At 37.8% G+C, this 72,089-nt stretch overlaps 4 protein-coding genes across 4 annotated transcripts in view; 3 read left to right on the forward strand and 1 right to left on the reverse strand.

Annotated features, from left to right (window-relative positions):
* LOC139710844 (uncharacterized) overlaps positions 1-2,775 on the reverse strand; it is a 7,931-nt gene extending 5,156 nt beyond the window's left edge. Inside the window, exon 1 of the mRNA XM_071622769.1 lies at positions 1,347-2,775. Coding sequence (XP_071478870.1) covers positions 1,347-2,775 — 1,429 coding nt within the window. The remainder of the gene's footprint in view (positions 1-1,346) is intronic.
* A 2,472-nt stretch (positions 2,776-5,247) lies between these two features.
* On the forward strand, positions 5,248-7,231 carry LOC139710855 (uncharacterized). The gene is made up of 3 exons (XM_071622780.1): positions 5,248-5,266; positions 5,761-6,813; positions 7,221-7,231. Exons 1-3 carry the CDS (start codon positions 5,248-5,250, stop codon positions 7,229-7,231), a joined length of 1,083 nt encoding a protein of 360 aa, XP_071478881.1.
* Positions 7,232-30,931: 23,700 nt separating this feature from the next.
* On the forward strand, positions 30,932-34,638 carry LOC139710865 (uncharacterized). Its single transcript, XM_071622791.1, has 4 exons — positions 30,932-32,355; positions 32,947-33,105; positions 33,623-33,970; positions 34,448-34,638. Exons 1-4 carry the CDS (start codon positions 32,325-32,327, stop codon positions 34,636-34,638), a joined length of 729 nt encoding a protein of 242 aa, XP_071478892.1. The 5' UTR covers positions 30,932-32,324.
* A 2,105-nt stretch (positions 34,639-36,743) lies between these two features.
* On the forward strand, positions 36,744-42,831 carry LOC139711070 (uncharacterized). The gene is made up of 6 exons (XM_071622992.1): positions 36,744-36,860; positions 37,327-37,455; positions 38,268-38,399; positions 39,423-39,616; positions 40,232-40,447; positions 41,434-42,831. Exons 2-6 carry the CDS (start codon positions 37,329-37,331, stop codon positions 41,560-41,562), a joined length of 798 nt encoding a protein of 265 aa, XP_071479093.1. The 5' UTR covers positions 36,744-36,860; positions 37,327-37,328; the 3' UTR covers positions 41,563-42,831.
* The last annotated feature ends 29,258 nt before the right edge of the window (positions 42,832-72,089 follow it).

Below are 72,089 nucleotides of genomic sequence, written 5' to 3' on the forward strand. Positions count from 1 at the left end.
TAATAATCATATTGTCTTATACAGAATCATTATACATATATATCATATTCATATGTCTATTTGCATTGCGTATATGTATACATCCGCATACGCACACATACACACCCACATACATACGCACATATATACATATTCACATACACACACACAAGCAAGCACACACACACTCACATACGCACACACACATACAACTCCGGTTGATATAATACTATCTAAATCAACATATGTTATTTTATTTCGTATATTACCGAAATATAATAGTGTCAACCCTGCCAAAAATATATCAACTCTTAGATCAAATGTGTAAACAACAACAATTTCTGTAAATTACCTGCGTGGGACTCGTGTGGTTATCGTGCATCCCAGCACCGTGTGCTCATATTCTGTTCAAAAATACAATAATTACCATTCAATCATTCATAATGCCTCTTATTTTGCAGATATAATCAAACATAATCATATTAAAACATCACAAGATCATATTCACAAATCCATCATACACTATTTTCCATATCATTCTTATCTATGCAGTCAGATCAACTCGTGACGCTCAACAGTAATCATGAATCGTGTGATCATACAATAAATATCAACAGAATTTCACAATAATAGTATTCAATCATGATATCTGCTATGTTACATATAAAAATACAGTCGAAAATAATCATATCAGAAATCGCAGATTCATACATTTTCCAAAATTCATCATTGTACACCATTATACATTTCATTCATATCAAATCACATGAACTTATTACACTCAACTTTATTCATACATCTTGTGATCATACAATATATCAGTACATATACACATGAAATCTCAATAATCACAATATATCTAACCTGAAATTTATTAGGATGTTTTACCTGTATGTTGGGCTGTATTTTGTCCTGTCTGGTCATGGCCAAGTTTTCTGCTACGGGTGTCTTACTGTGAGTCTGAAGTTAGAGTGAGGGGGTTCGGGATAAAGAGCTATGTAGGGTTCATTGGTCAACGTTAATGCCATCGGGGGTCAGTGTTTTCAATTTCTTTATCCAGAAGGATTCTCTATGAAGGATTACTTGGCGGGATTTTGTTCGAATTGTTTCGATGCCTGTGATCTTTACATTGTCAATTGAGTGGTCGGGCTGGTTAAAGTGTGTTGTGTAGGGGAGGGTTTTTCGCTTGTTGGGTGTATTGTAGTTCAGTATTTCCGATTTAGTGTTGCTGAATCTGGTGTACAAGGATGTCTCTGTCTTTCCCACGTATTGTTTGTTACATTTCGTGCACGATATCAAATAAATGAGCCAGTCTGACTTGCATTGTATTTTGGATGTGATTGGGAATTCTTCCCCCGTGACATTACTTTTGAACTTGTTGCCCTCTTTAACAAAGTTGTGAAGCATGCACCGTTTGGCTTCGCATTTGGCAAAGCCGTTTGTGTTGTTCTCATTCAGCTGGTCATTTTTGGGGTCGCCAGAGTATGTTAGTAGGTCGCGGAGGGTGCGGGGGCGTCGGTATGCAACCAACGGGGGATCCGAGAGTATCTCTGAGAGTGAAGCTGATTCATCTAGGGTATTTTGTTCCTTTTTGAGAATTTTGTGTAGTTTGGCGGTGGCGGGACTGTATGTTAAGACGAAAGGGGTTCTTTCTAAGGGGGGCCGTTCTTTTTTGTCAAATAATTCCGCGCGGGGGATGGAGCGAGCTCTGTTGATTTGTAGTTTAGTTTGTTGGGGAGGGTAATCACACTTGTCGAGATAGTGTTGGAGATTTTCGAGGTGTTTGTCTGTGCTTTCTGGCTGAGAGCAGTTACGTTTGATTCTAAGGGCCTGGCTGTATGGTATGCTTTTGAACACATGTCGGGGGTGGCATGAGGAGGGAGGGAGGAATGTGTGAGAGTCTGTAGGCTTGGAGTATAACTCTGTCTGGAGAGTTCCGTCGTCTGAGAGGACCTTTAGGTCAAGAAAGTTGACACAGTCGGGGGATGACTCAAACGTGAATTTGATTCGGGGATGGAGGGCATTCACTGTGTTTTGGAATTGTGCTAATGATTGGGGGCATTGTGTCCAGATGAATATGATGTCATCAATGTATCGTTTCCACGATCTCGGGAAGATTGCGTTTGTGAGTTCTAATAGCTCTGCCTCTATCTCCCCCATGAAAATGTTGGCATACGATGGGGCAACAGGGGTGCCCATAGCGGTACCCTCTATTTGCAAATAGTTCTTGCCGTTGAACTGGAAATTGTTCAATGTCAGTACCAGTTCAAGAAGACGGATGAGCTGGTCGGTTGGAGGGGAGGGGTTCATTCGGGCGTTGAGGGCGTTTCGACATGCTTTGATGCCCTCATTGTGGGGGATGTTCGTGTACAACGAAGTTACATCGGCTGTCACTAGTATGCTTTCTGGGGGGAGGGGGTTCTGGGTCAGATTAAGGTCATTTATGTGGTTGAGAAAATCAGTAGTGTCCTTTAGGTGAGAGGGTAATTTTTCAACCAGGGGGCGGAGGTGGAAGTCAAGGAATCTTGAAATTTGCACAGTGGGGCACGCGCATCCTGAAACAATAGGGCGTCCCGGGTTGTTGGGCTTGTGGATTTTGGGGAGGAAGTACATGTTTGGGCGACGTGGATCCTTTGGAATTAGTTTTTTCTTTAAGTCTGAGTTCACGTCAAGGCTTCCCACAGCTGTTTTTACCTTTTGTAGGTGTTGAGGGGTGGGGTCATGATCTAGGGCCTTGTATGTCTTTGTATCTGTTAGTTGTCGTAGACCTTCGTTGATGTATGTGTCGGTTGACATGACAACCGTACACGATCCCTTGTCAGCTGGTTTTATGATTATCTCTTTGTTGCGTTTGAGACTGTAGAGGGCCTTTCTCTCTGATTTGGTTAGATTGTCACATCTTTTGTTTCTTTTACGTTCGTGAGTACTGACCATGTTGAATGTCGCGGTTTCTACTTGCTCTAAGTACTTGTGCAAGCTGGGCTCCTTGACGAAAGGAGTCCACGCGCTTTTTGTTCTTAGCTGTTTTGGCAGCTGAGTCTGATCATTTTCTTTAGCCGGCCGATTATTGTTAAGGTCAGATTCTTTTTTCTGCTTCAGCGCGAAGTGTGTTTTTAGCGTCACTCTGCGTTTAAATGCATCTATGTCTGCTTTTAGTTGTAGTTCGTCCATATGGGGTGGGGTGGGGTAGAATTTTAGTCCTTTCGATAGGAGGCTGTGTTCTGCCTCAGAAAGTCGGTAGTTAGATAAATTCACTACTGCGTTATTGGAGTTTGGGGGATTTCGTTGTTTTGTGATTTCTTTCTCCGGAGTTAGGTGGTGGATTTTCCGCCGTTTTGTATAGTTTCGTTTCCTGAAATGGCGGTTTTTGTGCGTTTGGCTCGTTTTCTGTCTTACCGGGCAACTTTCAGAGTTGTGAATTCTATTTTTACAAAGTTCGATGTCGCGACGGAGTTTTGATTCTTTGCTGGCTCTTATTTGTGTAATCTCCCTACTAATAGATTTCTCTATTGAATTCAAAGATTTGTGATACGTTTCGGGCGTGGTTCCGTTCCAGAGCTCTTGTTTCTTTTCTTTCAGTGAGGCGTCAATCGAGTCAAGTTTCAATTCTACCAAGTCGATTGTTTTGTCGCGTAGAGAGCAAGAAGCGTCCCAAAGGATTGATTCCCATTCCTCATTTTCTGGGGCGAGGCAGCATGGCTTTTGGAGGTGTAGGCCTTTTGGGATGATGTCTCTTTCCTTGTAGTGGCATAGGAAGTTCAGGTGTAGTTGACATTTTTGTTTCCGCATCGATGTCTTCCGTATTTCCCGCATGAGCGATTCTGAGGTGGTGTGTGGGGGGATCGTGGTCGTAGATAGTTGTGGTGTGGTTCCGTTGGTAGGTTGAGGGGAGGGAGGGCCGTCCATGCCGCGACGGATCCAGGTACAAGTACTTGAATGCAGGGTCAGGGTGAGTAGTACGTATAATGTGAGAAATAGTTCCCTGGGTCCCGAACGTACGCGGTGCCGCATTGTTGGATGCATATAGTTGAAAGAAATTGGACTGAGGCGGGACGTTGCTCTCGATCTTAGTCTCCCTTTTATTTGTCAAGCTTTCGGCCCGTCATTGGGCCTTGACAAATAAAAGGGAGACTAAGATCGAGAGCAACGTCCCGCCTCAGTCCAATTTCTTTCAACTATATGCATCCAACAATGCGGCACCGCGTACGTTCGGGACCCAGGGAACTATTTCTCACATTATACGTACTACTCACCCTGACCCTGCATTCAAGTACTTGTACCTGGATCCGTCGCGGCATGGACGGCCCTCCCTCCCCTCAACCTACCAACGGAACCACACCACAACTATCTACGACCACGATCCCCCCACACACCACCTCAGAATCGCTCATGCGGGAAATACGGAAGACATCGATGCGGAAACAAAAATGTCAACTACACCTGAACTTCCTATGCCACTACAAGGAAAGAGACATCATCCCAAAAGGCCTACACCTCCAAAAGCCATGCTGCCTCGCCCCAGAAAATGAGGAATGGGAATCAATCCTTTGGGACGCTTCTTGCTCTCTACGCGACAAAACAATCGACTTGGTAGAATTGAAACTTGACTCGATTGACGCCTCACTGAAAGAAAAGAAACAAGAGCTCTGGAACGGAACCACGCCCGAAACGTATCACAAATCTTTGAATTCAATAGAGAAATCTATTAGTAGGGAGATTACACAAATAAGAGCCAGCAAAGAATCAAAACTCCGTCGCGACATCGAACTTTGTAAAAATAGAATTCACAACTCTGAAAGTTGCCCGGTAAGACAGAAAACGAGCCAAATGCACAAAAACCGCCATTTCAGGAAACGAAACTATACAAAACGGCGGAAAATCCACCACCTAACTCAGGAGAAAGAAATCACAAAACAACGAAATCCCCCAAACTCCAATAACGCAGTAGTGAATTTATCTAACTACCGACTTTCTGAGGCAGAACACAGCCTCCTATCGAAAGGACTAAAATTCTGCCCCACCCCACCCCATATGGACGAACTACAACTAAAAGCAGACATAGATGCATTTAAACGCAGAGTGACGCTAAAAACACACTTCGCGCTGAAGCAGAAAAAAGAATCTGACCTTAACAATAATCGGCCGGCTAAAGAAAATGATCAGACTCAGCTGCCAGAACAGCTAAGAACAAAAAGCGCGTGGACTCCTTTCGTCAAGGAGCCCAGCTTGCACAAGTACTTAGAGCAAGTAGAAACCGCGACATTCAACATGGTCAGTACTCACGAACGTAAAAGAAACAAAAGATGTGACAATCTAACCAAATCAGAGAGAAAGGCCCTCTACAGTCTCAAACGCAACAAAGAGATAATCATAAAACCAGCTGACAAGGGATCGTGTACGGTTGTCATGTCAACCGACACATACATCAACGAAGGTCTACGACAACTAACAGATACAAAGACATACAAGGCCCTAGATCATGACCCCACCCCTCAACACCTACAAAAGGTAAAAACAGCTGTGGGAAGCCTTGACGTGAACTCAGACTTAAAGAAAAAACTAATTCCAAAGGATCCACGTCGCCCAAACATGTACTTCCTCCCCAAAATCCACAAGCCCAACAATCCGGGACGCCCTATTGTTTCAGGATGCGCGTGCCCCACTGTGCAAATTTCAAGATTCCTTGACTTCCACCTCCGCCCCCTGGTTGAAAAATTACCCTCTCACCTAAAGGACACTACTGATTTTCTCAACCACATAAATGACCTTAATCTGACCCAGAACCCCCTCCCCCAGAAAGCATACTAGTGACAGCCGATGTAACTTCGTTGTACACGAACATCCCCCACAATGAGGGCATCAAAGCATGTCGAAACGCCCTCAACGCCCGAATGAACCCCTCCCCTCCAACCGACCAGCTCATCCGTCTTCTTGAACTGGTACTGACATTGAACAATTTCCAGTTCAACGGCAAGAACTATTTGCAAATAGAGGGTACCGCTATGGGCACCCCTGTTGCCCCATCGTATGCCAACATTTTCATGGGGGAGATAGAGGCAGAGCTATTAGAACTCACAAACGCAATCTTCCCGAGATCGTGGAAACGATACATTGATGACATCATATTCATCTGGACACAATGCCCCCAATCATTAGCACAATTCCAAAACACAGTGAATGCCCTCCATCCCCGAATCAAATTCACGTTTGAGTCATCCCCCGACTGTGTCAACTTTCTTGACCTAAAGGTCCTCTCAGACGACGGAACTCTCCAGACAGAGTTATACTCCAAGCCTACAGACTCTCACACATTCCTCCCTCCCTCCTCATGCCACCCCCGACATGTGTTCAAAAGCATACCATACAGCCAGGCCCTTAGAATCAAACGTAACTGCTCTCAGCCAGAAAGCACAGACAAACACCTCGAAAATCTCCAACACTATCTCGACAAGTGTGATTACCCTCCCCAACAAACTAAACTACAAATCAACAGAGCTCGCTCCATCCCCCGCGCGGAATTATTTGACAAAAAAGAACGGCCCCCCTTAGAAAGAACCCCTTTCGTCTTAACATACAGTCCCGCCACCGCCAAACTACACAAAATTCTCAAAAAGGAACAAAATACCCTAGATGAATCAGCTTCACTCTCAGAGATACTCTCGGATCCCCCGTTGGTTGCATACCGACGCCCCCGCACCCTCCGCGACCTACTAACATACTCTGGCGACCCCAAAAATGACCAGCTGAATGAGAACAACACAAACGGCTTTGCCAAATGCGAAGCCAAACGGTGCATGCTTCACAACTTTGTTAAAGAGGGCAACAAGTTCAAAAGTAATGTCACGGGGGAAGAATTCCCAATCACATCCAAAATACAATGCAAGTCAGACTGGCTCATTTATTTGATATCGTGCACGAAATGTAACAAACAATACGTGGGAAAGACAGAGACATCCTTGTACACCAGATTCAGCAACACTAAATCGGAAATACTGAACTACAATACACCCAACAAGCGAAAAACCCTCCCCTACACAACACACTTTAACCAGCCCGACCACTCAATTGACAATGTAAAGATCACAGGCATCGAAACAATTCGAACAAAATCCCGCCAAGTAATCCTTCATAGAGAATCCTTCTGGATAAAGAAATTGAAAACACTGACCCCCGATGGCATTAACGTTGACCAATGAACCCTACATAGCTCTTTATCCCGAACCCCCTCACTCTAACTTCAGACTCACAGTAAGACACCCGTAGCAGAAAACTTGGCCATGACCAGACAGGACAAAATACAGCCCAACATACAGGTAAAACATCCTAATAAATTTCAGGTTAGATATATTGTGATTATTGAGATTTCATGTGTATATGTACTGATATATTGTATGATCACAAGATGTATGAATAAAGTTGAGTGTAATAAGTTCATGTGATTTGATATGAATGAAATGTATAATGGTGTACAATGATGAATTTTGGAAAATGTATGAATCTGCGATTTCTGATATGATTATTTTCGACTGTATTTTTATATGTAACATAGCAGATATCATGATTGAATACTATTATTGTGAAATTCTGTTGATATTTATTGTATGATCACACGATTCATGATTACTGTTGAGCGTCACGAGTTGATCTGACTGCATAGATAAGAATGATATGGAAAATAGTGTATGATGGATTTGTGAATATGATCTTGTGATGTTTTAATATGATTATGTTTGATTATATCTGCAAAATAAGAGGCATTATGAATGATTGAATGGTAATTATTGTATTTTTGAACAGAATATGAGCACACGGTGCTGGGATGCACGATAACCACACGAGTCCCACGCAGGTAATTTACAGAAATTGTTGTTGTTTACACATTTGATCTAAGAGTTGATATATTTTTGGCAGGGTTGACACTATTATATTTCGGTAATATACGAAATAAAATAACATATGTTGATTTAGATAGTATTATATCAACCGGAGTTGTATGTGTGTGTGCGTATGTGAGTGTGTGTGTGCTTGCTTGTGTGTGTGTATGTGAATATGTATATATGTGCGTATGTATGTGGGTGTGTATGTGTGCGTATGCGGATGTATACATATACGCAATGCAAATAGACATATGAATATGATATATATGTATAATGATTCTGTATAAGACAATATGATTATTATATGGCAGCATTATGATAAGAATTTATTTATGTGTGCGTATGCGGATGTATACATATACACAATGCAAATAGACATATGAATATGATATATATGTATAATGACTCTGTTTGTGATCATCATGCTAAGACAATATGATTATTATATGGCAGCATTATGATATAAGAATTTATTTATATATATTTTTGAACATATGATGTTATTCTAATGATGATTTGAGGTTAGATTGGACATTTGTATTGAATTGAATGATTGATTTGTGTATATAAAGGAAATGATTTAAAAGATTGGTAATATGTGAAATTGCATTATATATTATATGACACATCAGGTTATTCATATAATAATCGTTCTGTTGGTAGGTCCTGACGAAGGCCCAATGACGGGCCGAAAGCTTGACAAATAAAAGGGAGACTAAGATCGAGAGCAACGTCCCGCCTCAGTCCAATTTCTTTCAACTATATATATATATATATATATATATATATATATATATATATGTCTGTGCGTATGTATACACACACATTATATATATATATATATATATACATATACACATATGTGTATATATATATATATATATATGTATATATATATATATATATATATATATATATATATATATATATATATAAAACGCTATTTCCAGCCATAAGGGGAATTCGGAATAAATGATAGTTTGAGGTAATTTTGACAAAAAGCATAAAAACAATTTTTAATTAATCAGAAAAATGGCAAATATTCCCCTTTTGGAAAGAAAACTGATGTATTAATATGGTCTCAATGCAGAAGTGAACTGACAAGAGCACAAAATGCATGTTATACCACTAAATTCTGCATGTATGAGAAAATACAACTCTTTTTTTGAAAAAAAAGCCAGATATATCTTTATTCCCCCACTACTCGTTTTCAGTGCACATCCAGTATATACACTCATATATATATATTTTTTTCTTCTTCTCTGCCAATCTCTCCTGAATTGTATTGATGGTACAGTCCTCAATTTATACACACAATGCCATCCTTGCCCTACTGTGGAGTAGTCCTGAGGAAAACATTGTAAAAAAAAATACCTTTGGGACGAATTCCTCTTATTAAAGATATCTCGTTTTCAGACGCATATTCCCCCCATGGACGCGTTTATACTTTTTTCGGGGGGGGGGGGGGGGTAATATGCAGGATTTCGTATGTTTTGCTTTTGTGTGTTTCTCTGTTTGTATATTAATCTTTTTTTCTCATTTTCTATACTATGTATAAAACAATCATATTTTGTAACTATTTGGTTAATGAACAACATTGACTCAAGAAGGACAATCTTTGATTGAAATGAGTGACCCGTGTTGAAATAAAATAAACTCAAACTCAAACTGTATTTAAATGTTAACCGCCACATAAGTTCCGAGTGTGAACTCAACCAGATCAAAACATACTAACATTTAAAGCACAAACAAAATACATTCTACTTGACTTCACGAAAATGACAATCTCGTTTTAAGCACTGGTGGTGCTTGGATCTTTAGGAGCCATCTGTCCTGGGAAAGAATTCTTATTAACATGTCAATGTTGAGATGTTTTCGTCATATCGGATGACTATAAAGTCAAAGACACGGGAAGAGAAACAATGGTCCAGGCCAACATAAACAAACTTTGCATTTATTGTAAAACGATCGAGAGCAAATCATCGTGTTACTTTCGATGTCTCACGTTCATCTCAGCTCGATACCCATGCACAAATACTGTGACACATGCATGCATTGAAATAAGAAAAAAAAAACACCTCCATTTCAGAGTTCACGATGACTTTGAATAATGGTTATAATGAAACCCTACAATTTGTGTATAAGCATTATGCAAACACACACACACACACACACACACACACACACTGCACACATATGTAAATTTACGATGTATGTACTTAGTCTATACTTACACAGTGGGTGAATACACACAAAATTATGCTTTCGTATTATAGGCATACCGTGTGTATGTAAAATGTGTGTGATGAACAGACGTTTGTATTTCATTTTTTGTACGTAGTTTTCAGTTCAGTTCAGTTCAAATTTATATCATATTTCCATTTTCTCAACGATGAGATTACAAAATTATTGACAATAAAACAAGAATACAAAATATATACAATCATCAGTCTTTTGATTGAAGAAGACGAAAAAAAAACGTTCTTGACACAAATGTACATGGTCATATCATATGAAGATGTCGCAAATAAGTATCAGAAATATGATGGGGCCTACATAAAAGCTTTAACGTTTTGCATAAAAAAACATGAGAGTCTCTGTGTAATTTGCACTAAAGTACTAATATCCAGTGATATTTCAAGGGGAATAAATAGCCATTATCATAACAAATAGCAATAAAACAAGTTCTCGAAATTGCTGACAATGTACCTTGATTTAGTGCAAATTTATGTGAGTATAAGAAAACAAAAAGGAATAAATCAGTACATAACAAAAATCCAGAAATAGCTTGGATTAGAGGGCAAATTCTCGAAGCCAAACGGCAAAATAAGCTTTTGAATAACTCCTATTCATTTCCAGATTTCTGAAATGTAGAAGGCATTTATATAAAACAAACAGATAATCCTAAAACGGCTACAAGGAGAAGAAATCACTTAACGTTTATGAAATATATTCCAAAGTGACAAGTTATATTGTATTCAGCCTTGTGTGCTATATACTTTATCCGTTATAAGTTGAGAAATTAAAGGTCTGGTGTAGCCCCTTTTTCTGTTAAACTTAGCACAGGCATTCCTGACTGTAATCAACACCGAGTTTTTAAAGTCGTAATGATTACGCATATTTCATGATAAAGCGCTTTCTTTCGAATCAGTGCAATACAATCACTTAAACTTCAACTATCATGTTATTAAGATGCATTAGAACAAAAGTATACCAGGGGTGTATCCAGGATTTTTTCTGGGGGGGTCGTAATCAAAATTTTTGGACCTTTACCTTTGCGAGGGAGCGGAGCGACCGAGCGGGGGGAGGGTGTGGGAGGGGGTTGTCCCCCCTCCCACGGTAGGGAGTTTTTGAATTTTATATCTTAAAATGGGGCCATTTTGTGCATACAAAAGTGACTTTTTCTGCATGGCAGTGCGGCTTAGAAATAAGGTATGGCATATTAAACTAAGTTACGAAATTTACGAGATTTTGACAATTTGCTGGAACACCACCAGGTCACTTTTTTTCCTGTTGTATATAGGGCAAAAAGCCCTCAAAAAACAAAAATGTCTTTTACAAAAAGTGGACCTTTTGAAAATTTGGGGGGGTCGTACGACCCTCCCGACCCCCCCTTGCATACACCCATGTATACGGGTGTTCATTTTGCGTGCCCTATATAGACTTCCCAGTGAGACATTCGCGTCGATAGTCTTCACCTTATCCTGAGATTTCTCTGCCATATGAATATTCAAAGGAATAATAAGGAACAAAATACCGATCATCTGACGAAGACTGTGGTGAAATTTTATTCCAACTGTCACAACTTCCAGTTCTTCTATAGCCACGCCTTTTGTATACACTATCTGCACATGCGTAACAAGAATGCAGAGAGGTGGGCAGTCGCTATTTTACCTTTATAACGAGCCAAATTGTTATTTTGGAACCACTCAGTGTCCTGAAAACGGACACACGTCCATCTCCTCCTTATTTGAAGGTAATCAAGTTATGTTGTGTGTATTAGCAGCTAATCAATATAACACTCATCTCATATAGTAGTTGATAGAGAATTCAAATCTGGTGTATAGGCCTACCTAATGCACTACGGAGCTATATGTCGGATTTGTTTTCAGAAGAGTGTTGAAATATTTCATTCTATGTACTAACAACATGTAAACTAGTTCCGAATGTATTTTTCATGGCAGAGGGGAACGTATTATACATAATGGTGCAGATATTTATTGTATATAAACAAGGTTACATGTCAGTCATTATGCGCTTTATTATGTGTGTGTTGTTCTCTTCTTGAACGTGTGTTGCAGCTGCTGAAGGTCCCGGACCCAAGACGTGTTTCCAGATCGTCTCTTCAAATATCGAAACAACGATGAACTTACCGGTTTGTTTTATTACATTCCTCATGGTATCAATGCGTGTCTCTGGTGAGTATTTCACTAAAAACTACTTGGGTCATACTTAATCTGCATTTTCCAGTATAGACAACTAAAATAAAAGTTTAAGGAAAGACACAACAGAAATAAAAGCGGATAAAAGGATTTCTGTTCTAAGAGCCAAAAGTAATGGCTTGTCCACTATACTGGTTGATAGACATTTTGTGCGCTTGGTTAGAAAAAGAACAATATCTGTGCCATGAAGAATTATCACTATGTCATAAATTCCAGATTGTGAGATAACTATTCTTCAATCTTGATAGATTTGAATAAATATAGTGTGGAAAACAACAAGACAGATATTTCAGTAAATGATACTGTTGTCGCGATTGGGATAGTCTAGTTCTGTGATGTTTTGGGTCTTTTTTTTTTCTGATCGGGAGAACATCTGATGGATTATACCATATGTTTCCCCTCTTTCATCGTCCTTTCCCTAGATGCCGTGACTCTGACTGTACCGAGTGAACTGACCGCCGGTCAGGTAGTCACTGCAAGGTGTACCGCTGACGCTGTGTTTGACACTCAGGCAGCGAACTGGTACTTGGATGGCGTCCAGATTACCAACGGGGTTGCTACATCCAGTCACCAAGACAGACAAGAGGAGCGGTGGGGCTGTGACGGTGGCGCCTATACTCATTCACTGCAGGATGTGACTTGTAATACGGCATAGATCATCCGTCAAATATATTCCACTCTACAGAAAGCAGTTCGTACCCTCCGGTACGAGAATATATGAATGAAAGATTCAATAATCACGATTCAAGATACACATAGACCGCCAACTTCTACTGAAAATGAGCAAAAGTTTTACAAAATCTCCGACTGATTTTCTTTCCAGGATATTGCATTGACACGTATTACCTTTTGTCACACTCTGGGAAAGGGGATATATTGTTAGATTGCATGAATGTCTTTGAACTTTGACATATTTCCTGTGCTCGTAAGTTGGTAATATTTTATTAGTTATATATGCACATCTCATAGCAAAGTCTGACAAAGACTCACACTGACAAACTTGTTATTTTCTCGTATTTATTGTTTATCTGTGAATTTCTTATAAAAACAACTTTACGGACAATGTAAGTACCTCGCAGCATTACAAACCAGCTAGAAAATTAAACTGTCCAATATGTAAGAAAGTACAGAAGAAAAAAATAATTTGTTTACAACGTTACGTTGACAAAAATTGTGAAAATGGGGGTAAATAACATTAGACGTTCTCCAGACATAGTGACACCGATCTCCAATCATGTATTAAAGATAGGTTGGAAGACCCATTGCAACCAAAAGAGGATCGCTTAAGCTTACTGCGACACACGTTGTTACCTCTATTATCGATACTACAACATCGAGAGTGTCTTGATCTTCGCTCCTTCCTCTACCAAACACGGAAAGATTCTCCAGTGTGTGATTTCCGGTACTGCCGAGTCATCTGTCTTAAACGTTAGACGTAAGTACTCAAGCCATGCACCAAATCACTCTTTATTCTACTTCCTGGCTTTTTTGTTTCCACACAAACCGTTTCTAAAAGCTGTCTGCTTACCTTCTCTCTCACACACACACACACACACACACACACACTCTCTCACACACACACACACCTTCTTTCTTTTAAATAAACACAGACATTCTCTCTCTCTCTCTCTCTTTGTTTCTATGATACGTCGAAGTCGTAGGAAATAAAAAATGAACTGTCATTTATTCTCTATCAGCTAAAATGTATTTTCATATCACCTTGTAAGCCCTTGGTAGACTTTCAGCCTGTCAACGTATACTGTATAGAAGGATTCTGTATTAAAGCTACCTTTCATTGTCAGCAAAATGATCATGGGAAAGAAATACTGAACATGAAGTCTGCCAGATAGTGTAAATATATTGAAGTGAAGGACATCTTCCATACATTTTACAATGATATTTCAGTGATAATAAAGTTTCATGGTTGTTTTGTCCTGATAGCTATGGATCTAAATCAAACATTCCCAGTGTTTGTTACTTCCACTGTCAGTTAGTAGAGTCGTATTGGGATTTTTTTGTTGTTGTTAAGCAAAGTGACCTGACACGTCCTTTTGACGATTTATTCTTTGTAGAATCGGTACAACTGTTCTTTTCATTGCAAACTTTGTTAAATGTTGATACGATCGTTGTACTTTGATTATCAAGGGCACTGTAAGTTTTCTTCATTGATTATTCGTGAATTACAATGCTAATTACGACGAAACTGACCCGATCTCCATTTCAGTATTAGTTAGCATTTATTACTTAAACCTGGTTAAATTAATCATAGCTTCGGAGTTTATGACTTACTACTGTGTAAACTGTATGAGATGATTAATCTAAAAAGAATTGATTATCTCACAATTGTTACAGAATTTACTAAAATCAAAATACACACAGTAAATGCAAGTTTCTACCATTTCCGACCATTTGACAATCGTTCCTCAAATGACCGCTAATGCTGCGGGGAAAATAGGGCATTATTTTTTTTTCTTACAGGGACATTTTGAATCTGCTTGCATTTTTTCATATCAAGTAATAGTGCAGTTTAATGTTTGAGTGATAGTATACTTAATTTCAATACCATTTTTTTATGATTTCACTATAAAAAAAATATCATCGTTTATCTTCCCAAATTCATTTGAAATTTTCTCAGCTTTAGCTAAATTTGTATAATCACATGAATCATCAAAGCGAAACAGATAGATTAGTAATAAAAAAGAATCAATTTCTTGCAATAAAATTATTGTTAAAAAGATAATGCTAAAAATTGTTATATATACCGAGTAAGCACAATCTAGTTTATCCATGGACAAACCTGGTATTACTATGTAAAGTGGCTGTCAGGTTCTGAAGAATCTAGTCGAAAAGATAGCCTATGCATAAAATATTCTTCCGCATAATTGCAATGTCCTCGCACAGATCGTCCGTTGAATGACATCATATCAATCAAGTTCCACGATCAAGGAAACGCTGTCGAGATAGAATGTCACGTGCTTTCTCACAACCAACCGTATCCGGCGATTAATTCATACGTCATCGAAGCTGATGGCGTCACACTCTCCCAATCTTCCTCTTCGCGTGCTCGCATTTCTCCGCCTCCTCGCTGGTGCATCGAAGTTTCGTGTACGGCAAGCAACGGACTTGGAGATACAACGAGTGGCGCCATCTACTGTCCCAAAGGTAACAGTGGTTTCTTTATCTCTATCCTTTATGAAGTAAGTCTTAACACTATCTCAAGCTAGAGTAACGTACTCTAAATATCTCAGAACATTAATTCATAATGGTTTACTAGGTGAACGAGTAAAGTTTAATTTTGGTCAGGTCTTCAAAGATCTATTAAAGGCAGCCGATCGTCATCCCTAATGCCAATGGTACGTAAACTCCGAACGACCGAAGTTTGTGCATGCAATTGCGCAATGCCAGACTCGGTGCTATATCCATAAACGTGTGGGACAATGCTGCCACTGAGACGCGTGTGTGTGTGTGTGCGTGGGTGTGTATGCATCATACACAAACATTGTCACCGCGAGCTGCGGTGATTGGAGGAGAGAGGCCAGAAGACGCGTGGCTCTTTTGGCCTCTCTACATGCGCATGCGCACTGAGAGTGTGCGTCCATTCGGAAGCTCTCGTGGCTCGCTCGGACAGCCATTTTGGGTTACTATAGGAGATTAGCACAGAGAGCTTTCTTGTAGCCTAGCGTTTTGTTCGCTGACCCATTGAGCCAGCGCTATTCTCATTCGGGGTCACTACATTTGATACAGAATGGGGGAGGCAGCGTGTTACGTTCGTCTCCGTGCCGCACAAACCACTCGCCACGATTGAGTGCCTTTAATCACAGACACTGACAGAAAGTAGACTTGAGAAACTGTCGAAATTCAGTTGTCCTGTGTGAGAAATTTCTTGCCGCCATTGTCTTAGCATCAAGTGGAGATTTGCGGTGTACAATACACACAATACATGCATTCAAATCGTCATGTTTCATTTTGGCATTCTATACTCTAACCTTAGCATTGTAACTGTTCTCAACAGTGCCTCCAGCGACAGATGCCATATCAGTCGTTCTCGAGGAGCTTGGGGATCGCGTACAAGGCGAGGGGCAAATCGACCTTAGTATAACATGTAACGTCAGCCCTGACCACCAACCCTTCCCTCCTATTCACACTTACGCTATCAAGAAAGATGAAGAATTGGTGTCTGCCTCGAAGACTACGATCCTTTCACCTCGGCCCGACTCCTGCACGAGAGTTACTTGCATCGGTAACAACGGTCTGGGACCAACAACGCGTACAAGGAGATATTGCCCAACCAGTGAGTATTGGATTATGATCTTCCGTATTTATAACATTTTGGAAAAGCTCCCTAAATGATAATTTTACACTCCACAAAAAAAAAAACCTGGATAGCTCTTTCTCACACATCCATGAGTATTACACGAGATAAAATTGCACCATGCTGGGACAAGGTGTAAGACGAAAGGCTTTACCCTATATTTAGAGACTCCTGTGGATATTGATTACCTGAAAAACATGTTGCGGCGGGACAGCAAATGAATGATAAATATTAATATAGTGTCGCTGCCCGGAAAGCAGTAGATGACAGGTTCGAGTCCCACTGGTTCCTTTTTTCCGACATGTTTGTTAATTTACAGATCAGCAGTTGCGATCTTAACAAATTTTCATTTGTAGAGGTAGACAAACTGAAGAAACTCAAACCTGAGCCTTCACCCCTCTGAATAATATCTTTCTTTCATTTATCCTATGCCTTGTCCGCCTTGGACTACTTAACATAACAATGTCGGAATCTCGGAGCTTGGATATTTGTTCCATGTTCATCGTGTCACTGCCGGCAGCCAGGGACAGCTTGGTGGTAGTGTCGCTGCCCGGAAAGCAGTAGATGACAGGTTCGAGTCCCACTGGTTCCTTTTTTCCGACATGTTTGTTAATTTACAGATCAGCAGTTGCGATCTTAACAAATTTTCATTTGTAGAGGGAGACAAACTGAAGAAACTCAAACCTGAGCCTTCATCCCTCTGAATAATATCTTTCTTTCATTTATATATATATATATATATATATATATATATATATATATAATTATATGATCATCTTATTCGACTGTGATTCGTTTTCTTGTCAACAACAATAGACCTTGTACTTGATTGATTGAAGTTGACAGGATTGAGGATTGATAGTTGAAATAGCACGGAGAAAATAAGAACTGTGATACGCAATATCAAATTACCCCAAACAACATATATAATATTGACTGGCGAGGGAGATACCAGAAAACATTGCCCAAACTGAAAGAATATTGCCCTAGTCGAAGGAAGATGCAATGGTTCGGACATGTCACTCGACGGCCAGGTACACTAGCGCATACGGTAATGCCTGGTCGGGTGGATGGGCGACGAGCTCAAGGAAGACCAAGGAGGAATTGGGTGGATGATGTGAGGAGATGGGCGGAGAAGCTGGTGGGAATCTGTATGAGAATGGCGCAGGATAAGGAAACCTGGAGAAGGACATCTCAGTGCCCCAACGGCAGGAATGCTACGAGTGTGACCTGACGTGACCTGACCTAATCTTCCTCAAGGCCAGCCAATATCATAATAATGACCTATCCCCTAGGTAAATTAGGAAAATATGTAAATACGGCTATTCACTATGATATAGATCAAGCCACATTTCACTACTTGTAGATCATCACCAACATGTCGAATAATTGAAAAATTGTTCATCAATGTATATCATTCAACTCCAACTTCAAAGATACATATGCAGTTGTAATAGGCGAACTTCAAACATCTGAAAGCTTTTACACATTATTTTTGCTTCTGTTTCAATTTGGAGAGTTGTAATAACTGATGGTCACTGTGCAGTTATTGAGCACAAATGGACTAGTCATTGTTTGAGGCGTAGTGCTGCTGGCATTGGTCGACCTTGTATGAGTTGATTTATCGGCGTTCTTCTGCGGTGCGTGTAACCGACACACAGCGACGTCCTTGAATGTTTTCTCTTCGTGGTCGATCGGAATGTTTACGTGTAAAGTGAATGGCGCAACCCGGAAGAAGCAAAATACCAACGAATATTGACCGCTGACCTCCACGACCCTGCAAAATACAAACTGCAATTTCCGCGCAAAACTACCTCGTATAGGTAGGCCCTAATAATTAACCGTTCATGCCTCCCGAATATGGATAAGCATAGAAACGACATGGCAAGTAATGGACCAGTTTAGTCCTGTACCACAGCTCCTAACTTTTCTTAGTTCTTTCCGGACTTTCCTTGTATTTTGCATTTAGTTACGACGATTAACATATCAAGTAATCGTTATTACTCAGGTATTAGATCGCTGCATTTTCAAGTAACTCATGAAAATTTAAAGAGTTAAACGTTTGTGGCATATACGATATAAGTATGATTGAAACATCGCGTATGATTATTGTATTGTGACATTTCATTTAAATTTGATGTGAATATTTGAAATGACTGCCTTCCAGATCCACCAGGGGATGATGTAATCGACATCGAGTTCGACGAGCGACTGAATAACGACGATCGAGTAGTTGTCATAATTTCTTGTCACGTAGACGAAGCAGACTACCCTTTCCCTCCTGTACACAATTATGAGATCGTGGTTGGGAATGTGTCTGTTTCGAACTCCAGCTCGTCATCATTCACGCTATCGACACGTCCCAATACGTGTATTGACGTCACTTGTACCGGAGCGAACACTCTTGGCTCTACTTCGACCACGGAGCTTTTTTGCCCCTCAGGTAATTAGGGCCTATGTATTTTATTCGACACATATGAATACGAAGTCACTGCTATGTAATTCGTTTCCATAAACTTGTAGACTGTGTCGGATGACTGGATCGTAATTCAACAGAGGTAATAACGCTTTCGTCGTGAGGCTGGCTACACTAAATGTCAAGCAGAACATGGCGTTATTAGGTAACAACATCAAAAAAGCAATCCAGTCATATAATTATTTGTATTAACCTATACTACCGACGAGAATCAGAAATCTCCGAAAAATTTCTGAACCGGGACTCTCATTTAATGAAATGAACACACACTTAAACACACGCGCGTGTGCGCACACACACACACACACACACACACATAAATGATGTCAGCGTAACAGAATCCAATGTTCTACTTTGATTTCCTGAGAAGTAAGAACGTCGAAAATGTCTTAGTGTGTGATGAATTCGTGCGCCATACTTTCGTACTATTACATGTGTTTACGCTGTATCAGCTCCACATTATTTTTTTTTTATTTTTTTTTCAATTTTGATTTGAAATATTCTACAGATCCTCCTGGAGAAAGCATCATGTCACTTAGGTTCGAAGAACAGAGAGACGGTGCTGACGCAAACATTGAGATCAAGTGCCACATTGAACCACGTGATCAGCCGACGCCTCCAATCGACACGTTCGAAATCTCGGTTGACGGCCAGAACATTTCATCGTCAGCCAACCCGTCCGTGGTTCTAGAACCTCGGCCAAACAGATGCATCAACGTCATGTGTAAAGGAAGTAACAGACTCGGCTCAACCTTCGCTACAGAGCTGATTTGTCACAAAGGTATATCAACAAGACAATGTACCAAAGTACATTCAAATATAAATCAGTAGTTAAAATAATCTTGAATTATGCTTCTTCTCCTCTCTCTTTCCCCCTTCCTTACCCCCCCCCCCCCTCTCTCTCTCTCACACACACACACACACACTCTCTTTTTCCTTGTCAAAAGACATATCTAATATTTGAAAAATCTGGAAGAAAATATAACATAATTTTTTTTAAAAAAAAATCTTCCACACTGCCGACTAGGATCAGTATCCCTTACTTTTTATAGAAGTTTTATAGAACCGTCATTGCTTCGTTAATCGGTTTGAACACTTCTCTGCTCTGTTCGTACTTACTAGTTTGCTACTGTGACAAAGTTTCATATTCTAGCGTGAAATAAGTCAGCCGAGTGCTGCAGCTAATAACTTCAATCTACCAAGTTCAGCGTCTATTAATTGTCGACAAGAAAACGGACCACAGTCGAATTCGAAAATCCAAAATAAACCTTGTTTGATGTCGAACATGATTTTTTAGGTAATCAATATCAACAGTATTAAAGGAGAGAATTAAGTTTTTCGTTTTTATTATTTCTTAACAGTTGCCTCCCTAAATTGGTAATCGAGATCTATCTAGAATTAGAATCAAACGCTGCTTACTCTTGTTAGATTGGTTAAACTTCATTTTGTGACATTTTGCTTAAATTTTATACGCATAACAGATGACATAATCGACGTCCAGTTCAGCGAGCGCCTGGGCGTGGACAACAGAAAAGTCTTTACGGTGGTTTGTCATATCATCGACGAGGAGTACCAACCGACACCAGGTATCCATACCTTCCTCATCACAGCCGATAACGTCACTCTCTCATCCTCCCACTCGCCGTCGACTACCTTCACCCCTCGGGCCAACGGGGGCACCGAAGTCTCCTGTACGGGATGGAACGATTTTGGCTCCACCACTGCAACCAAGACATTCCGTCCTGAAGGTGAGGTGTGATAAACAGTTACTGTGCGTTGACACGGGAAAAGCGCAAGTTGTATACAGTATACTTATGCTGTTAATGGATAATGAGTAACTTATAGTGCATAACAAGCTCGCTTTAGAGGACAGACTTCCTTACTTTATTAGTTTGAAAATGGGAATCAGTATGATTATGAATCTGTACCATAAAGTTGTAAACGCAGATACGCATATGATAAAATAAAAATAAAAACACACTGAAAACGTATGAATAATTTATAACTTGGAGATTTACCTTTTGTTCTCCACGTATGAAATCAAACGTGACATAATATATCACTGTATGGTAAGTATTCCATTTCCCTCATTGCCACATGCTGAATCATGGTTGTTTTCTGTTGTCTCAATTCAAAATAAGCCCGAAATCATACTTATGGATTTTGAAAGAAAATATGTTAATTGCAGTCGATACTTGAATATTTCCTCGAATTGTATAATTTTAAATGTAGCTGATGGTAGATATTGAGAAATTGAAAAAAATGGTGAGTTAAGCCATCAGACAAGAATAGCATAATAGTACTTTGATACATGTCTCGCCAGAACAAGATATAACACACAATTTCTGATTCCAGTTTTCTCCTACAAGCTGTTGAACATTATTTTCGCATGATTGAATGTATCGCTCATAGTTCTCTTGTGCAGGTACGGCATAAGCTCAATCACTTCGTGAAACATCAGGTTGATGATTTGTCAAATTCAACTTGATTAACTATTTTTTTTCTGTTATTACACAGGTGTATGCATTCAGTTTCAGTCATTCATTTAGAGCTAATTTTCTTTTCCCCATCTTGCGTCTCTACTGTGTATGTTTATTATACTTTGCAACCAGTGGAAATAATTGCGGAGTTTCAGCGGCAGCCAGGAGGTCTTCATCGGACGTCGACAACCTACGCTCTCCTAGGCGTCGTGATCATCATGTCTGGCATTATGTGCATTGCCTTCGTTCACAGAAAGAAATTCACATTTGCGAGAGAGGTATATTTTGCTTTCCGTAAAAGTGGCGTCACACTGTCCCGAAGTTGACCCAAGATGGCAATACGAATATTATAAGATATTTTCAGTTTCGTGCGAAGTTGGCCCCAACCGTGGTCAAAAGCCAGTCAGCAAAGGACAGAAGCAAGCACAGAAGTTCACACGATGGCACCCGCATCATGCACGAAGGCTACACAACGATGTGAAGTTTTATGAAGAAATAACCTGCTTATGAAGGACTCACGTAGGAAACACACTGGCTAGACAGAGCTTTACCACCATTCATGAAATTGATGCTTGGGACCTGAGAAAGTCCACCGGCGCGCCGATGCAGTCGTACGGTGGCTGAATAGATGCTACCATGAATGACTCGATGTTCAACCGATCAGAGCCGAATTTGAACATTTCCGTTTTCGTCTGTCCATCTTTGCTCATTTTCGGGAGAGTTTGATGCCTGCTTTAACTTTGCCTGCTTTAACAGACCACACTGAATTACAATCTTAAAAGGGATGGTATAGTTTTGGTTGAGATGGGCATCAGGTTTTCAGCATTTTTGTGAGGTAATGAGAAACCTCTTACGAAATATGAAAAAAATACAATGATTTTCTAAGAGGGAGCTACAGGTGATCCAATGACAATGGCTTTTGAAATGACTGTGATATGCAAAACAGAGAGGTCCTACTAAAAAGTGGGACCCACCTTTTATTACAACTTTCTTTTGCTTTATTATTGGATATCTCAGCCATTTAAAAAAAAAAAAAAATATATATATATATATATATATATATATATATATAATATATTCATGAAATAACTTTGAATTTCCCTAGGAACTATATGCTCTTTCATATATTGCAGTGGCTTTCTGATTATCTCCTAAAAAGTTGAAATCTAAATTCCCTATTTCAACTAAAACTATACCATCCCTTTTAAAAAGGGAGAGTTATTAGTCGTATCAAGGATCTTCTGTATTCCTTTATGTCTTTTCAGTCTACTAAAACAGGAAGTACTTGTGATTGACAACTTGTAGTCATATCTCTCTACATGCTCTAAGTACTGGGGTAAAGATTGAGACGTCAAGATACACGCACAAAGTTCGAAAGTTTGCTGCTATTGAGGTATAACGAGGCAAATTATATGCGTTGAAGATTCATTAATCTTGTCATTTAGGACAGTGGACTCCTGTTAGAACGACGTCCTCGGGAACGGCAGTTTTCTTTCGTTATATCGAAATTTCGTATAACCAAACAAATAAGCAATAAAAAACATGAAACGGATAAAGTTGTGGCCTGAATTTTTATTTCGTTGTAACCGGAATTTCGTTATAACCGTGTTGGTTACAATGGGAGGGCACTGTAACTTTGTCCGCATTTTCTCTCACTTTTTCGAGAATCCTCTCCTTCAGACATGACATTGCGTCCGACGATTAAAATTGACGCCACAATATCTACATAACATACATTGTAGTCACTGTTTAAATGTGTCATAGGATACGTTTCACTCTCGGTGTCATTTCGGAAACCGTATATCGTATGATATCTAGCTAGTATTCACCTCAATTCCGGCCATGGGCATTCCATAAAATTTGACAATTGCCGGTTCATCAGTCTCATCTTGATTTTTTTCCTGTAATCAATGGTAATGTTTGTGTGTGTGTGTTTTTTTTTTTTAATAGATGGAACGTGTCGGCCAATGAACAGACGATGTTTCCGTAGATTCCGCCTGGAGGAGATTAATCGATCGATCATCTTTGTGATCGTCAGTTTCTTGTAGACCGCTCGATGCCATTGCACATAACCCATTGATAATTAATTGATAAAATCCGTGGACATATTTGTGGTCAAGTTGCATATGATAAGTTTTTCCGTCATCAATTTAATTTAGGTTATACACAGATCAGGCATGTACGTGCATGTATTTGAATAATGACTACATGTAGTGGATTAGAATTTTTGTTTAAGGTTTACTGCACCTGTTGTCACCATAATCGTATGAATAAGAAGTGATTGTGCGTTTTGTTTCATTTTCTTCAGAACCAAACTATTTCATCTAAACGTGGTAATTGGCGGTAGAATATTGTTTTACATCACAGATACAGTGTACTCCCGTTACAACGAACACGGTTATAACGAAATTTCGTTATAACGAAGTAAATCTTCTGGTCCCAAAATTATCACCATTAAAGTCTATGGTGCAAAATTCGCTTATAACGAACACGGTTATAGCGTAATTTCCGTTATAACGAAGTCTTTTCCGAGCGCCACAGACAAAGAAAAACATAAGAAATGTGCTCCGTTGTTACGAAATGCGAATTGCTTTCGAAAATACGTAGCGGAACAAGCATTTATAGCGTCTCTGCATGGGTGAACGCTTCACACCACTGTGTAATACAGTTATCCCATCACATTTCACATAGCTTTCCAGTGTATGATGAGTATTCAGCAAACAGAATATGATATATATACGTGGTTTCCTTGTTTTCGTTATATATTGTATTTGTTCGGTTATAACGAAATTTCGTTATAACGAAAGAAAACTGCCGGTCCCGAGCATTTCGTTATAACGGGAGTGCACTGTAATCGAATCATAATATTCTCCGTATAATGCAGAGAACACCATATCTTGAAGCTGCTTTTATTGCAAACAAACACACATTTAATTTAAGGTCGTATTTGTGCACGCAATGTTATAATGAATATCTTTTCAGGTGATGAAATTCTGGCAATCAAGATCTAACATCTGGAGGAAACATTAACAGATTTGTTGGTCATATTTTCCCCTCGCGGTGGGTTTACCGTAATGACTTTCTGTAAGAGTATGTACTTTGTGTTTATGAGCTGCATGCATCCTTTTGAAAGAATGGCTATTAGACGAGTATCAATTTATATCATAGGGTACACAGAATAAATGACCTTACATCATTCTATAATGGCGTATCACTTTTATTTTTTTTTTCAATAACGTGCTCACTGTGTAATACGTGACTGTAAATCACACTTTTTTTTTTTTGTCTCCTGTAATAACTTGCGGGACATGGTATATCTTCTACTCAAGAGTAGACAATTAAAAGCTCATCATAATTGTAATATTCAACAAGTTTGGTACACCGTACACCTATCTCTCCTTTCATTCAATGTGTACATTATAGGCCTATATATATATATATATATATATATATATATATATATAATGTATATGCACGTGTCTATATACATATACATATATACACTTGTCTTGTACATAACGCGACTATAATGAACTACGTGACTAGGGTGTTGTGCGAACACGATCTTTATTTCAAATATGCATATCTAATACAAGTACCAATATCCCGATTGGTTTTGCAGAAATGGAGACAACGAGAATGTCCTTTGTTTCATTACACTAACATCTGTTTCAAATGATTTCATACTACAGGTATTAAAGAATATTTCATACGATATACACCTACAAGTAGAAAAACTAGAAATCCCCATGCCCAATAACAGTCCTTGTTGTTTAAGTCTTTGAAAAAGGAGTAGACTGTCAAACGACAATAAATAAAATAAACATTTCATATGGTTTTTAACTGTTTTGGACATTCATTTCAAGTACAATGATTATCTGAATATTATAACTAGGTATGATCTTTTATTAGGTAAAAACTAAGCGCACCAAGCTACGGAAGCTTCAACACAAATACACACACACACACACACACACACACACACACACATAGAGCCCTCATACACATGTATCTACATACCAATATACAAGCGTATGTGTATACAATTTGTAATTATGTGTATGGGTGTCTCTGTGTCTGTCTGTCTCTGTGAGTGATGATAATATCCTTACGTCTTTCAGTCGCAATTTAATCACTTTCTCAACTTTGTTATTGCCTTGAGTATCATAAAATTGAATTTCCTGCGACTCTGAACCATTTGCTCTTATTTGCTTTTATTTTGTTTTTATCTTAAATCAGTTAGTTTAAATTCTTCACACCTAACCAGAAGCCGTAATCATTTACAAGACATATTCATTCACGTTAATTATCGATGATTACTTCAAAAGAAAACACGCTTCATTTCCGTAGTAGGCGCTGAGAGAAAGTAATAACTATGTCAGTGAAAATGAGCAGAACATATACCGCCCCGTGCTTCTTATGTGACATCGTTTGTACTGACTGACACACAAACACAATATGAATACAAGAGACTAGGTTGGTTTCACTGTGATCTTCCACATACAAGATTGTAGGTACTTTTCGTGGCCCAGATTAACTCTTTATAACGGGGCTCTGTACTGTTATTACTTCTCGGTTTTAATCAATATTTTCTAGATCTACCAAAACATAAAAATAGAGCAATTATTAAAGATCAGTGGATGAATGTTACATAATCCGCATTTCAAACAAACTACACATTGTTGTATTGTTTCTGGAAAAGAAAATGATTTCGGATTCTCTACTTCTATACGGCATGCAGAAATACATAATTGGATTATAAAAGGAAAATTGTAATTTGAATGTGATAATACTCTTGTATCAGGCTAGCCAATTATTAAATACATACATCTAAACTTGGCCAAAAAAAAATTGTTTGTATCAATCAACATTCAGTCTATACAAACGAAATTATGCCAAAGCACTTGCAAATTATGATTTAACATCAAATCTACAAATTGTATCAATGAGTATGGCGTTTTTGGCTGGTAAAAGTAAAATGGAAACGGTGCAAAGAGCAATCCAAAAAAGAAACACAATGCAGTATATATAGGGGCTATATAATTTGAACGAAGTAAAAAGAGCGGCAACGTAAAAAAAAAAGCATGTAAAAACATTGATACTTCTGGACACTTCTTTGTATGTGTGATTATTTGTTGGTTGTTGTTGTTGGTTGTTGTTGTTGGTTGTTGTATTTTGTAGGGGGGTTCGAATGTCAATTCACGAGATGAAAATACACTGTAAAAGAATACTAGAAACGATCAGACTGACTAAAGATGGAAATATGAGGTGATCTTTATTGAAGTTACCTTAGAGATACTGTATTCGACTTTACATACTCGCTTGACACATGTCTGAATCGGATGGTTGAATTACGTTATGTTATGGAGACAGATTGTGCATTGACGAGAAAAAAAAAATCGAAAATGAATTTCCAGATAATTCAAAGAAATTCGGAAGGATAACAACTTAAACAAGATTACTCGAGACATACTGTTGTAACATATTTCGTAATGTACTGTCATCGAATAAGGTCAAGTGCATCGCATTCTGAGACCTACTGCAATAGAAAATGTACGTTAATACACAAGTATTATAAATGATGTATAAAACCACAAACAGACCACATTACATTTATACATTCAGCACGAATTTCATGACACTGTAAACAGTGATTTTTACCACTTCTAAGAACACTTAATATTACAATACATCACTAAAATTATTGCACTTATTCTTTATACAATTGTTTATTTTCTAAGAGAAGCTTTTAATCGCTGAGGACCTATCACAGCCACATGGCAAACGCTATTATAGCTGATGATACAAAGCAAAATGAAAAAACACATGCAAGCATCTACCATGCTCACCATTTGTCCAAATACATAAATACATTGTAGTGGAATATACACGTACGCGCGCACACACACACACACACACACACACACAAAGATACATATATATATATATATATATATATATATATATATACATATATATATTATATATATATATATATATATACATATATATATTATATAATATATATATATATATATATATATTTATATATATACATACAGGGATCGACACTAATTTTGCATAATTGCATTATGTTCATTCTGGTCCATTCAAAAATGTTTCTACAGCAAATTTATGACAGATTTCTTTTTCGTAGTCAAGTTTGACCGTTAATGAACATAAAGAGCACTAGTACTTCTCCTATTTAATAGGTTAACTTCAGTATTTTGTGAAAAATAATGATGTTACTTGGGAAAATTTCATCTAATGAGGATGCTACATTTATGAACTTGTATCGCTGATGTTTTGATGTTCTAAATTCTTTCAATTGGAATTCTCATGAAAAAAAAATCCCTCAAGAGCTCAAATTTGGTGTCCGCATCACATAGGTATTCATGATTTTTAACATTTGGCCATAAGATTCTAAAATGACCTTTGTTGTCTAAATTTTTTGTTGAATTAATTGTTATAATGACCAATAGTTTCAAAGAACTTCATTAAATTTGAACAAAGTGATGATGAAATTTTGACCACTATGTTACATTTCGTGCCCCAACCCCATGGAAAGACCCATTAATGATTGGGCATACTGGTTCCGGCAGAAGATGTACCATAGACATCTCACATATTTTCATTGCCTGATTCCTTGCCTTCTCTACAGCTAATCCTCTCAGTTCATTACCATTGGTTTAAATGTTTATTTTTTCCCCTCTCAACAGACTGTGCATTGGTTTATTTCAATGGAAAATGAAGAGTTACAAGGATAAGGAACAATTTGCTGCTACACAAAATATAGATGCCATGGCATTTACACCAGTCCTGCATTCACTACTGTCGTGTGCCTTATCCTTGCATTCATTCACGGCTCTTTAGTAGTTAATTTGATTGTTCATCAACCGCGTGACTGTCCTATGTACTTACAAACTGAATATGTCAGTAATCAGAATCTGCTTTGTTTGCATTTGAAATTTCTGTTGAATCAGTACATGTGTGAATTAATACACTGAATTCTTACAATGTGAGAAATAGATGCACTGTAGTTTTGTTCATTCTGTACAGGATGTTGTCTGCTTAAACTTGTTTGCCCTTTCACTGACATCACACATTTCAGCAGTTTTCGGAGAGCTATTCTGGTGCTATGTCAGGATGTATATTAGCAATATGATAATGATGATAATCAGTACAAGTTTCTACCTGTGTTAAAAAAAAGATTTTGTCTTGTGTTTCGAAGCTTCACTTAATGAACATTAAGTCATGTTTAAAAATCAATGAATATCTGCTTTAAGAACAAAGTATAAACCTTTATTTACAGGTAACTCTGCCTAAGTCAGATCGATTAGGACCACTGAAATCTGTTTGACTTGGGCGAAATTCAGCCTACAAGAGGTAAAAAAACTTGTCGCTCATTCTTTTCTGAAAGATTGCTTTGAACAATGTAATTATTGGACTTGTGGAAGGTCAACTTATGCAGAGTAAACTATTTGATGTATCAAAATAACTTATTTTCACAGTTCCAATGGACTTGGATGATGACACCCAACAACTCCCTGAAGTCTCGGATGTGGAGGGTGGGTATTATACCGGGTGTCCCCAAAAAAGCGGAACGGTGGATTTTCAGTACCTTGCGTTCTAAAAGTGTTATATTTTTGACATCATTAGGAAGAGCATCTTCCGCAGAAGACAAAGATACCAAAATCATCCAATTTTGTTCAGTACTGTTTATTCTACGCCAATTTCTGAAAATGCAGTCATTTTCAAATTTCGCCGGATTTTCGCGACTTATGAGATAATAATTTGAGAGCGACACGCGATCCATACGGTGAATATTGTGTAAGCTCGGTGATCAATGTCAACAAAAGATACAGCTTTCACAATGGGCGCGGGCCAGGAAAAAACAATGTGCGTGTCTGTAGGTGCGTGTGTGCGCGCCCAATATGAAAGCTGTATCTCTTGTTGACATGGATCAACGAGCTTACACAGTTCACGGTATGGAACCCGTGTCGCACCCAAATTGTTATCTCATAAGTCAGAAAAAAATTGAAAATGACTGTATTTACAGAAATTGGCATAGAATAAAAAGTACCAAATTTAATAATTTTGGTATCATGGTCTTCTGCCGAAGATGCTCTTTCTAATGATGTCAAAAAATAAAATAACACTTTTAGAACGGAAGATACCGTACTGAAAATCCCGGTATACAGCAGTTAATCTAACTAAATAAAAACTGAACTGAACTGAACTGAACTATCCAAGGAATTATTTATACATTACTTCGTCGGCTCAATGGAAAAAGGGGTTAGCGCACCTTCGGGCTCAAATTTTCCAAGAAAATAAAAATTTGTCATTCGAAAGCAGATGGCATGAGCTACATTTTCATATCAACAGATATGTCAAATTCGATCTAATTTTGTAAAAAATCCCAAAAGAAAAAGGCGATAACGTGCCGTATGCACGTCTTTGTGGTAGCAAAAAGGGGTTAACGTGAATGCGCTCTTTCGCTTCTCTTGCCTAAAGCATGGTACGAGAAGCATAAAGGGGTTATCGTTCATGCACAACCACATAACGCTTTCTCGTAATTTCGCTTGCAATGCGTCCTGACAAGTGAAAAGGCGTTATCGTCGTTCTAACTGTACTGACGCGCGCGCGCGCGCCGCCTGAGATGAGCTAGCGCATCGGCTGCATGCTCAATATGCCATGTACATGTACAGTATGCATAATGGGTACGGTTAGTACGCAGAGTCTACCGGTATTAAAATTGACTTCAATATGATATCATTAATTGCATTGGACTGCTGAATTGAAGGACGTCAACTATCTCATACTCCGTAGATCTACCCGTGATCGACGACGAACGTCAGAGTTCAGACGAATCGGAAAAATGGTAAGGATAAACCTTAGTAGATCTAGATCGATCTAAGGGCCAAATCGTGAAATCAGCCACCACTCACCTCGCTCGTGCGCTCGCTCCGTATACAAAGTCGATGGGAGAGGGTAACGGGCAACAGCACTGACGAAATAAACGGCAGTGAATGGACTGGGGACTTATTTCACGATAATGCCGATCTAATTAAGTTAGACGACTTTATGTTAACACTATTTTAATTGCTGTTGGTTTTTTTTTTTTGTAGAATTAGCAGCATGATTCTCATAGGATTACTTACAATTTAGATTTGCTGGACCTCGATCTAGAAACTCTAGATCTAAGTTAGTAAGTAGTTAGATAGACCTAGACTATAATCTAGTCTGAGACTAAAGTTAGATCTGGTCTATAATTTTAATATTATAGAATATAGATATGTATAGATATGTATAGACCCTAGATCTAGATGTTAGTTTGGGCGCTAATGTAGTTTCGTATCCATGCTCATAATATATGTTCTCCCGAGTAGAATTTCACGAAATTTCTAGACCTAACATTTAGAGGCTCGACTCTAGATAGACCTAACACTAGTGGTTAGATCTAGATCTAAATAAGTTACACTCGCAGGAAATGTTCTCAAACATCAAGTCAGTCTTCCAAATTTTGAGCGAGATCGGATCACGGGTAGGGTCGATATCGGCTTCGAACTTAAGTCCTACATTGTCACGTCACTCGCACAGCCCCATTCATTATTTTGTGTAAAATCTAGATCTAGCGTTAGGTAATATTTCTAGATTCTAACGTTAGAGAGGCAAAATCGTGTTTCCGGCCCCATTACTTGAATCGATCATCGCGATATAAGAGACAGATTCACGGCCTAGGGTTAGGAAGATCGCGATAAGGAGGCAGACTCACGGCCTAGGTAGGGTTGGGGAAATCCTGATATACATGTAGGAGACTGATTCAAGGCCGAGGGTTAAGGAAATCGCGACATATTGATAGGTTAGGTTTAGGGTTATATAAAAGATGCACGGTGGATATCAGCCCCACCAATGTGGTAACAGCGCGCAAACGCCGTTTGGTGGGGTCGTAAACACGAGTAGATCTATGATACTGTGCTCACCAGCCCCACTGCCGTATAAATCCTGTAGGCCCTAGCTGTAGTCTGTACAATTCACATCTGTTGGTTCTGAGCGCGATCAGTAATTTGATATAGAGAGTTATGATCGATCAGCATGTAAGGTCCCATATCATATGTATTTGTAGTGATGGGGCCTATTTCACGAGTAGATTGATCTATGCCTCTACTAGAGACTAGACAAGTAGACTCGTCTATCGCTAGCTATCTCGCGATACACAAAATACCGACTGTGGCTAAGTCAGTGGCTGTGCGAGCGATGACTCGTCGCAAGAATAGCCACTACCTCAATAATATGCTAAGTCTTTAGATCTACTGTAGTTTGAGTTTGTCTAGATCTCTATCTAGACGTGGAACACCATTCTATTTTTCTAAAAAAACGTCATTTGCATTGCGTAAACCCATCCATTTGTCCATTTGCATTTAACAAAACAAAAAATGACACTGGAGTGGACCGTAAGTACGTAACAGCACAAAAATATACAATTTTTTGGACAGCCATTATGACTGAATTTCATACCGTTTTCAGTATTCACGTTGCGTACATGACATGTCCAGCTGCCCTGAAAACTACCCTCTTTACTTGACCTTTTGGACAACCCTTAGATCTATACCATTTTCAGATTTACAGTGGGCTCGTGAATTCCATATAAAATATCAAATATATGTAAATCTTCTGTATCTGTATCCTCTTAAATCATTTTAGGACACCATTTAACTGTTACTGGAAGCCTCACAGTACAATCATATAGACGTCAGCATGGAAGGGCCTCTGGAGAACAAGTCTGATGGTAAGGGTGAAAATGCCATTTAAAATTGATCCATCGTTTGTTGCCGGATATATTCAATTTCAAATGTTAGGGGAGGGGAATGTTATATGACATTTCCATGTCATGATGTATAAGAATGCTATTCGCTCCGTCTTTTAATTTGTAATAATTTTGTAATATTTATAACATTTGTGATGTACTTTAGTATGCAGCTAAGTGGCTAAATGTAATTTAAAGTTAAACGGAATATCTATGTGTTTATTCCTTGGCATGAATGCAGATTAATATCTATTAATTTTAGAGCAAATAACTGAAATGAAGTTTGGCAGAAACTATTAACCCAATTACCGTACTCTAAAAGTACTCAAATACTTGTATGTTTCACTCCTCCAGTTCACCCTGGACCTGAAACTGACTTGTTGATGTATGTTGAATGGAAAAGTAATAAATCCCGCTATTTTTACTTGCACATTCTCAAGTCTGCCTGAGCATAATTATAATAAAGGACTAGAGCTTGGTGAAACCTATCAAACTGCTTGTATTATAACTTGCTGAGAGAAAACATTCTAAATATTGCCAGTGTTTTTAGTGATTTATTGCATATTCTTTCAGAAATGAACCACACAGCCCAGCCCAGCCAACTTTTCGAAGGCCCACTTAGGGAACCTTGTACTACCGATGCCAAGAATGAATCAGTGCTTCATCGTGGTGACAAAGACGACAGCAGTGACGACGACGATGACTTGCCCCTAGCAGTATTGATTAAGCCAGGTATATACAGAAAAAACCCCAGCTACGGTAAAGTGGTAGAGAGTAACGTGTTTGTAAATTCCCTCTTAAAAAAAAAAAAAAAATCATTGACAGATATGCAATTCCATTTTTAAATTACCTAGCTTAATTCTTCAAGGTATGTTGATTACAACGAATTGCAGGATTGGAGTCGATCTCGTCAATTAAAATTTAATGTCTAAATAAACATAGCCAACTTCCGTAATGCTGATGAGTTGCCCTTTGGTAGAATTTACTAAACAGGGTGTGTAATATACATAAATTAGCACTTATGTAGAGATAAGTGAGCGTGAAATTGAAAGTTCATTTAATCTACATTATCAGGGACAAGTTCATTATACCATTATTACTGCATATTCTAAAGTCTTCCTGAGCATGATTAAAATAAAGGACTAGAGCTTGGTCAAACCTGTCGAACTGCTTGTATTATAATTTGCTGAAACAAAACATTCTAAAAATTGCCTGTGTGTTTTTAGTGATTTGTTGCATACTCTTTCAGGAAAGAACCACATAACCCAGCCCAGACAACATGGTAGTGACAAAGACGTCAGTGGTGACAGTGGTGTTCACCCTGGACCTGAAACTGACCTCTTGATGTATGTGGAATGGAAAAGAGATAAATCCCGCAATGTCGTCAAACTGAGTGAGGTGAAATGTATCGGACTTCCTCTACCAGGGAATACAATAGAAATGAAATGTGGTAAAAGGAGGAAGGACATCTGGAAGGCGACAATTATAGACACTGAGGAAATTTATGATGATGACTGCAGTGATGATGAAGCCCCAAGTACCAGCTCCTACATCGAAAAAGAAGAGGAGTCTCCTCGTGCTAATTCAACCCAACAAGGTTTGTAATGATTTGTGCGAGATTGTATTGGGGCATCCCATATCAACCAATGTATTTCTTTAAAATGATAGGATAACGAAAACAAAGGATTCAATATTAATGGAACTAATCTCAGTCACCTTCGGTGTGTTGATGTGATTGTAATAATTTGAAATACAACTAGCTGAGACTGAGATGTTGTCACAGCTTGATAAGGAGAGTAAAGTGAGTATTACAATTAATATGTTCAAAACAAAAGTCATCGGCCAGTGTTAAGTAAAAATAAGATTTGAAATGGTAGAACAAGAAATTTAATAAGAATCCAAAAAAGTTGATTGTTAAAACCAGAATTGTATAGTTCGAACAATAACATGTGTAAGGACCGAGTGCAATAATTTCCTGAACAATTAGAACACGTATGGTCTGTGTACCTTGGTTAACGTTGTGCTACTCTGCCAATATTTATTTACACACTTCTCTTCTGATATACTCTTTCAGAAATGAACCACACAGCCCAGCCCAGACAACTTTTCGAAGGCCCACTTAAGGAACTTTCTACTACCGATGCCAAGAATGAATCAGTGCTTCATCGTGGTGACAAAGACGACAGCAGTGACGACAACGATGACTTGCCCCTAGCAGTATTGATCAAGCCAGGTATATACAGAAAAAAAACCCAGCTACGGTAAAGTGGTAGAGAGTAACGTGCTTGTAATTTCCCTCTTTAAAAAAAAAAAAAAATCATTGACGGATATTCAATTCCATTTTTACAACTCTACATTATCAGGGACAAGTTCATTATACTATTTTGACTGCATATTCTGAAGTTCTTCCAGAGCATAATTATGATAAAGGACTAGAGCTTGGTCAAACCTATCGAACTGCTTGTGTTATGATTTGCTGGAAGAAAACATTCTAAAAATTGTCATTGTTTTCGAGTGATTTGTTGCATACTCTTTCAGGAAAGAACCACATAACCCAGCCCAGACAACATGGTAGTGACAAAGACGTCAGTGGTGACAGTGGTGTTCACCCTGGACCTGAAACTGACCTCTTGATGTATGTGGAATGGAAAAGAGATAAATCCCGCAATGTCGTCAAACTGAGTGAGGTGAAATGTATCGGACTTCCTCTACCAGGGAATACAATAGCAATGAAATGTGGTAAAAGGAGGAAGGACATCTGGAAGGCGACAATTATAGACACTGAGGAAATTTATGATGATGACTGCAGTGATGATGAAGCCCCAAGTACCAGCTCCTACATCGAAAAAGAAGAGGAGTCTCCTCGTGCTAATTCAACCCAACAAGGTTTGTAATGATTTGTGCGAGATTGTATTGGGGCATCCCATATCAACCAATGTATTTCTTTAAAATGATAGGATAACGAAAACAAAGGATTCAATATTAATGGAACTAATCTCAGTCACCTTCGGTGTGTTGATGTGATTGTAATAATTTGAAATACAACTAGCTGAGACTGAGATGTTGTCACAGCTTGATAAGGAGAGTAAAGTGAGTATTACAATTAATATGTTCAAAACAAAAGTCATCGGCCAGTGTTAAGTAAAGATAAGATTTGAAATGGTAGAACAAGAAATTTAATAAGAATCCAAAAAAGTTGATTGTTAAAACCAGAATTGTATAGTTCAAACAATAACATGTGTAAGGACCGAGTGCAATAATTTCCTGAACAATTAGAACACGTATGGTCTGTGTACCTTGGTTAACGTTGTGCTACTCTGCCAATATTTATTTACACACTTCTCTTCTGATATACTCTTTCAGAAATGAACCACACAGCCCAGCCCAGACAACTTTTCGAAGGCCCACTTAAGGAACTTTCTACTACCGATGCCAAGAATGAATCAGTGCTTCATCGTGGTGACAAAGACGACAGCAGTGACGACAACGATGACTTGCCCCTAGCAGTATTGATCAAGCCAGGTATATACAGAAAAAAAAAACAGCTACGGTAAAGTGGTAGAGAGTAACGTGCTTGTAATTTCCCTCTTTAAAAAAAAAAAAAAAAAAAAAAAAATCATTGACAGATATTCAATTCCATTAACATCAGGGACAAGTTCATTATACTATTTTGACTGCATATTCTGAAGTTCTTCCAGAGCATAATTATGATAAAGGACTAGAGCTTGGTCAAACCTATCGAACTGCTTGTATTATGATTTGCTGGAAGAAAACATTCTAAAAATTGCCATTGTTTTCGAGTGATTTGTTGCATACTCTTTCAGGAAAGAACCACATAACCCAGCCCAGACAACATGGTAGTGACAAAGACGACAGTGGTGACGACGACGACGACTTGCCCCTAGCAGAATTGATTAAGCCAGGTATGGAAAGGAAAATTTGAAATAAAAATTAAAACACATTGCACTTTACCAATTTGTAATTGCCTAGCTTAAATCTTCCATGGATGTTGATCACAACAAAGTGCAGGTCTGGATTTGAGTCATTCTGGTCAATGAAATATGATAAAAATGAACATAACCAACTACCGTAATGCTGACGAGCTGCCCTTGGCAGAATTGACTGAACAAAGTGTGTTTATATAAATATAAATTAGCACACACATAAATTTAAATGAACGTGAGAATTTATCTGCATTATTTAAAATACTTTTAGGGACAGGTTCATTATAGTATTCTACTGCGTATTCTAAAGTCTTCCTGAGCATAATTATGATAAAAGACTAGAGCTTGGTCAAACCTATCGAACTGCTTGTATTATGATTTGCTGGAAGAAAACATTCTAAAAGTTGCCATTGTTTTCGAGTGATTTGTTGCATACTCTTTCAGGAAAGAACCACATAACCCAGCCCAGACAACATGGTAGTGACAAAGACGACAGTGGTGACGACGACGACGACTTGCCCCTAGCAGAATTGATTAAGCCAGGTATGGAAAGGAAAATTTAAAATAAAAATTAAAACACATTGCACTATACCAATTTGTAATTGCCTAGCTTAATTCGTCCATGGATGTTGATCACAACAAAGTGCAGGTCTGGATTTGAGTCATTCTGGTCAATGAAATATGATAAAAATGAACATAACCAACTACCGTAATGCTGACGAGCTGTCCTTGGCAGAATTGACTGAACAAAGTGTGTTTATATAAATATAAATTAGCACACACATAAATTTAAATGAGCGTGAGAATTTATCTGCATTATTTAAAATACTTTTAGGGACAGGTTCATTATAGTATTCTACTGCGTATTCTAAAGTCTTCCTGTGACATAATTATAATAGATAACAAATGACTAGCACTTGGTCAAACCTATCCAATTGCTTGTATTATAATATACTTAAGAGGAAACATGAACTAAATGCTAGAGTTTTCTGTAACATTTTTTTTTAAGGAATGGATGACATTAACCAGGCCACTGAGCCCATGCAACTTTCTGAAGACTCAATTGAGAAATCAGTGGGAACAGCCAATGACAAGGATGGTGGAGATAAGTCACCTCTACCAGAATTGACCCCAAAAGGTACTCAATTAAGATTAAGAAATGTTAACCAACATATAACTTGCGAATAGCCTGAATGAGAGATTAAGAGTGGATATACGATGTTCAGAAATTATTATTGACAGAAGCACAACCGTTTCACAAGCATATGCCAGAGTTCCGGGAATTAGATAAATGTAAATGGCTTGAATTCAACTTGTCATGCTGCTTGAATAGAAATTATATATCTATTTCATTTACAAATAGGCCTGTATGACAGTATATGTCTTGACAAGAAAATATAATTGACACAAGTTCGGGTAATTCATCTACAATTTTGTTAGATTCCATTTATGATGATCCATTCGATGTCAAATCTGCAAACCCTAGTGATATAAATGTGATTATTGTATGGAGTCTGGAAACTGAATTAAGGAGCAAGATAGCCAAGCAGACACGATAAAGAATTCATGTATACGTTCTTACAGTTGGAATAAATATCACATGGTTATGATATCACCAACAAAATATTGTTCACATTTTGAAAGACAATGAAAGGAAATAAGTGGCACATGTAATTTTTCGATGGCTACCCCTTTTGTCTGGGGAAAGGGGCTTTCACAATTGGTTGTGCGATCGCTATTGCCATTATTTCTTGATAGTATACTTTGTACAGGATCGCAAGCAATCGCAAGCGATCACATGACCGATTGTGAAAGCCCCTTAATTAGCAGCAGTGCGTATGATAACAAATTGCTAGCACTTCGTGAAACCTATCCAATTGCTTTTATCATAATTTGTTGAAAAGGAAACATGAACTAAATGCTAGAGTTTTCTGTAACATTTTTTTAAAGGAATGGACCACATTTACCAGGCCACTGAGCCCATGCAATTTTCTGGAGACTCTATTGAGGAAGCGGTGGGAACAGATACTAATGACGAGGATGGTGGAGATGAGTCATCTCTACCAGAATTGACCCCAAAAGGTACTCAATTAAGATTAAGAATTGTCAACCAACATATACTTTGCGAATAGCCTGAATGAAAGATCAATAGTGGATATATATGATAAGAAATTATTATTGGCAGAACGCACAGCCGTTTTATGGGCATGTGCCAGAGTTTATGGGAATTAGAGAAATGTAAATGGCTTGAATTTAACTGGTCAGGTTGCTTGAATAGAAATTATATATTATTGCATTTACAAATGGGACTGTATGACAGTATGTGTCTTAAAAGAAAACAAAATCGACACAAGTTCGGGTAATTCATCTACAATTTTGTTAGATTCCATTTATGACCATCCATTCGATGTCAAGTCTGCAAACCCTAGTGAAATAAAATTATTATTGTATGCAGTCCGGAAACTGAATTAAGGAGCAGGATAGCAAAGCAGACACGATACAGAATTCATGTATACGTTCTTACAGTTAAATAAATATCACATGGTTATAATATCAACAACAAAATCTTATTAAAATTTTGGAAGTGAATTAATATGAATAAGTGGCATATGTCATTTTCCAGTGCTACCCCATTTTTCTTGGTAACGACGGTGGGGTATTATTTGTGTGAAATATAATTTTATGTATTACTTAAGCCATGAGTTGGTAACAGTTAGTTAAAACAATGTTGGCTGTCACATTCTACGTAATTACCTAATTCATGGTCATAAGGGAATATTGATTTGAAAGTGTAAGATAAAACAACATACAAGTCCTCTCTAACATATCGGGCGAAGAGGTTATAATTTCATTAGTGTGAAAACATGAAAATGAATCTGTTGTCGAAGACTTGAAGTAAGCCATCTCCAAAATGGAAATGAGCCACGCCCCCTTAAAACACAAGTGAGCAATAAGGCAACTGACATTTGATAATGTGTTTGGAATCATTCAAAGTAATTAGTTGTTTTACTAAAAAGAGGCATTTGATCAATTGAATGGAAATATAAATGAAAAGTTAAAGTGATTGGAATTCGGCAACGAGTGTTAACTTGTTTTCCATTTTAGGTACTTTCTTGGATATAAGTCAAGCATTTCCTGAGTCGTTGTATGAACTGCAACAGGGCCTACCTATGTTCTGTTGTAATAGAGGATGTACTCGTGAAGTTTACCAGGAATGTATGACATGTTGGAAGCTGATCTGCTATGAACATTTTGTCGCAAAGGATCCTTGCAGTTGTCACGATGGCAAAGCTTGGGAGGTAAGAGTTAGCACGTTAAGTCTAAGCTTTAATTTAAAAATATCAAAAAGAAACTAAATACTAACAGTTCACCAATAATTCCGCGTGAGGTTTCACATACTTGACATAGTAGACAGACCTTGACATACTATTGTTATTTTCAAGAACTTCTCATAAAAAATATTGTCATGGTGACTTACAGTAAGCTTGGAGCTCGTTATTCAATATACACATGCATACATGAACTTGAATGTGATAAACATTGCCAGTCAATATTTATTCTAATTCTTCAGAGACTGTACCACAACATATGATTATTTCTAATGTTTCTATGTTGTAATCAAAATCAAACAAAAACTTAAGTCAATGGAAATGAACTAATATTTCTAATATTGATTTCTTCTTGCGAACAAACTAATGCAGATAGCATAAGAACTAAACAAGAAATCTTCAACACTTCGTTCACATGTAAACGGAAATAGTGTCGGAATTGAAACCAGATATGTTTTGATGCATTGTGTGTGACTCGTACTAATTATAGATAATTAAAATTGCGTTTAGTTCTTTATGAGAATTAAATTTCTGTTTGATTCTGATATATATATATATTATATATATATAATTATATATATGTAGGATGTTACAGACTTCGAGCGAGAGCGAAGCGACCGTGAGCAGCAAGATCCAGAGGTCTCACTTAACCATGCAGACTTCGAGCGAGAGCGAAGAGACCGTGAGCAGCAAGATCCGGAGGTCTCACTTAACCATGCAGACTTCGAGCGAGAGCGAAGCGACCGTGAGCAGCCAGACCCGGAGGTCTCACTTAACCTTGATGATGCTGAACAGCAGAAGGTAATACGGATTTTTTTCTTCTCTTTCAAATATAAATCAGTGTGACAACAAGCAATCACACAATTAAAGACATATCGTCCTTTTTGCAGATCAGCAGAAAACCATCCAAACATCTGTAAACCCTAGAGCATGGTGGGCAGGTTGTATATTCAAAATGTGAAATAGTTAAATCATGTAAAATTCAAATAATGCACGTAAACAGTGCATGAGAGATAGTCTTGCTCAGACACTTGGAAGTTTTGTTTCTTGAAATAATAGTTATCTGTGTGTAATTTAAATTACAAAACACATTATGAACATAATGTACATTACAGAAGACATTATTCAATATTTTGTAAAAAGTAATTAAAAAGGACTGTGTCAGAGACTAATATATTTTTTCGAGGTTCGAAAAAATAAATTCAAATTATAACGGTAGTTTGTACTTCACAAATGAAGACCCTACAGGTCTAAAAACTACACAAAGGTTTTTGTAACAGTGTCTTCTTCATTATATACCTTATTGTTTTACACCAATTGTATACACAAATTCAATGCAAAAGGGACATAATGTCTTTAAGGCTCTCCTTATCAATAAGTCCTCTAAATCACAAACTTATTAAAACAATCATATCAATTGTGCTTGTACTAGCATTTTGCTTATTTCTCCTGATGGCATAACGGCAATTGACTAAGCTCCTTCAAATTTAGCCAGGCAGAACGATAGCAGCCTCTTCCCGTGTTTTGAATAAAAGCGATATTTTTTATTCTTAATTCATAGATTTGTGAATTTATAACATAGTTCCCTGAAGACAGCATGGGCTTTCAGTTAAAACTATTAACATGTCATCACAGGCACCTTCAAAGCTTTTGAAAGGCTAATGAAAACTTTGCTAAAAATTTAACCCCCTTTTTGTATTCTCTGTTTCTTTTTGTTTTACTGAGTCCAGTTAGATATTCAGATAATGCTCTTACATTGGCTTCTTGTCTCCATATATCACTCGAAGGATGAAATAAATGAGACGGAGCAAGATCAAGGTGACCGTGACTCCCTCGAGCATCAAGAGGGTCAGCATACCCAACATGAAGATAACATGCACGAGGTTCAAGACAGTCAGTCTGAGGTGATTATATGATATAAAAGGTGTCATGAATTATGATAATATGAGCAGTATTTCAACAACAAAAATCTCTGTCAAATCATTATCTACACTTAGTAACTGCTTATTTCGGAAAGTGTGATTGGCTCTTCATACACGGGTTATGTACTGTAGTTCAATTACAGACTTGCAATAGCTTACAATCAAGTCCATTGCAAACGCGCCAGAAATTTAGTTTCTAAATTCTAAATTCCAAAATTCGCTACAACTTGGGGCACACAAGGATCAGACTGGTTCCACTGTATGGAATAATCTCCTTTTAGTTAGATAAACTTTGCTCTTCATCAGAGTCCTTTAAAAGTAGTTTAAAACTCACTTCTTTAATGCTACCTTTTGATTACCCATGCCTTGTATTAATAATTTACTTTCTATCTTACTCTTCTATTTTCGCGTGGAGCATTCTACAGAGTGGATTTGCCGCATTACAAATCTCATCAATCATTATTATCATTATTACTTACTGTTGCAGAATTTTAGGGAAACTAATATGAGAACTGCCTCGTGCCGTTTTTTCGACCTCTAATTTACGTCTGTAAACTCGCTGAAAAACGCATACGTTTTTAGACGCTAAACGGTTCAGTGTAGGACAGTACCTTTGTATTCACGAAACATGGCCCATATCTAATATTGACTTTTCACTTGCATATTGACATGTTTCTGTGGATTATTTTTGAACCTTCAGTATATTCCCACTTTTTTACAATAAACTTATGAAACAAATTTCCTTTTTACATTCTGTGTGCTACTTGTAGCAAGGAGAAAGAAAGAGTTAATCATGTGTTATTTTCTATTTCAGAAACGTGGGAGGAAGAGAAAACGGAATCCAGAAGAATGGAAGAAAAGACAGCAGTCAAGAAAACGTAATCGGGGAGAGGAATATGTTGTACGTAATAAAACAATCCCTGCCAGAAAGATAGGAAAGAAGTGTAACACAAAATGTCCCCATAAGTGCTTCTCTAAGTTCTCTGATGAAGACAGGAAAACATTGTTCGAGGATTACTGGAAAACGGGCTCCTACACCCGTCAGCGAGATTTTATTCATCACCATATTTCTCGGTCCAAAGCAATACCTAGAAAAAAGAGAAAAAGTCAGAAGCGAGTGCGTCACATGTACAAATACCATCTCCCGCTCACATCACAAAGGGAACGAGTGTGCAAACATTTCTTTCTCAGTACTTTGGGAATTGGTTCCAAGCTTATTGAGTATACATTGAAGAAGTATGAAGGCCCGTTTGCACGAGAAGACAGGAGGGGGAAGTTACCGTCAGTGAACAAAACTTCAGAAGAAGATGTTAAAAAAGTATGTGAACACATTGATTCATTTCCTGTTGTTGAATCACATTACTGTCGTGCGTCTTCAAAAAGGAAATATCTGGACCCTTCTTTAAGCGTTTCCAAGATGTACGCAATGTACGAATCGTCTGTATCGAAACCAGTTTCCTTCGCAGTGTATAGAAACATTTTCAATTCCCAATATAATTTGGGATTTCATCATCCGAAGAAAGATGAATGTAACACATGTGCTTCATTCAATAATTCAACTCCGGAAGAAAGGGAAGTTAAAGAGCAGAACTACAAGAAACACATTGCTGAAAAGGAAAGTGCAAGAGAAGAGAAACAAAGAGACAAGGAACGAGCAAAGATCGATCCAATCTTTAGCTCCTTTACTTTTGATCTTCAGCAGGTCTTGACTACACCCTATGGCCAGACATCTTCGTTCTATTACAAGCGGAAAATGTCTACGTATAATTTCACTGTATACAACCAGGCTACTGCATGTGGAAATTGCTTTGTCTGGCATGAGACTACAGCGAAGCGGGGAGCATGTGAGATTGGCTCATGCCTCTTAAAGTTCATGCAGTCACTTGATCCTGATACCACACACATAAGTTTCTTTTCTGACTGCTGTGGAGGCCAAAATCGGAACAGAATTATAGCTTGCACTTTGCTATATGCAGTTCTGCACACTAATGTTGCCATCATTGACCATAAATTCTTGATCAGCGGACATACTCAAATGGAATGTGACGCGATGCATTCCTGCATCGAAAGGAACAAAAGGGGAGTGACAATCCATCACCCCGACCAGTGGATACCAGTTATTCAAACAGCAAGGAACAGGAATCGGTATGAAGTTACCCACATGACGAAAGAGGACTTCCTTGATCTGCGTCAGTTGACAACACCCTGTGTGAAGTACATGAAGAAGGACAGGGCTGGCAATCCCGTCAACTGGTTGAAAATTCGTCAGATCCGCGTACAGAGGACAGACCCCTCTGTCATCAAAATAAAGTATGATTTCAACGAAGACTTCGTAGAAGTTCGCGTCTCGGGCTCAAGTCGAAGAAATGACATGCGTCTGCCTCTGTTGTACAAGCAACATCTCGCCCTCTCAAGGGAAAAGAAGCAAGATTTGCTTAGTTTGTGCAAGGACAACATTATCCCATCGATGTATCACAGCTACTATGAAAACCTCACGACAGAGGTACAACAGTCTCAGAGTGATGAATCCGAGGAGGAGGAAAATGATGGACACATGCATCAAACATCCGAACAGTGAATCATATTGTAGGCCTACTGTTGTGGCTTGAACACAGACGACAGTACAAATACATATACAGCTGTAGTACTCTTGTGCATCGTTTGAATTCTACACATCTTGCGACTTTGACATTTCACAGACATGATCCAAATACTAGTATCATTAGTTGTATACAGTGTTTGGTGTATTTAGGGAAGTCTGCAAAAGGACTTTCTAACTTTAAGGCGGAGATACACATACAGTATATAACATGAGCCAACCTGATGTCTGCATTAGAGCCTATTAGCATATGGAATGGAACTTTAGATTTCATACTGCCTTACTTTGGTAAAAGGAATCAAGAGACATACCATCCAAATTTGAGTAATTGACGTTTTTATATTACACCTAATGTGCTCTTCTTCCAAGTCAAATTTAATGCACAAACACTCACCTTGCTCAGAGATATAATAGGTTATACATTGTGATATTCCATTGATGCCCTTGCAAATTTGAGACACATTTTGGTCATTACAAGGAGTATCACTTTTGTCGCTTACTTCGTTTTGCCCAACTAGGGCACCACATTGAAGGGAGAATGCAATGACTTGGACTTGGACATTACTTAGATTGAACACGTAGGCCTGTACTTAGAAAATACAGTAAGTATGTACACATTTTTGGATAAATTAAAATGTATTCTAGGAATTCTGTTTTTCCATTGGTAATTCGAAATATTCAAAATTAAGTGCAAATAAGGACACTAACAATAATTACAGAAATACCTGGTATAATGTGTGCTTGTGTGACAATTGTATCATAATAAATTACAAAACGAATTGAATCGAATCTGCAAATCCTCAAACCTTGGGAAATTTGAATACATGTCTTCTTGTATTTCAAAATATTCCGATGAACTTGATGAGATTTGGGGTTTTTCGCCCAAAGTGAAGAAAATTTATGCTTAATTTACACCATTATCTTTATTTTTTGAAATGTAAGTATTGGAAGAATGTGACATGCCCTGCAAAATTACAAATGTGTTGTTTGAAAATTGATTTCTAAGTTGCAATTTGAAATGCCACGATTTCACTTTCTTAGACTACTTTCACAACATAACTAATAATTGTGATTAGCATTTGGATATTCTGCGATGCAATGACAGCAAGGAGAGCATGAATTCATATTAATGTAAATAAAGGCAAGAACAGTAAAAAAATGTCAACAAGTTTTGAAAAAGTATCATAGTTAGAGACGCGAGTATATACCTGGCAGAATGTCATCACAAGTCCTGCATAGATGCAACACTGTGTATTATTCGAAATGTATTAATCTAATTGTCGATTTCACTTTCGTAACTATATCTGCACAGCATGAACAAGAAAGTGAATAATATTTTGATATTTAGCATTGTTTCATATTTTATGCCTCCGCCAACGAAGTGGCCGCAGGCGTTATGTTTTCGGGTCGTCCATCCGTGCGTATGTCCGTCCCATTTTGTTTTTTTCAATCTCTCAAGAACCGTGATGGTTTGACATCAAACTTAGTATGAGGGTATATGGGGGGGGGGGGGGAATAATACTTTGGTTCGATTTTGGGGTCATTGGGTTAAAGGTCAAAGGTCACAGAGGTCATTTTGTGGAAAAATGAGGTAACTTTGAGAAAATAAATAAAATGAATTTAATTGTATTAACTGCCTTAAAGATGGTTCGTTCCTTGAATAGCTATGCAACATCGTAAGTTGATTAAAATGTAATTTTAGACAATCTGAAGCTTTCACGTTTGGAATCTTGATGTATACACGCAAAACATTATGCCGTTAAATTTCAAACGACCTTTTTTCATACCTCGAAACAAATATCAGTCTGTATTACAGTCCCTATTTGTAATTATGTAATGATGTGTGAAGTCCTTATTTTTACCATATTATTACAATATTTTCCAAAATATCTTCTACAATAATGAATAATATGTTCAACATTTGTTTTTTTTTTTCAAATTATACGCAGAAACCTATTATTTCAACAAATAAACATGTCAATTGTCTGAGCAAGAACTATCAATCATGTATTGTTTATGTGTATTATTTGAATTTCGCGTGACTTATCGACTTCAAATTTTGAATATATAGCTTAAAAGTGTCATGTCAGGTAGACCGATGCCGCAATTTAAATGTTAATTGGCTGTATATATATATATATAATAAACTCATTTGAACATACATGGTGTTTGATTTGATTTCATTGTTGGTATTTCATTGGTCAGCTACATTAGACCATTAAAGCACAAAGATAGCGTTGATAAATCTGAAAACCTTTGAAAAATACTTCTCAAAAAATTGTAGTATTAATAATGATTTGATCATTATGCCAAGTCATTGAGCAGTAGTAATTGCTCTAAATTTCTTCATTAATTTCTAAATAATTTATGTGAGTTATTTAAGAATGGTCTCGAGGGCATTCGAATGAATACATGCACATTATCAGCTATAGTTTACAAGGTGTAACTATGAATAAATCGTTAGTCTAATATTTGTTCAAAGCGTGAAAATTATTTAGAAACACTTGCGAGAATGTCTTAAGATATAAAGAGCAAGTTCTATTTTATTTTCTGTTTTTCATTCCCAAAACTATCTCTGTGCTTAGTACCAGACCACATTCAAAATTTTCTCGTACAATATACATGTATTATCTATGCGTAACTCTTGATTATTTTTTTCTTTAAAAATTATGAATTATGTACCAAATGAAATAACCAATGCTGCAAAATATTATCCCCTTTTGTCACGGGCAAAATATGTTGAAGTAGCTTGCAGGAATTATCTAAAGGCAAAATAAGCTGCAAATCCTTAAATTGGCAACATAATTCTATACACTGTTGTAGGTGCAAATTGGCAACTTTTTCGATTGGAAAGGATTGCCACATGTTTTTATGCCATATTGTATACACAAAGCATACATTTTCATAGAATTGACTTAGAAATGAAGAAATTTATGTTGCTAATTTTAATACTAAAAAGCGATTGATGTCCTCTTAGGAATGTGGTCTGGTATGCATGGGGTTAATGCATTTCTCACAAATACAATATATTGAATCCTATAATTTAGAATTTTCCAGTAATAAAATGGGGATAAGGCCCCACTACAGTATATAAAAGACACGACTGATAAAGCCTAGCAGTTACGTTAAAATCACTATTGGGTACAGACAAACTTAATGCACACATGTTATGGAGTGACAGTACCCTTTCAACACCGTCAGTTCGTGCGATGTTAAATGGCAAGAAGGGGTTATCGACGCGCGCTTTAGCGTTAACCCCTTTTTGCCATTCAAAAGCACGCGAAGATATGGCTGTATTAAGGTTACTAATGGAAAAATTGTAATTACTCAAAGATTTAATGAGGATTATCGCTGAAAGTACGCTTGTAAAGTAATTAATCGTTAATGTACACTATATATAAGAAATGAAGGAATCAACCTTGATTAAACCCAATTTTGAAGCCAAAAAACCTTTAAAGTCGATTATCTCGAAAACTTTTTTCGCGCAGCCCCGCGTAGCTCGGATGCGTTAACCCCTTTTTCCATTGAGGCGACGACTTTATTCCATGCTCTGTGTTCTCCCGAACGTGTGGTTGGAGATCAATCCATGTATACGTATCGTCATCTTGGCACAAGGCAGATTATTACTAAAGTCTTACAAAATCGATCAGTCCTGTTGGATCAAACTTATCCACAGTTTACTTTGTTTTGCAATTTTATCACCAGGGAACAGCGTTGATACTGATGCAACTAATACAGCCTATGATGGGGGACATGACGATAGTGCTATGGACAGAGGTAGTCTCGTACATGACACTCAGGTAGGTGAATTGTGTCCCAGTCTAATCAGCCACTGTCCTATTGCCAGTTCTACACATTGAGCTGGCATAGCAAAATTTCATGTCGATCTGCCGAGTGTAACTCACTTGTCCTGACATCTTAACTTCAAACTGTACAACACACAGTTGCCGAAAAAAGAAAGGAGCCTTGAGCTATTTAAAATTTGGTATCTGCTATATTAATTGTATACACGAACAGTACTTTGAGTGTAGTCGGAGTGGATTTGGCCACGTCCGCTGCAGAGATTTTCTTGTGAGCGCTCTACTGACTGCAGTTCTTCTCAAATCATTGTAAAATTTAGCATGAAGGTGCATTATTGTTAGGCAACAATGCCCATTGGTTTTGGTGTGGGGTAGTTATTGTTGCCATGGCAACACTTTTGTGAAAATAGTTCAGATTTTCTTGTGACCGTTCCACGGACTGCAGTTCTTAGATCATCTTCAAATTTGGCATGAAGGTACATTATGGAAAGGTGAGGACGTCTGTTCTTCGTGTTTGCGGTGTTATCGTTGCCATGGTAACCTTGTTCTTGTGGAAGTATTCTAGAACCTGCAACTTCTGCTGGTTTTACCCGATCGTTTTGAAATTTGGCACACAGAAGCAATATTCTTAGAAAGTAAAGTGAAGAGGTCCACATTGTTTTTGATGTGGGAGAGTCATTTTGCAAAATGGTAACACTTTAATAGGAAAATGATTGTCTCAGAAGTGCTCTACCGCCTGCAGTTCTTCTTCCATCATCTTTAAATTGGCAGAGAGGTGCATTATGGTAAATTAAAGACTTCTACCGTTTATAGTGCGGGTGAAGTCATCACTATAGTGATGGGGTGACATTTTTTGTGTGGAAATAAATATTTTTGAAAGTATTCTAGAACCAATTTTTAACTAATATGAACTATGTGCAAATTGGCACATAGTTCGGATGTAACATGATGTGAAAATCACATTTTTGGGATGGCTACTAAGCGTTGCTATTAAGGCAAATGGGCAACCACACATTCAGATTTGAATGTCTATTTTATTGGCCACATAAATAATGAAAAAAAAATAATGATAATGATATTAACTTTGGAAAACAATTTCATTTTGCCATAGCTCCTGCACTTCTAGGGGGATCACGCTGCAGCTGTCACAAAATTCATCCAAATGGGGGATGGCTAACAGGTTTTGGGATACATGAGACAGGTTCCCTAGCCAATAGTTATCACATCGGGAAAACACAGACAAATCTCACTTTTACGATAAGTCAGTGGGAGTTTGATTTGCAGGTTGCTGTATACATGTTATTTTGAGTTAAACTTTATGATTCAGACAAGGCCAGTGCCAAACTTGCAACTTCAGAATAACAGCAAAGTACAGGTATTAACGAGCTTGGTATAGTTAGAAAACTCATATCTGAATGAAAAAAAAAATCAAAATAGGCCAACAGGTAACAGCATTCCATACACTTTGTGAATGGGGCTAAAATTCCAACACACCACAATGCTGATAGAAATAACGCATTACAATGCTATATGCCACAAATTGGCCTAGTTTGATACAGGACCTAACATACATTTTCGTTTTGATCTGTCCTTTATATTTCAGGATAAACTAGACGTAGTTTTGATAAAACTAGATCAGATTCTTGGAAAGCTGACTTCCCTTGAAAGGGAATTAGCCCTGAAAGGGGAGGAAACATCCATCCGGACAACAGCTGCAGAAGAAGAACACTCAGGAGAGGGGGAGGAAGAGGGTGACTTTCACATGCCAGCGGAAACTGAAGAGGAGTTCTTACACAACAATAATAAATTGGCAGACCCTCTCACACGCCGTTTGGTGGTAAGTGTAAATGTTGTAATTGTTATGCAAAGAGGGAATAGATATTTAATTTATTTATCTCAATTATCTGCCACACATTTTTTGTAACACTCCATTTTACGCCAAGTCACATTCTTGACTTTTTCCTTCAATTCTTGTGCATCTTTTTGACATCAAGCTTACGAAGATCGGTCATACAGTTACCTAGTCATAATTATGGCCTCTTGCGATCTCATGTCAGCCTGAAAATGAGAATTTCTGAGTCTAAGCACTGGGCGGGAATCGAACTCGGGTCCTCAGACTGGGAGTCGAGAGTCTTATCCACTATGCCACAGCGCCCCCACGTGACATTATGTGTAGGTAAATAGAGTAATATCAGGTAGTAATATCATGAAAATGCTGGAAATATCGGTTACACATACCGGGTAATATTGGGTAAGTGGGGTAATTTTGGGTGGTGATGACGCGGAAACCACGGTAACACCAGTGGGTAGTAACGGGGAAATAGTAGACCAATATTTCCCCGTTATTACCCGCACCTGATATTACTCCATTCACCCGATATTACTGGTATTATGTAACCAACATTTCCAGTAAGGTGGTAAAAACAACGTTATTTCGTGGTATAACCTGGGTAATAATGTCTGGTCAATTGAGTAATATCGGGTGGTAACATCATGAAAATGCTGGAGATATCGGTTACATCTTACTGGGGAGTTATTGGTAAATGCAGTAATATCAGGTGGTAAAAACGTGGCAATGCCGGAAACGTCGGTTACATCTCAACGGGAAATATTGGGCAAATGGGGTAATATAGGGTGGTAATAACATGACAGTGCAGGAAATATTGTTAACATCGTACTGGGGAATATTGGCTAAATGGAGTGATATCGGGTAAATACAGTAATATTGGGTGGTAATAGCAAGGCAATGCTGGAAATATCGGCTACATCATACCGGGAAATATCGGGTAAATAGAGTAGGCCTAATATCGGGTGAAGGTAATAACGGAAACTCAAAAGAGGTTCCTTGGTACACATGAAAGGCAAGCATGGTTGGTGGAAAGGGAGGGTGATGCAAATCTTCAGTGTTCCTGTTGACGGACAAAAGATGTCAGATGATGACGTAGACGATAGTGATGATGAAGATATTCCCCTCTCTGCCATAGGTAATTTGAATACATTGTTACTGATTTATTCTAGACCAATACGTGTATTTAAAACTGTTTCATCTCAGTTTTCCTGTACATACAGACCTTCATACATCTCTATTAACATTGAATTTGTTTGTATGTATATATGTATTATGTATGTTATTTTGCAGCTGCAGCTCCAGAAACATCAGCAGCTCAGCTACCAGCAGAGAAAGCAGTAGCAGAGCATCTTTGGACAACCGATGAGAATCGCGATGATGATGACATTTCTCTTTCTGCCCAAGGCAATCTTAGTACAGTGCACTCCCGTTACAACGAACACGGTTATAACGAAATTTCGTTATAACGAAGTAAAACTTCTGGTCCCAAAATTAACACCATTAAAGCCTATGGTACAAAATTCGCTTATAACGAACACGGTTATAACGAATTTTCGTTATAACGAAGTCTTTTCCGATTTTTCTTAATTTCATTTAATTTGTTCACTTACTGTCTATGTAGCTCATGATTGGAATATTGATGCCACTTAACGGGGATCCATGTTTTGATATCTTGAATCTAATGGTTACAATGTGGACCTAATCAGTGATCATATCCAATTGCAGATCTATGTTAATTGTCATCGCTTTGTACTTTTGAAAGTGTTAGACTTGGATGCTACTAAAAGTGATAGTAGACTGTTTAACTAGTAAAGGATGGAAATTAAAGCATTCCATTTTTTTCAGTTGTCATATTTCCATGTGAAAAGACTTTACATATCTTTTCAAAGAATGTGAGCATTATATGTATGTACGTATTATTCATGTTATTTTTCACCTGCAGTCCCAGGAACATCAGCAGTACTGCTTCAGGCAGTAGCAGCAGTAACAGCCCCTGAGTGTACGTCTGCATCAGCTCATCTTCTGCATACATCTCTAACAACTGAGGGTAACTATGATCAAAAGCTTAATTTCCAATAACAATAGTTTAAGGATGTAATAAATTGTTTTTCTCTTCATGCTTATACCCAAAGTTTGCTGCAGCAATCTCATGCAAACAGTAGTACAGTAGTAAGAGAAATCCAATTAATGATGTAACAACAATTCAGCCCAATTTAGCAGTTTCATCAATTGAATATTTGTTTTCCCCACATTATGTGGATGCGATTTTAATTTAAAAGCGGACTTATCCCTCCACATCCTTTAATTTCCTTATTTCAGACTGCAACGAATACCCAATCTTGCTGGATGATAGCGACTTTCTCGATCTTGAGACAGTGATGTCGCTGTCAGACATTGAAGAACCTATGTCCATCGATTTTGATGATAGCAGGACACAAGAAGGTAGTACAAAAATATTTGTTAAGTGTAATAGAAGTAAATACAAATGCAGTTAATGTTCTCTACTGCCCTCTAATCTTGTTGGTATTCATCTCGAGAAATATATACAATATATCTATTGCACTAAATTATATCTATTGCACTAACTGAACTACAGTAAAAAAAAAAAGAAATACGGACAAACGTGTAAGTATCATGTTTCTTGTAGAGAAAAGAGTGGGAATTATTGGTGAATTTCTTGTTCATTATTCATTGCACAATGTAGCCTTGGTCTTGATTAAGTTTGTAATAATTGCCAGTAATTATCTTATCGTCACTGTTACATATTTTCTACAGGTTTTTCATAATTTCAACACAGTTTCACATAAATTGGTTATCAGTTTTTCACCAGCTTTGACTGATTTAATCCTTTTTGCAGGACCTTATCAAAATACAAAAGAAATATTAGAAGTAATGTCTGATGTTCATAGTATGTATTCCATTCACTCTCTTTTCATTGCAGATTTGGAAACTGAAATGCCCTTGGAGATTGTCGAGGGAATGGATGCTGACGACAGTGAGAAACCAGAAGATTTTCCTGTGGAAGAATCTGTAGGTACAGATATCAGTACTCTGTCTGATAGATCTCCTCAAGTAGTTAAAGAAGTGAAATCTAAAAACAGAATCGTCAAAGAAAAGCGTAACAGTGGGGAAGCCTACAACTCTGAAAAGTCAGGAAAATTTGTAGAGGGCAGAAAATATGTGAAATATCAAAGATGTGATACGACACGTTACCATAAAGGTTTTGGCTGTGACTGCCTCAGTGAAAACGACAGAGTGTCTATCAGGCAAGATTACTATGCCTTGAAAAGTCTGACCCTACAGCGAGAATGGCTAGCCAGACATGTTACTTGTCATGTTGTCCCCCATCCTAAGGGCCGCAAAAAGAGGAAAATGACATACACTCTTCCCCATCAGTCCAGTCGCGGCCAGACTGTGAAAGTTTGCAGGCTCATGTTCATGAACACACTTGGTATCACAGAAAAGCAAATTCGCACAGTCTTGAACAAGAAAAATCCTGTAACAGGTGTGCTTGGAAGAGAAAAGCGGGGCGGCAATCAAAAGCCTGAACCTGAAAAGCGACAAAAGATCTTAGAACACCTATCCAAATTCCCACGAGTTGAATCCCACTATTGTCGATCCTCATCTACATGTGAGTACTTGAGTGGAGATCTAACAAAACGGAAAATGTACCGTATGTTCTGCAAAGAGAACCCAGGTTGTGCTTCATATTCTTTGTACAGAACTGTCATGCGAGAGCAAAATCTAAAATTCCATCGACCCAAAAAAGACAAGTGTGGAATTTGTGAGTCGTATAGACAGATGTCTGAAGCCGAGAGAGCTAAAATCAAAGATGAGTATTTGGTTCACAGATCAGAAATTGCTGAAGTTAGGAAACTGAAAGAGGAAAGTAAGAAGCGTTCCCAGAGTTATCCCACTCATGGTGCAGCAGTATTCTACTTACAGCAAAACATCCATTTGCCTAAATCAAATAGGGGGGAACTCTTCTACAAGAGACGCCTTGCGTGTTACAACTTCACTATCTATGATTTGGCAAGTCATGAGGGGCACTGCTACCTATCGAATGAAACAATCACCAAGCGTGGTGCATGTGAGGTTTCCACCTACTTGTTTGATTTCTTACAGAACATGGATCAGCAAGGTAAAAGAACAGTTGATCTGTTCTGCGATGGTTGTGTTGGACAAAACAAAAATTCAATCGTGGCCGCAATGTGTCACAAGTTTCTGTCCGAATCCACTAGTGTTGAATCAGTAACAATCCACTTCTTTGAGACCAACCACGGCCAAAATGAGGGGATAGCATCCATGCAACAATCGAAAAGTGCCTTTCTCGTAAAGAAGAGGTGTTTCACCCCAGCCAGCTGCATTCTGCCATCTCAGAGGCTCGGCAAGAGCCAGAGCCTTACAGAGTTAGGCATGTGAGAACGAAAGACATATTGGATTGGAGGTCTTATGGCCAAAATCTCTCCATCCTAAAGTGTAGGAAAACAAGCAATGGAATGCCCCTTGACTGGAAAAAGATCAAACAAATCAGAGTTGCCAAAAATGAAGATTTGCCTCCAGTCATGATGTTTAAGACTTCACATGTCGACAAGAATTTTGTCACCCTAGAACTTGGCAGCAGTGTGTGCTTGCGATCAAAGAGTCACTGCAATCCAAACAATGACATGCCCACTAAACTGTACAGAGAAAGGCCCAAACTTGCCTTAGGCAAATATCAAGACTTGTTAAGTCTTTGCACTGGCAACTACCCTGTCATTGCTCAACAAGATGTGGTGGAATTCTACCAGAATCTCCCACATGAGTAATTGTAATCACATGTACTTGAAAGATTTAATCTATTCCTGTTCGGAGAAGGGAAACATTACAAATGGAAAATAACAATTTGGCTATAAAAAATTAATCCATTTATGGTACAACACATATCGAGAATAGATTAAACTGTTGTAACAATGTTTGGTAATCTTGGTTTTACTTTCATTGAAAAATAGAAGACGTCACTATTGTAAGTAATTAATATCATTTGTTTTGTTTTGTTTTGTTTTGTTTTGTTTTTTGTCTTTTACAGGGTTTATGTGCAGCAAGAGTCAGTGCCTGGCCTTTTCTATTATATTTGACCTTCACTTCCAGGTAAAATTTTGTTGTCATTCTTGACAATGTGATTTTGATTTACTTGCACACTGATATACTATGTCAAATGTGACATTGCACATTGCAGAACATTTCACCATGCACTTGACAGGTCAGATAACTTCCTGAACTTTGAGGAGAATGCTACGTTTGTACATGTTACTCGGTATTGCACCATTTGTGATTAAACATGCATACTAATGCATATTTCTGAAGCACACAATATGCAGAATTTCTCACCAATTTGCAGGTCAGATTACGTACCTTGTGAAGCATGAGGAGAATGCTGCATTTTTATATGTTACTGCACCATTTGTGACTAAACATGCATACTCATATACAGTTGTATTTGTGAAGTCAAGGAAATGCTGAACTTCTGACCAATTTACAGGTCAGGTTACATCTTGAAGTGCAGGGAAATTGCTACATGTACACCTATGCAATTGCACGATTTTTGAAATTGACATGCTTGTGCTAATTCATCTGTGAAGCATAAAAATGCAGGAATTATCACCAACTCACAGGTCAAATTACCTTGTAAGGTGTGGAATGCCTGAGAATGCTCTTTTTGTACACTGTAATTGTACCATTGTAGATTAACATGCATATAACAGTACATGTTACTGCACCATTTGTGAGTTAACATGTATAATAATTCATTTATATCTGAAGCACACAGAATTGAGAAGCTCTCACCAATTTACAGGTCAGATTACTAGTACCTTGTGAGGAGAATGCTACATTTGTACCTGTTGCTGCACCATTTTGTGACTTAACATGCATAGTAATACACATACAACTGTGAAGCATAGAAATGCAGAATTTCTCACCAATTTGCAGGTCAGAGTACCTTGTAATGTGTGAGAAGAATGCTACATTTGTACCTGTTTCTGCACCATTTTGTGACTTAACATGCATACTAATACACATACAACTGTGAAGTATAGAAATGCAGAATTTCTCACCAATTTGCAGGTCAGAGTACCTTGTAATGTGTGAGAAGAATGCTACATTTGTACCTGTTTCTGCACCATTTTGTGACTTACCATGCATACTAATACACATACAACTGTGAAGCATAAAAATGCAGAATTTCTCATCAATTGCAGGTCAGATTACCTTGTAAAGTGTGAGGAGAATGCTACATTTGTACCTGTTACTGCACCATTTTGTGACTTAACATGCATACTAATACACGCACAACTATGAAGCAAATAAATGCAGAATTTCTCACCATTTACAGGTCAGATTACCTTGTCAAGTGTGAGGAGAATGCTACGTTTGTACATGTAATTGTACCATCATTTTGTGACTTAACCTGCATACTAATACTTTTGTGAAGTCTAGACACTGCAGAACTTCTCATTAGTTTACAGGTCAGATTAACTTGTGAAGTGTGAGGAGAATGCTTCATTCTTACATGTTACTGCACCATTTGTGACTAAACATGCATACTAACACCTTTGTGAAGTCAAGGAAGTGCAGAATTTCTCACCAATTTACAGGTCGATTACCATGGAAACGTTGAGGAGAATGCTACATTTGTACCTGTTGCTGCACCATTTGTGACTTAACATGCATACTAATTCACTTGTGAAGCATAAAAATGCAGACATTCTTAAAAATCTGAAGGTCAAATTACATCGGGGAGTGTGAGGAAAATGCTACATGCTAACATGCTATTGGACCAATTGTGAATTTCCATGGATTTAATGCATTTAACACAAAAAATCAAAAATTGTCACCAATTTACAGTTCAGATGACCTTGTGAATACTGTTTGAAAAATGCTACTTCTCTGTTTTAATTGCATCCTTTGCCAATGTCAGAAGTATGCAGGTGAAGTATGAAAAATGCATGTCTCAGCAATTTACAGATTTTATTCTGGGATTACTGTGAAAGGAATTCTACATTTTATCGTATAATTGCTTTATTTGTGAATTGACATGCATACTAATACATATGTGAAGTGTGAAATTTTTAAAACATTTATCACTGTACAGATCAGAAAACCTTCTCAATTTTCTCTGGAGAATGCTGTTTATGGAATGTAATTGTGCCATTGTAGATTAACATGCAGACCGTTACTAAAACATTTCTGAACTCTGAAAAATGCCGACCACTTCAGCAATTAACAGGTCAGATTATCTTGTATAGAGTGCTGGAAGAATGTTATATTTTGTACATGTTATTGTAATGCTTGTGTATTACCATGAATACTGATACAAACCTGAAGAGCAGCAAATGCAGAACTTTGCACTGGTTTACAAGTCAGATTATCTCATGAAGTGTGTGGAGAATGCTACCCATTGTACATGTTACTGCACCATTAAACATTCATACTTATGCATATTTCTGAAGCAGACGAAATGCAGAACTTCTGACAAATTTACAAATCTCAGATTACCTCATGAAGTGTCGGGAGAAGTCTACATTAATTGAGTTACAGAAAATGCAAAATTTGATCATATTACTCTGGAAGTTTGAGAAGAAAGCTTACTCTGTAAGTTACTGTTTTAAGTTATGAATGAACTGGTACAATTTGAAGTACATGTATATAAAATGCAGAATTTCTCACAAGTCTTGTGATTCACAGACTACCTTGTAAATAGTGTTGAAAGAATGAGACTTTTTTTTTTGGAAGGGGGGGGGGGGATTTCAATGTATGTAGCAAATGCAAATCCCCCCAACTTACAGCACATTTCACTAGTGAATGGTGTGGGGAGAATACTACAATGTACATACATTCGTTGTACTGTCTCTGTAGTTGCACCCTTTGTGATGTATTGTATAACAAGCACTCTTATACTGTCCATTCTTTTTAAGGTATATGAAAACCCGAAACTTATTGTGAAGTTACGAGACTCAAATTGCATTGAAAATAGTGTGGGGGAGAATGCTACAGAATACATATTTATATGCAATTGCCCATGAGCATTGCAAAAATGTGCATACTGACACATTCTGAATATGGACCTATGTAACTCCACCAGTGTACCTTGTGAATAGTCTGGATAATGATATACCTATATATACAGTATGTATATGAAATTGCACTATTGTAGATTGATAATTATAAGATTGTACATACTATGTGAATTATGAACAGTGTAGAATTGTTCACCTTCTTGCCATGCCATTACTATGCTGCACAAATAAATGGTATATTTATGTGATTTTCTTCTTCTTCTTTTTTCAATCAGTATACCTTAATGAAATTGGCCGTAGACGTAATTTACATTGAACCACTTTGTTGTGATACAGTATTATGAAATTTTCATTGAGTAATTGTACGTACATGTATGTGCCATCCTATATTTTTTCTTTGTACATTCTTGGTTTTGTACAAACTACGGAAGTGAATGTGTTGGACAGTATACTTGCATTATTGTTGGGAATTAAATTTAAAGAAAATGAATGAAATGAAATTTTGATGCATGCTTACAGTTTGATTGATTGTAGTTATGACTTGATGTAAATGTTTTGTACAATAATTATGAGAACCTTATTTGTACATGGAAGTGTTCCGAATAAAATGTATCATGCGTTCAGGTATACATCGTACCAATATCTCATCATTGAGTCTTTAGTATCATTGTGTGACCTAATAGAATAGGCTACATTCAAGTGTGATTCAAATTATGTTTTTCATGTTACATTAAATTTATGCATTTAACAACAGCAACAACAACAAAGTGGTTACCCGTAGGGCTATTTCAGTTAATGATGAAGAAAGGGGCTGAATGCAGAAACCTAGAGAAGGAAAAAGGAGAGGACAAAGAGGGAAAGAGAGAGAAAGAAAGAGAGAAAGCAGCATTGATTATGACTGCTTGTAAGAGTGGAGAGTGTATTTTGTGTTTATGTGTGAGCATAGTCTTGTTTGTGTGTGTGTGTGTGTGTGTGTGTGTGTGTTTGTGTGTGTTTGCATGGGTGCTTGTCGGAATTAAAAGTTCTCTCAAAGTTGACGATCAAGTTAACACTGTTTCATGCACACGTGGTTACCAAATAAGACTCCATTGCACAGTTAACATTACAGTATCAACTGCATGTATTCGGTCTACTGTGAAAAAAGAAATAGTTTACGAAGTCTTTATACTTTGCAATTAAAGTTATGAGTGATTATGATACAACCGACATAATGAACCACAATTTCACTATCCAGAGCGGTGAATGTATACATTACACTGCGCGCGTACCGCTTAAGCGTCTGGAATGTGTTATGATACGCGCCATTTTTGTTACATTCGTCTGTTCGTATTAATGCGCACTCCCTGAAGTACATACGTATTAAGCGTGGACTTTACGAACCGGCAAATGTATACATTTGCCGGTTCGTAATGCGCTCTCCTTAGTACGCGATATACGTAAAACGCTGAAATGAGGGGTTTTACGAACCGGCACATACACTTTGAATCGTTACCGCAGAGCCCTCGGTGCGGTTACGAAGTGATATTCAGTATCAAACAAAGCAGAAAATCCCCCTTTCATCACTGTCTTAACATTGTAATCAGTGGGTGGATATAAGACACTTTTTTACACGTCCAAAGAAGTCCTGATTCTTTAAACGCGATTATCTCGAAATCGCGTTTCCGCGCAAAATCCAACATTCGCCGGTTCGTAATGCGACCGACGATATGTATTGTGCACTTTTGTAGTATAGTTTTTCTTGTGTGTATTGCATCAATGTAACTATTCTTTGCTGTAACACTTGGGATCAGCCATAGAAAGACCGACGGTCTATGTTGATACCCCACAAACTGAAATAGCTGCTTTTATGTTGTGTTTGTCTGTTGTAAGTTGGACTTATTTTTCTTGTATTGTTGCAATGTCCTACTGTGCAGGTATCATTCCTTATTTTTTTGTAAATGCTTTCATCAGGATGTGGAAATAAATGAAATGAAATTCTGTTGCATTGTATTTTGTATTTGTCTTATTTATCAAGACTTTCATTTTCTTGTTATTTAGGATACTGGTAGATCTGCTGAGATGGAAGGTACTGTGAGACTAAGAATCCAGCTGTGAGAGGAAGACTTCGTTCAATTAAACCTTCCAGATGGGCTACCGTCTTCAGTTGATGAACTGACAGAGACAATACAGAACCTGTTTAACATTTGTCATGATTTCAGACTTCATTACTTAGACCCAGACTTTGATGCCTTTGTAAATATCTCTGAAATCACTGATATTTTTGACCGTGCAACAGTAAAAGTAGTTGCATTGTGTGTCCCAGATTCAGATTTGGAGAGCAGCTTTGAAAAAAGCAGTGAAGCTGGCACGAGCATGTCGTCAGAGGATACGGTGTTACTGGATTCTCCAGACTGCAGCAAGAACCCATGGCCATTGAAATTCCGCATCCCTACTTTCCCCTATGACGTTGAGGCGAAACTGAAGCAGGGGAATCAGAGGAACCAAGAGGATGGAACACTACTGTTCACAGGGAGTCGTGAATAAGAGTGCTATCCTTGAAAAACTTGCAGAAACAATTTATGGCTTCATGGCATATCCTACAGACTTGCGATTATCACAAGTTGCAGAGGCACTTGTGGAAACACACCCCTGTCTTCGGGAGCCTTTTGGATCAGGTTTCTATGGTTGGAAGACCAGTCTGAAATACAAGATGGGGAACTACCGTACAAAACTGCGTGCAAGTGGCATTGCTGAAATCTGTGTGTCACGATGTCACTGAGAGTGCGAGTGTGGAATGTGTGAGATTCCTTTGTTCAGGCAAGCCATCAGGTGGGAAATGGGGACAGCAGGCGTAAACAGCATAGAAAGTTAGAATCGGGCAAGCCAGGTGGAGAGAAGTGGTTAGGGAGAAAGGACAGGGTGGAAGAAAGAGGGAGGCTCAGTGGAGTCAGGGTAGAATGGCTAATGTAGAAAGGAAGAGTTGGTAGGAAAGAATAGGTATTTAGTTAGGGGGAGATAGTTGGGATAGATAGGTTTAAAGCCAAAAGGAGGAATTAGTTGGAAAGAAAAGGGACATGTAATAAAAAGGGGAAAGCTAGTTGGAACCAGTTTAAGCACAGTAGAGGGTGGAGTTATATTAGAGGCGACAAGGAAAGTAAATTTGGAGGGAAAAATCAGTTGGATCTGAACATCTGTCAGAGCAAGACATGCTCTTCTAACTCACTGGTGATAGGAGTAGAGAGGTAGCTGATCGGCCTACAACGCAGCGCTGCATTTCAGGCAGGAGAGTCATGGCACAGCAGCCCCACGCATTAGGGCAGGGCACGTGCAAGACATGCTGCAGGCACTGACAACAGCTGAAGTCTCCTCCTCACCATTACTTCAGGGTCTGAACACCAAATCAGACGTAAGTAGTTTTGTAGCTGTATTAAGTTGTTTTTGCAATATTCTGAGTTCGTCATTATTGTTATATATATATATATATATATATATATATATATATATATATATATTTGTATATAGAGATTTATGTTATTTTCGCTGGTTCACTATAATATGTGGATTAATGATGTTAAAGTAAAGATTATGTTGTATGTCAGATTGGATAATAAGGTTGTATAATGATGAAATAGGATTTGTTTTAGTTTGGCAAGAAGGCAGGCCAAGTCAGCAGGTGAATGTTATAGGTGGAATGTTTAAATTTACAGCGATATTTGTGGATACAGTATATTTTGTTTTTCTATGGTTGTATCAGGAAAATACAATCCAGGTTTTGTTGTTCATAACTAAAGTGAACGAGGTTAGAAGTTTGTTAAGTGATAAGTTAAAATTTAATTTTGGTTGCTGAAGGATTTAAAGGTTAGTTATAATGAGAAAGGGATATATGTTAAGAGAATACAGTTCAGCTGGTTTTTGATTGAGATAGTTTATATGAGATGATCTGTCACGTTTATATGTTAAGTGAGTTATGAGTATATACATGGCGATGGTTTATTTCTGTAGTATGTATATATAGGTCTGTTTGTCATGGTGGAAGTATACAGGAGCATTATTAAGTATAAGGAAGTATTGAACTGTGGTTCATGATTGATATTACCCTGTGAATATATAATGTTATGAGAGGTGGTTATAATGTCCCCTTATAGATCGACACTGACGAGCTGGGCTCGACGTCATCGCTAATACGCTCGACGGAATCCTCACTACATCGACGGAATCATCGTTATCTCGACGGAACCATCGTTATCTCGACGGCATAGCAAATACGCTCGGCGGAATCACCGTCAGGTAACTCAACGGCATCATATTGACGGCATCTCGGTTAGCGTGAGGGCAATTCCCGCTACCCGGACAGAATTCCCGTACCTTGGTAGTCCTCCGGTGCAAGCGGTGGCATCTCGGTCGACACGACGACAACTCCCGCCAGCCGGACGACATCCTCGACATCGCGATTATCCAGGCAACTTCTGCATTACCGCACAGACTAGTTCACACCCCCCCCCCCTTCCCGTCGGACAGTATACATTGAAACCACACGTGCGCACAGTAAAGTATTGAACCACAGGTATTTTATTCAACCCGGGTCTAGGATGTGTTTACACCCCATGAGGAAAGGATTTATTAGCATATTATATTATCTCATTGGATTGCTCCTGAACGTTTCTATAATTTCTTTGGTGTAAATACGAACGCAGTTGTAATAGGTTTTTTTTTGTGGGAAAGTATTGTAAAAATATATTTTTTGTTCATTAAGTCTTGTTGGAAAAATAAATAGCATAAGAGCTGCATTTTCTGTTCAGTAAACTCACGAAGTGTTGAAGTGTATTAATTACAGTGTATCTCATAGCAGAACCAGACTTATCGTCAGTCGTAGATAAATACAGATCTTAGAGCTGACACTGTGTCAATGCTTTACAACACAAAAGGCCAGGAGAGGAAAAACCAGCTAAAGGAGTAAAGACACCCAAGAAAGCGGAAGTCAACTATTTACCTGATCATCCATTAGGGGAGACACCAGAGTCCTTGGAGGAAGAGAGGGTGAGCCTCATAACTGACTTCAGAAAAAGGGGCAGTGAAGGAGAGGTTGCTCAAAAGATGGAAAAGACTTATTCTGCTAGGAGACAGGAGGTTGTGAATGGAAAAGCTCAAGTCTCGGTCTTGAAGGAAAGATGGCCAGCCCTATTTACAGAGTCACAAGCAAGCTTTCACCTTTTATTATGGAGGGAATTCATGGCAATTTACAGAAATCAATGACATACACTTGTCATTGGCGTGTGTGTAACTTTATATCATCAGTTGTCAATGGAAGATCAGAAGGGGGGTATTGCACAGAGAAGCTCAACAAACTTTCTTTGTGATTGGAAAATGCTATGTTACCCCCTTGCTACCCCTCCATGCATCTGATGAATCCTGAATATGTCCCTGATTGCTCTTGTATACATATATTTGGAGATGTCCTTAAATTTTGTATTGGAGCTAGAAGAAAATCAAGATTCAATTATATTTAGAAGGGTAAGGACATTTTGGATTACAAAGGTTTTCTATTGATGAATATGCATGCTATTTTGATAAATAAAAAAACTAGATATATCGCTACGGCTACTGATATGCCTCCGCCATAATGCATGGTTCTCCTAATAGGTCTATAGTACAATGTCTTGACAATGTGTGATGACAGTTTCACACAATTGGCAAAATATTAAAATGACAGGTTTGACACAAATGTGCTGAATGTTCACTTTCCTAGAACTAGGTTCAATTGGATGACTGATTAAAATGTCAGAGTGCAGGTATTTGGGGAACTGATGATTTTTACTTGACTTTTGACCCTTTTATAAGTCTATGCATTGAGTAATTTTGAAGGTATTGAGAAAAAGTATAATTTCAGTATCAAATGGGAAAATAGCATTATCTAAACCTGGCCTTTGACCTTTGACCTCACAGTTCCAAAGAGAATCACTGTTAGGTTGAACATGCATAAATATGTAAGTTTCATGATGATACCTTGAGTTACTTTTGAGATATGGAGGAAAAAGTGCAATTTAGCACTTCCACTTGACCTTTTACCTTTTGACCTTTGACCTTTTGGCAAGAAACTTCCCCCAAAATATATATTGGGTAATACATGCCATACATCAAGTTAAAAAAAAAAAAAAAACCTTCAGGCATATTGCATTTTAAGGAAAGTGGTGATATTTTGAGGAGCTGACCTTGACCTTTGACCCCCTGACCTTTGACCCATGACCCCCAACTTCCCTAGATAATCACTGCCCATCGTTACAAGCATATATACTAAGTTCCATGAAGATACCTTGAACCATTTGTAAGATATGGAGAAAAACATGAAATTTCAATTTTTTTTCACAAAATAACCTGTGACCTTTGACCTTTGACCCTGTGACCCTAAAATCCACACAAAGTATTATCCCCTAAGGATATACCCTCATACCAAGTTTGATGTAAAACCACCACATGGTTCTTGAGATATCGACAAAAACAAAACGGGACGGACGGACGTACGGACGTACGGACGGACGGACGGACGGACGGACGATCCGAAAACATAATGCCTCAGGCCACTTCGTTGCGGAGGCATAAAAAAAAGGTCTGATACATCTTCTAGGTGAAGAGAGTTCTGCTTTGTTTACAGAAGTAGAGATAGGATCTTTTATTTTGAAGGATACAGACTATTGCTGTGTTGTCCAAATTGATTTACAGCTGAACCCTCGTGGAGCCCGGGATCTTTCGGCTTCCTCGCACTGAAATTGGCATGGACGTTGCCTAGGTTTTATCTATGAAAGGGTATAGTTATTTCTTTCAAAATTGCTGCATTATGTCAATTATGGTTGTTTATGCATAAAATCGAAACGGGCTCCGTACGTGTGTGCGTGTGTGTGTCTGTGTGTGTGTCCGTGTGTGCCCAAAATGATAAAAAATGCTACTTCTCTATTTCTTGTCCGATTTTCATTTTGACAGGGCTTGGTAGGGGCTTCTAAACTTCTATACAGAATTTTGAAATTCATTAATTATGCAAATTTATGCAAATCTATTCAAAATCAATGAGAAATGCTACTTCTCTATTTCTCACACGGATTTTGATTCTCATTGTTTTATCTGATAGGGCTTGGTAGGGGCTTCCAAACTTCTACACAGAATTTTGAAATTCATTAATTATGCAAATTTATGCACACTGATTATGCAAATTTATGTCAATTTATCTAAAATCAACGAAATATGCTTCTTTCGGAGGGGACATATATTATGCATTGCAAAATTTATATTTATCTTGTTTACATTTCACTTGATAAAAAGATTGTTTTAAACACCTCAGTAGGGGCCAACAACATGCATATATTATCATGCATAACATGGAATGTCACTTGGGGATCTTTCCATAATGCAGTCTTCTTACACGAAATGGGTGGGAGGTTGGGGACCTAGATTCCACTCCTGGGGCCCATTGCATAAAAAATTTTTGCCATTAAAAACTTTGGCAAATTTTTTGCCGGAGTTTTTTTATGTGTTAAAGTCATTGGCAGAATTCTTTTTTTTTTGCCAGAGGTTTATTTGCCAGAGTTTTTTATGGCAAATAGTTTTATACAACGGGCCCCTGGCCTATAAAGGTTTAAAATGACCTATTCTGCTGCATAAAAAAGTTTTTAATTCCCCATTGCAACAATATGGTGACGCGACATTTGCTCTTGCGATAGTTGCTCTTGCGACAGTTGCTCTTGCGACAGTTGCTCAGGCCCTAATTTCTTGGAAGTTGATTCGGGTTTTTTTTTTTTGTTCAGAATAATGTAAATATTAGATATATACAGTGTTAGGTTCGGGTTTTGTTTTTTTTTACATTTTGGCTTACTGTGCAGAATTTCTGTCAGAGCAATTGTCGCCGGAGCAAATGTCATGGAACCAACAGGTTACACATACTGTCATTACACAGTGCACTCTTTTCTACTTATTAATTAAATGTTATGTTTCATTTATACTGCATTATTTCATTCTAGGATACACAGGACTATGAGATCGTGATGGAAGAACTTAGCCAGTGTCCTATGAAGATCCTTGTGGTGAGGAAGGAAGGAGAAGCACCCTCAGAGCCTCTTGCTGATGTCGTGATTGTGCTGGAGGGACATGACGTGATGGATGGATGAATTGACAGTGTTGCCAAAGCTTGTGTTTTGCTCATCGGTTTGATCTATACACTGTAAAAACATCGGTGTTAGATTTAACACCACGGGTGTTAAATCTAACAACGATCAAACTTCAATAAAGGACCACACCCACAGGTGTTAAAAATGCACTGTGATGGTGTTGAAAAGTGTTCACCTGACACTTCGTGGTGTTAATTTGACACGGTACCTGGTGTTACTTGACACTGTACTGGTGTTAATTAGAAAATGACACCACATGGTGTTGATTTGATATTTGTTGGTGTTAATATCAATGGTTTAACACCCGTCCAGCTTCAATAAGAGACCACACCAGCTGGTGTTACTTTGGTGTAAAATTCATTTTCACATTTTTTCAAAAATCTAGTATTTTAATGTAAAATTCTTGATCGTTTTGTTTAAATTAAAAATCAACAAGAAGTGCAGTTACTAAGAAACTCTTCAAAAAACAGTTTAAAATTTGGAAATGACACCCGCAGGTGTTAATTTAACACCATAAATGAGCACCGAAAATTTAACACCAGCTCGGTGTTCACTATTTAACACCGGACTTTTTGCAGTGTACCATGGACTTAAGCTACCCACCTAATCTGAAGTACTTCTTCGAAGCAGTACAGAAGATTTACCTCCATTTGAATTCGGGGAAGATGTCATCAAAAGTGCATTCTCTAAAAAAATAAATTGCTTTCTTAGGAAGAAGACGAAGACAGCAATGCTTGCTATCATTCATCAGTTTGTGATAGAAGACTCAAGTTTTAACTACCTTTGGTGAATTTGGAAACTAAAGATACCCTTCAAGGTAACTGGCTGTGTATCAGTATATGAAGGTGGAAATTCTACAAAAATTGTTGGCCTACGTTCTTGAAATGTTACCATGCCTAAAATATATGAAAATAATCGTCCAGTTACAAAGGAATTGGGTATCAAAAAAAAACTTACTGTCCATCTCCTTAAGCCTAATTGTATTTTCTTTTGTGTTATCTCAATGTGATTTTCTTTTTACAAATTATGTTTGGTCAACATATTGCATGAAACCTTTGCTGCATATTGCCTTTGCAAAGAAAATGTCAATTCCGAATTTCACATTTAAATCTTGATAAATACAATTTGAATAGCTAAATTTTCTTTCTTTTGGTTAAATCAAACTGCATTATTAGATTTTCTGAATAGAATCCCCTTAACAGGTTCCTATCAGTGTGATGGAGTATACAAATGAACTCTATTAACCCTAGAGGCCCTCAAAGCTTTCCCCACTACCAAGTTTGCTATTTCTTAAAGGAGGTAGTCAGCAAGAATACATGGAAGGTGAACTTATACGATACTCAGGTGAGCGCAAGACCCCTGGGTCTCTTGCTGTTTTGGGGTTTCTTTTTGCTTGCCCTTCAAGGAGACTATTATTAGCAACTGATGTATGATTAGAAAAGGGGAAAGAAAATGATCAGTATTTTTCCTACTGTGTTTCCTTAGTGCATAATATGTACTGGTACCTTAAAATACTTTTATTTATCTGATATGATATTTCACTCAATAATTGCTTTAAAATTAAAACTAGGGATTTAGCATGGAATATTTGTTAAATTTATAGCTTATGACTTCATTATGAAAGGATAGTCCAGGTCATCTTATAGATGATTTTCATAGCAACATTTGGATTCATCAAAATCAGATTAGAAATTAAAAATTTCAGGAAACAGAATAAGCCATACAAAATACTGTATAAACGATTTGCAAGCATGCAGTAATCATGTCTGATTTTGTTTGTATTTATATGTTTTTGTTTAGTTGTGTGAATATCATTACAATTGTACATGCATCAGTTAGCATAGTTCATATGTTCGTCTTTTTGAAAAGAATAAATAATTTTTATGTTCTTTATATTTAATGGCAAAGAAAATGCAGCTATATGTGTATTCTCATTAGACGCTACTGGTTGAGATCGTATTGTGATGTACAGTCCACTCCTGTTATATGTAGTGAGATGTTCATGACCAAGTGAATAACCTTGTAATGAAATCCTTTTTGATATATATATATATGGACATGTCTGAGACTGGAACCAGGGGATGTACTCGTGCCTTGTTTTACAGAAACTTGAAATAGTGCTCATATAATAGGAGTAGACTGCATATATGTATACTCTAAAAACAAACTAATCAAATTTGATGAGGATCCAGATCAAATGGTGACTTATTAGGTTTCTATTCATATTTTGAATTATGTTCATTTTTTATCAGATTCTTCTCAGATTTGATTTGAAATCTAACAAAAAAATGAATAGAATCTTATCAAAATGATTATAATTTATTCAAAATTTGAATACATACCTAATAAATCCCTATTTGATCTGGGTCCTCATCACATCTGATTAGTTTGTTTTTTGAGTGATATGTTTTCATAATCACAATTTTTAGTATAGTTATTGAAGCAAGTATTCATAATACACAAAAACATACATATCAGCATTAGATCAATCCTGACAATTTATTATCATTTCTGTTTGCATTTTTAAAATCTTGAACTTTTTATTACAAAGGGATATTCATGTATAAACATTAAAGGATAAGTTCACCTTCACATAATTTTGAACTGAGTGAATGCAACAAAATTAGCAGAATACATTGGTGAAAGTTTGATGAAAATCGGACAATCTGTTCAAAAGTTATGAATTTTTAAACTTTCAGAGCTGCCACTGCTGGTGGAGAAGACTACCGCACTTGATGATATCACATGCATAGAACAAAATAAAGAAAGTAAAGACAATTCAACATATTTTCACTGTTCTAAAATAACAAAAGAGTTCTTGACTTGCCTTTGTCAGAAGGTAGGGGTAATGGTATTTACCCTTAACATATGCCAGTTACAAGTCAAGGGAATGTATACCCTACATAACTATGTCATTTTGTGAAATTCTCTATTTTTTTGTTATGTAGTTCTACGCATGTGACATCACAAAGTGGAATAGTCTTCTCCCTGAGCCGTGGAGGCACTGAAATGTTAAATATAACTTTTGAATGGATTGTCCGAAAGCAACAGGTAAAAGATACTCAATAATCTTTATAGCATTTACCTGCCGAACCTAGCATATGTAGGCTTTCAGTTACAAGGTGCATAAAATTTACAAACTAAATGGATGTAGTAAATCATACGTAAAGTTCATAGTAGCATTACAAACGATACAAAATTATCCTGTAATTTGTATTACATTTGATTTGGTAAGATCCACATAAACAAATGGAGGTATTAAGTATATTCTTCTACATAAAGCCGAGTAGGACTTACACCAAACATTGTAATCATCAAGAAAATGTGACTTGAAATTTATGAGGGAATTAAGTAAACAAATACAATAGAAACAGTAAACTTTACTTCATTAATCGATAAATCAAATGAATTTACTTCTAATTCAGATGCATTTTTACATTGTGCAAAACAATTTGCTGTACGCTATTTGTATTTGTTGATACTTGTATTCTATTCTTTTTGATAAAGCTGCACAGTGAGCCAAAAGTGAATTACAATGGGGCAAAATTGACTGGTGAGGGAATCACTTGGTTTGCTAAATATATCAACATGAAATTTATCCTGGAGGATATATCATATCAGGAGTTAATCCTGCAGACACAATCCAATGTCATGTCATCTAATGTTACAATCAGGAAGCAATAGAACAATAAGAACTTCTGTGGCGGGTCGGTGGTCAATGATGTACTATGTACTCTTACAAAAGGTAGGTGCAAGACTAAAAAGTTTTTCAGTATATCTAAAGGCTGTGAAAAAAAAAAAATTGTCATTAAACCTCAGGTGATAGAAAGCATGCTGGTGCAAGAAGAACCAGGATGCAGCCAGGCAGACATGCAGCAAGCCTCTGGAAGCAATCAGCCAGATTGTGACCTGGTCCTGGAGCAACCTTTTGGAAGGGGTCAGCCAGATTGTGACCTGCTCCTGGAGCAACCTTCGGGAAGTGGTCTGCCAGATTTGGACCTGCTTCTGGAGTGACCTTTGGGAAGCGGTCAGCCAGATCATGGCCAGCAACAGCACCTTGGAGGAGAACTATTGTTGTACATTCCAGGGATCAATGAGTCATCATTCAAGCAATCGTCAGTTGCAAAACGGTTGAATGTACTTTAAAAGGTAGCTGTGGTCACTGAGTATCCTGAGCCAAAGCAGGATCCTTCATGTACAATTAAGTGGCATACCACAAGTCGGTGAAGAGTATTAAAGTGACATTACATTCCACTGTCTGTTTTTGAACAACCATATGCAATTTAACAGTGAATCACCTTGATCATATTTGTGCAGATACTGTTTTGTTTGAGAGCAGACCCAACACTTTAGGTATGACAGTCATTAGCAACATTCTCTTGTAGTAAAAGACCTGAAAGCCACATTTCTACTATCTGCAAATTTTAAACATGTGCATGCACACTTCCCCGACATAAAGGAGGAGCAGATACAATTCAATCTGGAACTTGACAGGATGATACTTCGTATCGGCCATGGGCACGTGGAGATGAAAATGGAACTGTCCTTTCTTGAATTGAAGTGAAAGGTTTTAAAAGATGTCGCATTATGCATGGGGTTCTGTTCTGAAGGAGCTCAGAAGCATGACTAACATAAGGCGTAGGACTGATGGAGATTGCAACACTGTTGGAGTTGATGCAAATTGCCTATTTTGGTTGTCTACATGAACTCCTACCAACAGTCCAATATCATGAAATCTAACACGTGGTCGTGTGAGAGTTGTCTGTGCTCAGACATATTACAATATTCTTTCATGAATATTTTTCTTGGGAAATGTTAGTAAATTCTCATCATGAAGAGATCATTTTGCATGGCTTAATGAACATTTAAAACGTTCAAAATACAAAAAAAAAATGGTATAATAAATATGACTATAGACATACACACCTAACTTCAGCACGCCTACCTCCATCCAACATCACTGAATGTTTTCCGCAACCAGTTACCAACTGATTACTGGCTTGCAACCAGCCCAAATATAAATTGTACATCACATCTCTTGATAAAGGGCAGGGCCCGAAACTTTGAGAATAAAAATGAAACTGTGAGGATTCAAGCTACGTCTTTCATCTCATCCTTTCTCTCACCTACACAATACTAAGATGCGACAGCCCAGGGGTTTAATATGGGATGAAACAAATCGTCCTTGTTCCAGGCCCCATTGTTTTCAGACAATAAAGCACTGATTTCAAGTCAACTTGCAAAAACAAAAACATCAGTACATTAGTTGCAATAACTATAATAAATCCTCATTAATCTCTATTATAACTTTTTTTAGGTGTTGACGAAAGTGGCAGATTTCCCCATCAACCTGGAATGAGTTGAGAAGTTTCGACTGCATCCATAGGTGGTATCTGTGGAAGAGGCTCGGAGCAGCCAGAAGAAAGTTTCAGTTCACAGATCCCTGTTGGATATACAACAGTTTGGGGGCTTCGATCATGCTTTACCACAAGATGCCCATGAACGAGCTCCTAAGACCGGTCAAGAACAATAGATACATGAAGAGAATCTGACATGTTTCAAATGTATACAGAAGGTATCGAGTTGCTCCATTTTCATACACTTCTAGTATGTGCAGGTATACGTGTATGTACACGTATTGTGTGCCAAGAATGTCAGATAGTCTTTACTCATTGCAAGATGGACAAAAGGTATGTCTGAAAACATCATTGTGGCAATGTGTAACCCCAGCCTAATATTTCTGACAATATGGTGATGTGGGGTTTGAAGAGAACATACCACAAGTTACTAGTGATAATGAATCTTGGACATGAAATTTCATCTGCATGAGAAGGAACAAATACAGGAAGAAATACAGGAAGAAATTTCTTCCAAGCCAGTTCATGAGGGTAATCCTAGAAGCTGACCAAGAATGGATTGCCTGTGTGCATTATGATGACCAAGGCCACCTTAGGGGCACATACCAGCAGAACTGCTATCATCCACCTCCACCCCCAGGTCATTGGTCTCTCCTCCATCACCCCGCAACTACTTTCGCCAGTGAATGTTTGTTTGAGCACCCATGAGGATGTTTGGTATTCCATT

The sequence above is a fragment of the Diadema antillarum genome, unplaced genomic scaffold, assembly GCF_040938485.1.
Source record: "Diadema antillarum isolate AM-2024a unplaced genomic scaffold, OU_Dant_1.0 scf00000039, whole genome shotgun sequence".
Classification (NCBI taxonomy): domain Eukaryota; kingdom Metazoa; phylum Echinodermata; class Echinoidea; order Diadematoida; family Diadematidae; genus Diadema; species Diadema antillarum.

Coding starts and splice junctions, on each gene's coding strand:
- LOC139710865 (XM_071622791.1), top strand. CDS start 32,325: ATGGAAGGGCCTCTGGAGAACAAGTCTGATG. Junction 32,356..32,946: donor TCTGGAGAACAAGTCTGATG/GTAAGGGTGAAA, acceptor ATATTCTTTCAG/AAATGAACCACACAGCCCAG. Junction 33,971..34,447: donor TGCTAATTCAACCCAACAAG/GTTTGTAATGAT, acceptor ATACTCTTTCAG/AAATGAACCACACAGCCCAG.
- LOC139711070 (XM_071622992.1), top strand. CDS start 37,329: ATGGATGACATTAACCAGGCCACTGAGCCCATGCAACTTTCTGAAGAC. Junction 37,456..38,267: donor ACCAGAATTGACCCCAAAAG/GTACTCAATTAA, acceptor ATTTTTTTAAAG/GAATGGACCACATTTACCAG. Junction 38,400..39,422: donor ACCAGAATTGACCCCAAAAG/GTACTCAATTAA, acceptor TTTCCATTTTAG/GTACTTTCTTGGATATAAGT.